General features: G+C 40.0%; 1 protein-coding gene across 1 annotated transcript; it reads left to right on the forward strand.

Moving 5' to 3' along the window:
- Window positions 1-1,823: 1,823 nt before the first annotated feature.
- Window positions 1,824-41,587, forward strand: LOC121300519 (rho guanine nucleotide exchange factor 18-like). Its single transcript, XM_041229084.1, has 28 exons — window positions 1,824-1,853; window positions 2,010-2,515; window positions 4,028-4,211; window positions 6,589-6,703; window positions 6,900-6,951; window positions 7,502-7,546; window positions 7,673-7,750; window positions 8,227-8,332; window positions 9,096-9,285; window positions 18,348-18,415; window positions 19,148-19,193; window positions 22,803-22,956; window positions 23,252-23,361; window positions 23,755-23,895; window positions 24,809-25,059; window positions 25,377-25,502; window positions 25,664-25,781; window positions 26,255-26,509; window positions 27,209-27,285; window positions 27,559-27,737; window positions 28,050-28,219; window positions 29,005-29,145; window positions 29,421-29,554; window positions 30,705-30,752; window positions 31,464-31,919; window positions 37,720-38,056; window positions 38,341-38,442; window positions 38,794-41,587. The coding sequence occupies exons 1-28, from the start codon at window positions 1,824-1,826 to the stop codon at window positions 38,943-38,945; spliced, it is 4,371 nt and encodes a 1,456-aa protein (XP_041085018.1). The 3' UTR covers window positions 38,946-41,587.
- Window positions 41,588-57,672: the final 16,085 nt, after the last annotated feature.

Raw genomic sequence — 57,672 nt, forward strand, 5'->3', positions numbered from 1 at the left:
GGATGAGTTGTGGCATGCTAGCTGCATACCAGTCGGTAGGCGATATTTCTCAACTAGTTTTCAAGCTATTTTCAAATGAAATCAAAACAGAGCTTTGTTTTCTTGCACTTCATTTATCTATTTGCTTGAAGTTTGTCTGTGGACAACACTGCTTGCAATAATGTCACCCAGAACTATAAAAAAGACCCTGTCCCCACACAGGAAAACAAGTATTACCCTAAGAACTGTAGACTATTTGACATGAATTGCACCCTTAGGGACTCCAAACTGATTGAAGAGTTTCCTACTGTGCTCTGTCAGGTGATTCGGCATCTGTGTATGTCCGGCTGCCAGATAGAGCTTAATGTGGAGAATATATACACAATGCATGTCTGGGAGAGTTCAGAGCAGCATAGTCATATGAGCCACGTCGCTTTTGAATAATAGGAAAACCAAGTTGTTTAAATAAAGTGATGTCTTTGCAATAAGTCAGCAGTGCCTCTGGTCCTTGTTTATTCTGTGTGTTCTTTGCTCAGTAGTTTTAAATGGCCCGTATTTTTTTAAAAAGCAGAAAGGTCCTGTCTTTTAGTGCAAGACTACATTGATTCATCTTCCTTCTGTCTCCCCTGAGACGTTGAAGGGGCTGTCTGTCCGACCGCTGTGTGTGTTATTGTTATTCACTGTACTGAGCATGCTCTGCCAAATGTCAACTTAGCTGGAGCACTGGCTCTCTAGGTAAAACTCAACTGTGCAAGATGAATCTCAGATCTGTGTATATTGTATATCCCCCCAGTCAAACTGCTGAGCATTACTAAAACACACACACACACACACGCATATATATATATATATATATATATATATATATATATATATATATATATATATATATATATATATCCCTTATAAACTGTAGTTACTACTGTCAATTTGCTGTAGTTTTGCCATGGGCTTTTTAATGATTTGTTTGTTTTACCATACCTGTCTGGGCTTTACGATGTTTAACTGTGCAAATGCCTTTGGCTATGCGTTATTCAACTTCTCTGTACTAAGTTAAACTGTTGTAAGGAATGTTACTGTCTGTCTGACACCACACTCATATTCTAAAAATGTTAAAAACTGGCATGCTGTCTGTTTCTAAATATCTTTTAATTAATTTTTTAAAAATATATTTTTCTGCATTGGATTTTTAAATATTGAAAATTTCTATATATAAATTTATATTATATATATATATATATATATATATATATATATATATATATATATATATATATATATATATATATATATATATATAGGGTTTTAATAATAAACATAAACTACAGAAGAATATGTTTCTAAATAGCAGGGCCAAATACTTTAACTGCAGTAACTTGGAAATTCAATGTATACTGTATTAGCTTTTCTATTGGATGCAGTGGGCTATACTCAGGATATAAGCTATTTTCACCTTCCAGTTAAGCACCCCTTGTTTTCTTCAGCCTCAGACTGCAAGCCATGCTCCCACGAGTTCTCCAGCGTGTCAGGGATGGGCTGTGTGTCCCCCGAGTCCATGTCTCCTCCGCCCATCGCAGAGGACGTCTTCTTCGGCATGACTGAGGAAAAGGCAAGTTCCTTTAAAAAACTGGAAGCATATGGAACCACTGGGAAAAACAAACAGAACCAGGCTAGCTGGGGCACTGGGTAATCCAATAGTCTTTCGCATAGGGTGTAAAGGATAAGTGGCGATGATTTGGGAATTATAATTCACTGTAATAAAAAATAACGGTTGTATCTGCATTCCATAAACACTTCGTTGACAGGAGGTTTAATTCCAACCACATTGTTGATCAACACCTGAGATGTTTGGGCTCTTGAAATCTAGTGTTTGTGTATCGCAGTTAATCTAATAAACAGTATCATCTCTTCAGTTCCATGTGTTGTATGAAAACACCAGCACTATTCAGTTTGGAACTGGGGTCACAAGAACATTATCATGGTAAACAGAACTGGCTTGGCATTAGCGGTGCATTTACTTTGTTTCACAGGATGACTCTTCAGGTGAGACAGATTCTGAGGACCACACTTTGGATCTCAACAGCAGCATCGAGGACATTCTGTCGCTACACGCCTCCCTTCAGGGCACAGAATATTTCAGAGATCTGGATATCCATCTTACTGGAGAAACCAACGCCATGCAGGAAATGACCACGTCTGTGAACAGCTGCCCATGCAACAAGCCACAGAAGAACAATGGACACTGTTTCCAGCAGGAGAACAGCAGTAACTCTTGCCCGGGCTCCCTTTCTTATCAAGAGAGTTCCAAGGCCACCAGCGAACCCCGGCAAACCACGAACACACAGGATTTATGTGCCTATGCTGACAGAGAAGGTGATGGCTCTCTCGTCAATACAGTTAAATACCTGGGGGACTTGGACACCAAGGCGGATATAGCCATCGAGCCTGAGACATTTCCAATACTTCTGAGGACTCTGTCCAACTCGCGGAGACACAGTTGGGAATATCCTGTATCGCCAGTGGACCCAGGGAAAAGGTAAGAGAGAAGAAGTAGTGATTGGCTTTGAGGTCTCAGGTAAATGCAATACACAATGTAGTTACAAAGTAATATACTATTGATTAGTACCATAGTACAGTTAGACACTTGCTGGTAGCTATCTGTGACTGGCTATTCTTCCACAATAACCACTGGTGTATTTTGGGGTTTAAACGAGGAAGGGAGATATTGTAGGGAGGTACTGCAGAGCTGAAATACTTTCTAGTTCCAGAATCAAGTAGACCTCTCTACCCTCCCTGTTTCCTGCCATTATAAATACACACTCTTTATCTTTAGAACGGTCTTTTTTCTGTGCCACAGCATTAGTAAATGTATGTTTCCATTGCAGTCCCTTTTAGAAAATAGAAAGTACTGGCAGTAGCGGAACGAGCGCTCTAGTCTAAGAATGATATTTGCCATGCTCTGCTGACAATTTGGTTTATACAACATTAGAGGTCTCTGATCTTGAATGAGTATCTGCAATCAAGCCAGATGTGATATATATATATATTATATATATGATATATTATTTATATATGTGCTATATATATTATCTATATATACACTATTCTCTGACTAGGCTGCACATTAATTTGGAGTCTGTCAAGGCTCTCTTTCAAGTCTGTGGAGATGCTGCATCTCGTCTGCAATCTATAGGGTTTAAATGTTCTTTGGTTAGCATCCAGGATTTTTATCTGAAATAAATGGAATAATTTATTATGCTTAGAGAGAGGCAAATAGCATAACCGAACACAATGTTCTTGTAGTATATAATAATGAACTCCATAAGGATGCTAAAACAAACTGTAGCCCTTTGAAAACCATGCTGCTTAACCCGGGACAATTTCATGCAGGCAAAACCGTGAACTTTTCTCAAAGGGGTGTTGCACTGGCCCTTGATTTCAGTCAGGAGCACTGGGGCTGTCCACCCACTTCTACCCTTTTTATAGGAAACAAACCAACAAACAGCTGTCTTATCTTCTGCTTTCACTTCTACTCTGAACTTTCTCATCCCTGACTGTACTTTTCTTGTAAGGTTTCCAAAAGTACACCAGGGGTAAAAGCAGCTATCAAAAGCAAAAGCTTCCAAAAAACACCAGCCGATCATGGCTCCTGCTAGAAGGGAGGTACCGCTGCAGGAACACACTCAATGAGACTGGGGTGGGATTGCAATCCCCTAAATGAATCCCTGTTCACACACAGTGATTTCTAGTGGTTGGTTAATTCATCTGCCCACCCCTGATTCCCAGCCGAGTCACCTCCAGCTTGATCTAAGGAACTGGCTTTTCAGCTCCTTTTAAAGCATGTGGCCAGGGCTTTATTTATAATCAATCAACGCCTGGCCACATCCCACACTTATCCAATTAGAAGGATTCTAACCCCCCCCCCCAAGAGCAAAAACCTTCAATAAATGTAGTTAGAAAATTAAAAAGAAACAAAAATGACTCTTTACATGTGCATTTGCAATCACTGATCAGCCTGTCTGTAACCACTTCTGTTACTGTCTGGAAGGTTTAGTCTGGATGCGTCTGCCATGAACAGCGATGGGGAGCAAGGAGACACAGACCCATCTCAGCTGACCGAGTCCTTCACCTTCCCAGAGGGAGGCCCGGCGGGACTGAGCAATACTGCAGGAGAAAGGGAAGAGAAAAATCCCCCGCAGGAGTGTCCCAACCCCAAACCAAAGGATGGATCGGTATTAATTAAACTAGGATTCTCATTCGCCCGTGTTAAGAATTACAATGCAATGGCAAATGGCACACCATTGATATAGTGATACGATTATAACACCACCCTAGCAGGGGTACAAATATCGCACGGTAGTCCCGATGCTGTAGCACAGTGCACTTTGGTTTAAAATCCATCCAGTGTCGCCCCTGTGGTTCCATTCTAACAACAGCTCACACTATCGCAGCTGCCCTTGTGTTACCAAATGATTTAGTTGTAACACTTCTGTATGCATAGAAGTGCTGTGATTTCTCAAGCAGCTTTTCGGACTTCCCAATCAATTGATTTGTGTCAGTTCATTAGAGCAGGTCTCTGTTTGGATTAAGATTCCAGCCTTGGTGCCAGCGCTTGAGACGTCTTGAAAGGAGGAGCGCAGTTCTTTATCGGAGCGGCTGCTGTGCACACTGTGCCAAAGAAAGCGCCCACTGTCTGGTGTCTCAAGTTTTATTAGAGGAACATTTTTTTTTTAGGTCTGGAGAGCACAGGGCCAAAGCTGCACAAGTCATTTTAATTTTTTTTCTATAATAAAGTTGTCACAGAGGTTGCATAGAGTTTGGAAAAGTAAACATATGGCTCTCTGTGAAGACATTGATTCATGATATCCAAATGTTAGTCACAAGTTAAAATCGGCACGTGTTTTTTTTTTTTTTACTCAGCCTCGTCACCCTTAACTATACTTTTGGAGTGGTATTGATTACAGTGCAGCTGCTTATGTGCAGTTATTTCATTACATTTTGGAAGGTTTTTACAGATTGGTAACAGCACTGTAATTACATGTGCTGTTGTGTTGTTACAATGCAATTACAGTGTAATTGGAGTAACTATGGTTCTTGTGCCAATTGGGATTTTCTACATGTTCAACAGATTTACAGAGACAATTAAAATACAAGCTTTATGTGCAAACCAAAAAAATTAACTGTGTGCAGTGTGAAAACCAGAACATTTTTGAAATCAGAACATTTTCTAAAGCACTAGATTTATATATATATATATATATATATATATATATATATATATATATATATATATATATATATATATATATATATATATTAGCTCACAGAGCCAGCTGCCCAATATTTCGATATGTTGTACATATGTTTGTGTTTGAATCAAAACATTAGAGTACAGTGGCTTGCGAAAGTATTGACCTCTCTTGGCATTTTTCCTATTTTGTTGCCTTACAACCTGGAATTAAAATTGATTTTTTGGGGGTTTGTATCATTTGATTTACACAACATGCCTACCACTTTGAAGATGCAAAATATTTTTTATTTACAAAAAAACAGAAAACTTGAGCGTGCATAAGTATTCACCCCCCCCCCCCAAAGTCAATACTTTGTAGAGCCACCTTTTGCAGCAATTACAGCTGCAAGTCTCTTGGGGTATGTATCTACAAGCTTGGCACATCTAGCCACTGGGATTTTTGCCCATTCTTCAAGGCAAAACTGCTCCAGCTCCTTCAAGTTGGATGGGTTCCGCTGGTGTACAGCAATCTTTAAGTCATACCACAGATTCTCAATTGGATTGAGGTCTGGGCTTTGACTAGGCCATTCCAAGACATTTAAATGTTTCCTCTTAAACCACTTGAGTGTTGCTTTAGCAGTATGCTTAAGCTCCTTCAGGGTTATCTTTGGTCTCTTTGTTGCCTCTCTGATTAATGCCCTCCTTGCCTGGTCCGTGAGTTTTGGTGGGCAGCCCTCTCTTGCCAGGTTTGTTGTGGTGCCATATTCTTTCCATTTTTTAATAATGGCTTTAATGGTGCTCCGTGGGATGTTCAAAGTTTCGCATATTTTTTTATAACCCAACCCTGATCTGTACTTCTCCACAACTTTGTCCCTGACCTGTTTGGAGAGCTCCTTGGTCTTCATGGTGCCGCTTGCTTGGTGGTGCCCCTTGCTTAGTGGTGTTGCAGACTCTGGGGCCTTTCAGAACAGGTGTACATATACTGAGATCATGTGACAGATCATGTGACACTTAGATTGCACCTAGGTGGACTTTATTTAACTAATTATGTGACTTCTGAAGGTAATTGGTTGCACCAGATCTTATTTAGAGGCTTAATAGCAAAGGGGGTGAATGCATATGCACGCACCACTTTTCCGATATTTATTTTGTAGAATTTTTTGAAACAAGTTATTTTTTTCATTTCACTTCACCAATTTGGACTATTTTGTGTATGTCCATTACATGAAATCCAAATAAAAATCCATTTTAATTCCAGGTTGTACGGCAACAAAATAGGAAAAATGCCAAGAGGGTCAATACTTTCTCAAGCCACTGTATTTACAGATGTTTGACGGCATGACAACTACTTGTTATTGTTTGTGTGTGTGTGTGTTTAGGACCTGGAAGACAATAGCAAAAGGCTCAGGTCAAAGTCTGTGGTGCTTTTGTCAGAAAGAGTTGGCTCGGCCCGCCTGTCTCGAAGTCTAGAGGATTGGTATCCAGCTCCTGAAGGTCAGTGTTAACTGACTTTCTTGAATGGAATTCTTTATTTTGTAACCTCTGAGTGTATGGATGTACTTCTCCCAGCAACACTGGGAAGCAATGATTGATTTTTTCTTTTGAGAAACATCTATAATAAAATGATGGGCTTTTATATTGGTTTAAAATAATGCTTTCATAACCCCAATTAACTTTTTTTTTGGAACAGAACAAAAACCCAGAGAGGAAAGTGAAAAGTCTCCCGAAGAGCAGTGCCGCATGTGCGTATTGTCCGAGTGTGGGGTCTACACTTACAATAAGGGCATGCCAGCCTGGAATCCAGTGTGTTCTAGTGGTACAGGATTATATGAAGATATTGAGGCAGGGCAGATCCTATGAGATGCAATTGTCTTTTCGAGATGACCAGTGCCCTATTTAGCCAGCACTGGTGTTAAAAGATGTAACCTCTCAGGACAGGCAGACCCCAGCATTTCACCCCAGTTTCTCGAGGTCTATAACGTCCAGGATGTGGACAGGACCTTGGTTCAACATCTCACCTGATGGACGTAGTAGTTAATTGCCCTCAATCCTGATGCTGGATGCTGGTTGAACTCAGGGACCAGAGACTGCCCCCTCCCAGAGCCGTCAACACCAGCACCTGCTTTTCCAAAGAGGTCCCCCAATCCAAGTTCAGTCTAGGCCAACCAAACGAGCCCAGACTCATACAGCTGCAGCATAGTCTTTAGAAAGGACAGGTTTACAGTATGCTGTGGATGTATGTGATCATTATCACCTGCCGAACACTTAGCTTCATTGTATCATTTGTTTTAGGCTGATGGTAAACCAGGTGTTGCAAGAACTAAAGCATTACCACGGGTAAGTAGCCAAGCAGCTTGTTGCGTTACCACCAGCAGTGGCCCCTTCACACCAGTCTGTGCAGTTGCTCGCGTCAGCATGCCACTGTGTGTCACGGTGGCTGTCTGATGTCTCTCTTTTCTGTAGAGCAAAGCAGAGGCAGGAGACAGAAGGAAAAGCATCATCTTCACAAAACCTGACCTGGTATGAATTTCTCTCTAATGCGTAAGTGGTTTGTTGCATTATATTTGTTTGGATTTTTTTTAAATAAGAGCCAATATTAAAAAATCTTATAACAATACATTTCTTGAGGTGGTAATTAATAACTAACGTATATACACAGACAAAAAAAAAAAATCTGCACAGTTTTGTAAGTTCCCACTGATTAGAATGATTGCTTGCAAAATAATCAATTTTTATTCTGCAATGAATCTAGAAATAACAAAGAACTCACTGACTCAAGTAAAATATTATGAATTGCGAATTCCAAAACTAGGTACAGGCTTTATAGTGTAAATCTGGCCCATAGTTTACCTTGCTGTTCCTTTTCACAGAAATAAAAAACAAACCAAACCCTAAAACTGCTGAGGCAGAGTGAATTCCTTCTGGACGGCTGCGTTGTGTTATTGCATGTGTGGTACAGTGTGTGCCTGGCACTCCTGCCAGCCAATCTCACCCCACCTGCTCTTTTATATCATCAGAAACGAAGAAGAGGACAAGACAGACAAAGTGGAGAAAGGAACCAAAGTGAAACGGAGGCTGAGTTCTCTGAGGAGCAGAGTAGCAGGCTCCTTCCAGAAAGACAAGGTAGGTGACAAGCCAGAAATCACCTCCCTGGAGGCTGCAGTCATGGGCTGGTGGCATCGCCTGACATCCACAATTCCAAACCGCTCTATCAGAATTCTGCTAGATTTAGTTTCCTAAGGGTTAACCATTGAGACCTGCTGTCCTGCAAACCTCCACCTGACCCTGAACATGCTTGTTATTACCCATCTGATAAATGTTAATACTCTCAGATACTGAGGATGCCCACCTTTCTGGTTAACTGAAATCTTCTCCCACCCAGGGGTTTCACAGCCATTATGATCTGATTTCAGATCAGGTCAACTGGATTTGGGAATGAAAAAATTGTTTAGCCAGCAACCTGCATTGAGGTTTATTGTTGTTATCTCTAGTTCTACTTAATGTTGAGTAGAGATGGTTTGCTTTTTTACTGCACATCACTGGGAGGGAGCCTGTTTGAACCGTTGACTGCGCTAATGCTAAACGACAGGGTGCCCTGTGATGTAAGTCAAGATCGTAAACATCATCTATCAATCTGATCATGATGTTCTGTGTTAAACCGGACTGATAAACCTTCTTGACTATCTGCACCACACATCAAAATGATCTGAATCTGTTCCTCTTTAAAGACAGTGCACACCTGATAGAAACGATTAACAATTATGCCTGTGACTAATAGGATACCCTGTATATTACATCGAACTACACAACTACCTGCAGTACTTTGTACTGAATAGCATTTGAAATAATGTTGTCGTAGTAATGTATTTTTTTCCTTTTCTTTCAGGGTAAGAATCGAGAAAAAGAGCAGCAAAAAGAAAAAGAAAAGGAAAGGGAGAAAGAGAAGGAAAAAGAACCAAAAGAAAAGATGCAACTGAGAAATGGGCACCAGCTGGTGCCGGGCACATTCTCCAGCTGTACCACTTGCACGTTGTGTGGCAAAACACTGCTGAGAAAGCCTGGGCTGCAGTGCATGAGTGAGTACCACCAGCGCATGGCTTCCACACAGCTCAGAACATTCACATCACTGAACCTTAGAGCTCAGTGACACCCTTCATTGCACTGTGCTGTGTGTCAGTGTGCAGGGCTCAGGGCACTGCAGTAATGCAGGCAGATTATGATTCGGTGCCCATTGCATACCTAAACATGTTCTGTTTAGCTCTTCCTCACGCTAACATGCTGGCTAGGATAGATGAGCAGCTCAGCTCACTCAGAATGTACTAATGCATGCTCACGGTGCACCAGGAGTTTCCTGTTTTACTATTAACACCTGGTCACAGCTTTAGAACAGTAGCTAATCTCACAGATACCAGACGAGTTTCTCTGCATGCCTCTGCCAGCTCAGAAGTGAGTGTGCGGTCCGACGGGTCAAATTTTAATGAATGCTAGATATTTCTGAAAACATGCACTTTGAAATGTTTTAATTGCACCTTTTGGTTCTCTTATCTTGACCCGATGAAAATAGGGTTGGTATAAAATAAGGTCAGTGACTTTTATTTATTTTCAGTGGTTTACATGTTTGCATAAAGGGGATAAATAAAAACTTCGGAGCTTGGTCATTTAAGACCACATTTTCAGTGCTGGGGTGGGTAAAATAGACAGAGTCTAATTAAATGTAATACCTATTACATTGTGTGCATATCTTAAAAGGGGAAGTAAATGTAGCCAATGATATTAATAATATTCTGTTTGATTCCCCTGTGTACAGCAGTGAAGCATCATGCTATCAGAATATAAAAGTCTAATTGTGTAATTGAAATGATTAGACAACAGCCAAAGAGGAAAAGCCAGCCAACTTCCTTAAGTGTGTGCTACTTCTTGTAATTCATGAACTGTGTCTTCAAAGTCCTACCTTGTGTTGACATGGCCTGGCATAAACTTAAAAATGAAACTGGAATCAGCTACAAACAAACAAGTGGAAATTCTCAACTGTTGGGAAACTATTTTGCATTGATAGATGTGTATGCCCCTTACAAGAACATGAAACAGACAGTGGGAAAAACAGACAAATCTGACTACCGTCCTATTGATTTAAATGGGACTCTGGGGAAATTCCAGCTAAAAACAGAACTACACGCTGGAAAAAACGTTGCACAGGGGTCCTGATACTGTGTAGCACACACTGTGCTAAATTCTCTGGTAAAGCATAGCTAAGCATTGTAAAGCCCACAGCGGTATGGTAAAGCATGTTTAAAACATGACACACACATGGTAAACAATGTTATGTGTTTAGTATAACCATGGCAACGCTGCAACATTCCTGTGGTAAACGTACATGCTGACTGAGAATGCACTCTGGGATAGAAAGAAATAACATTAGATTATTATCATTGCCCATCAATTAGTTTGGTGAGCTGTAAAAAGACACTATTATAGAGTCAGAGACCCGTGATTAACGTTTCCACCACTTAACTAAGTGTGTGCATAATTATTATAATGGGTGGTTTATTTAATTTTTATAAAAACATAATTTAACTGTAGATCAGGCTGATATTCCCGGTGCCGATTTTCAACTGATTGATCCCAGATTAAGTGGCCCAGTTAGTTACCAGTTCTACCGTGCCAATGGAAAACGAATTACTGCCACACTATAGTGAACTGTCAGAGAGAGTCTTCGTAGGATGATTTCATAGAGACATCAAAGGACATGCAGCGCAGGTTGGTTCATAGGCTGTCATCAGCCATTAGGAGTTGCTAGCAGTCTAAGATTTTGAAATCCTGTTTCATTAATTAGCACCAGTGGTGTTTTAACTGCACCCTGATCATTGTCTACTCCAACTTTCCAATAGGCTTTCTTGACTTCTCTGCAGGTTTAATGCCACAGTGCTGTAATGTTGGTCTGCAGGCATAAGAGCCAGCCTTTTTGGCTAAAAGAGCCACACCAATTACCAAAGAGTTCTTATAAAGCTATACAAACAGTAACACCTGCACTGGGACACAACTTCAGCAGCTTTCTGCTCATTACTTGCATTTCAGAGTGACTCAGGTATCACAAGAAAAGTGACCATTTGGATGATCCAACCTGTCAGTAAGTTTTAAACCCTGTTTCATGCGTCTCACTGCACACTGAACTACTCAGTAAAGCAGAGTGGCAGAATATCTCTCTAGCACACAGGACTCCAATAGGGGCAGACCGATAGCACTGCACATCCAGAGGCATCTCAAAGAGAAGGGAATGGACTAGCAACGAAAAGTTCAATGACATGATCATTGAGGGAGTGGTGGAATAGTACAGATCTAATACAGGACAGGAACAAGTGTTTTTTTAGCTGTTGCGTTGAACTGTGTAGTTCAGGTAGACTGTATAAAACAAATTCGTTTTACTGACCCAGTGACCCAAGAAACCCCATGTATTTACATAAATGCATCTATATGCAGCCCTTGATTGCATTCAGATATAATCTAAATTAAACGCTTTACCATCAACAAGTTTTTGTGTTTACAGAGCGCGTGGAGAGACAAAACCCAGGATCGCCCAGGAACAGTAATAAATCTAAGAGTCAGGCACCGATGTTTGGAAACATTATGTATGGCTGTTTAGATCTGCTTACTTATTAAACAAGTCGGGCTGATGTATTCACTTTGCCACACGCATTTGGAGGTGCTGAGCTTCAATATAACATTAAACAGTCTGGGTGCTCCACACCTTCTTCTGCAAGGGTGGCAGCCAGGAAAATTAGAGGGTGTATTTACAGAACATGACTGGAATGCACTGGTATCACATGAGTTTAAGTGCCATTATTTGCATTGTGTTTACGCATAGACAGTACAGCCTGTACTGAAGCTACCCTGTCTATATTGACCACTCTGATGCACCACAGAAACCATATAGATGCACTTGAGTAATCTGACAAAATGAATACTACAGTACAGTAGCTGTAGCTGCTATCGCAGACTACCATGAAGTGTTACTCATTTAAGGCAGGAAGTTGAAATAACAGTAGTTTTGAAATACGTAAGCAGTCCTTGTTACAGTCCATATAATTGTGGTAGTAACTTACCCGTCGTTTAACGAGAGTAACGAGTGAGTTACCGCCTTTTCAGCAAAGGGCAGAAAAGGCCATTGAAAACTGTCATTCAATGGTTTTGCTGCCCTCTGGTGTATATCCATGTGAAGTGCAGCTGCGAAATGTCTTTTTTTTTTTTTTTTTTTTTTTTTTTTTAGTTAACTTTTTAGATTCACTTTTCCCTTGTCTTTTTGTAGTGCTTACAAACATTCAGAATGGTGAATTATAACCATTTATTCGCTGTATCAGAACCCGCCTGCGATTCCTTTTTCTTGTGGAAACCTAGTGTCCGGCTCTTTCATAGAGCTTCCTGATTTAAAATAAATCGCATGAATCTGGTCTAGTTATTGTGGTATGATCCAGCTGGGACCAACAAAGACGGGAGATTCGGATTTGTAAACGTTATTAAAAGATAAAGTGAATAAATAAATACAATTGGACAATAATGGGAGATACTGCCTCCGTAACTGGAGCTATTGCAGCGTTGAAGCCTAGATCTACTGCACTGGATTATTTTTTTTTTTTTTAATAAAACTTGCACTTATAAATGTGACATCATCTTTGTTGTTAGTTTTCATTTGAATAATGTCACGACATTACAAATGCACGCTTGTACGTGGAATGCAGTTTTGAGAGAAAGAAAAAAAAGTACCGCTGCCCCTTTAAAAGCGCATCAGCACGCTGTGGAATGTTGTGTTGTGCAGATTGCATGCTAGCGGCACTGGCTGTTCCCACAATCCCTTGTGAGAAAGGGACCCACTCCTGCAAGTATTACTGCGTGGGAATAGTTTTAACGGTGTTTTGAGACTCGTGTACCTGACGCTGCTGTTGTGAGTGGAGAAAGCGAGTAAAATTAAATTAATTTGAAGTGGCCCCGTCGCTACGCAGGCTGAAACGGCCGTGTGTGTCCTTGAGACAGAGAGGTAAGATCCCGAATAATCTCGTCATTGTAACGCCAGGCGTGTTGTTGACATGTAGGCCTCGCTGCCGTCAAGGTAGTTAAACTGTACAGGTTGCAGTGCAAAACAACAACAAAAAAAAAGTGTTTGTGAGGCTATTAACTGCAAGAGGAATGAGTCTGTCGGTGTCAGTTTGCATCGACAAACCAGCTAATTCTGGAAAAATAAGTCTAATCGTTTCACGTTTTGTTTTTCATTCTTGCCTGTTTAATAATATGTTGAGACTGAATCGACTTACCTAAGTGTTCATGTACTTTCTTGGGTGTTGTATATAACTCTTTGTTTAGTTGACGTTCGAAACACCAGCGAACTTAATAAATACCATATTTGGTCTCTAGAAAGTAATACATGAATGCATTTGAGATTTACAACTCGTACCTTAATATATAAGGACCAAGTTAATGTATTTGATTATTTGTATTGTTATGTATCGTGTTTACAGCCCAGCTACTGTGCATGCAATGTGTTGCCCTACCTTAGAAATGGAAGATTGATAAATAAACCCAAGGATTGTTTTATGTGATACCTGTCTGTAAACTTGGTGTCAGTTTATTTAAGAGACAAGTGACACTCAGATAAACACTAGCAGCCTGCATTTTGTAGATAAGATAAGGACAGTGCTTTTGCAGGCATGCTGCTTTCTGTCCACAAGGATTTACAAAAGCCCAAAGCACCTAGTACATGATATTTACCTAAGTACCAGGTCTTATTGACATTCTCATGGAAAAGGATCTGGCTTTATCTCTTGGGCTAAACATGTTTCTCCTTTCAGTAATAAGAGTTTACAGTTTGAGGACGACGTTGACTGGTTTTACATGCTAAGCGGTTGTCGCACATTGTTTTGTTCTCTGTGATATTTTAACCTATTGAGTGCCTCCTATGCTAGCTTGTCTGTTATCACTGGGACAATATCCCAGTCATGGCCTGCGCTGTAGAGGTTAGAGGAGGTTTGTTTGTGGTTCAGGAGGCTGTGTGGTCCAGTGGTTAAGGAAACAGGCTTGTTACCAGGAGGTCCCCGGTTCAAATTCAGGCTCACACACAGACTCGCTGTGTGACTCTGGGCAAGTCACTTAACCTCCTTGTGCTTTATGTTGTACGTGACTGTGGCTGATGCATAGTTTACACACCCTAGTCTCTGTAAGTCTCCTTTGGTAAAGGCGTCTGCTAAATAAACAAATAATATTCAAATTGTAGAGGGCTGTGTTAAAGTAGAAAAAGGCATGCATGCACTTGGTGAAAAAGATTTTAAATGTGTTTTTTTTTTTTTTTTAGCTTTCTAAGCTAAAATTCCATAAATTAGTTAGGACTACTTCATTGTCCTAATGATTTTCTCTAACAGTGGAAAGCAATGACAGATTGACTGGCTCAGTCTGAGTTGAAGAGGAAAATGCCCTCAGGACAATTGGGAATGGCTTACAGGCACTGACCTTCTCAGTCATGTGTTGGTGAGGCTGGTTGGCTGGCTGAGCATTAGCACGCCTGTCTCTGCAGCTCCAGCTTTTTAAAACCCAAGATACCCACAGCGCCAAGTACTTTACAGATATTTCCCTGTGTTTTGGTATGGTGGTATGTGACACTCTGAACCCAAGGTTGTGTAATTTGTGGCGTTCAATCCTCAACAGCCCTATTGTTATGCTGCAGTCTAAATACTGGAGCTGCTATGATTTTTTACCTCTGCATGTGCCAAATGTTACCATCCATCTCCACGGTGCATGTGAGTATTTTTAGTACAGTGTCTGATTAAGCATGTCAAACTATAGGAAGTTGCGGTTTCTTTGAGGTCAGTGCCCATGTCAGGTCAGCAGTTGTAGTTTATGCAAGGATATAATAGAAGTAGCAGTAGTGATAATAAAAATGAAGAATAGGCCTAATCATGAAATATGAGAGAAATGGTATCCAATGTTATTATGCAGTACAGCGGTGGATATAAGACTCCCATTGCACAACAGCTTGATCCATTCCAGATTTTGCTTCTGAGACTAACTTGAGTGTATAGGTTGCAGTCTCCAGTGTGCATAGCTCCCTCCTCAGTAAATCATGGAATGGATTGAACTGCATGCAATGGGACTCTTATTTCCATCTATTTCAATTATTCTGGCACCTTGTTTTCTGAACTGTGCAGTTCTGGAGGTTATTTATGTCCTTCTAAAGCCTTTTTTGGCTTTAGAGTGATGTAAGCTTGTGTCAAGGAGGTTTCAAGGGAAAAGGAGACTTGTTTCCTGCTGTTGGAAACTATTTTGGGGGGTGGGGGGGGGTAGGTAAACTATTCAGAAATGTGCAGCAGAGATGGAAATAAGATTGCACAGCAGTGTGATCCATTCCTGGTTTTACTGTAAGTTTAACAAGACACAGCTGAGCTTGTTACCTATACACTGTGGTTAATCAAGCTCCTAGTAAAACCTGGAATGGGTGAAGCTGCTATGCAGTCAAAGTCTTATCTCCATCCCTGTGTAGGAAACGGAGACCAGTAAATTATGTTTTTGGTGTAAAATCGAACATGATAGCGTGAGGCACTGCAGCATTAATGACCCATTGTAAAATTAGGTAGAAGTTTGGAGACCATACATTAACTCTTCCTGTTATTAAATAGGGTTTGTCCTTGAGGATATGCTCAAACTTTCATCAAAACCAGCGAATTGCTGCAGCTTTATATTTATTAGCTGTTAACGTACATAACATTTCTCTGTTCTCCATTTAAAGCAAAGTGTATATGCAATCTCCTAAGCGTGTCAGACACTTGAAAGAAATGCAATGCTAAACCACTCGACCATGAAAAAGTGCTCAATTAAAATGTAAACTACTCCCCCGCCCCCGGTCTATTTGTGCGGTTAAGTCATTTCCAGTTTGCAGAGTCATTTTAAAAATGAATGTTATTTTTAAAGTGTGATAATGGCTAGATGGTAGTTTGACCATCTAATGCTTTTTAAAGGTAGTGAATGTTTAAGTGCTTTAGTAATTTTTTTTCATTATGAATTTTAGATTGTATTGTAGATTATCAATGCCTTTGAGACAAATGGCACCACAACAAAGCAGTGTGTGAACTCCTTCACTGGTTTTTAACATAACTCTGTGTGTGCGTTCCACTGTCGGTGCTGTGCCGTTTTTGTAGGCTTCTTTATTGTGGCCTGTGTCAAAGTTAATCACAGAAGCATGCTGAAACCTGAGCAAATGATTTAATTTCAAAGGAGGGGCTAATTGTGTGGGAGAAGAAAAACATGATTTTCTTGCCTTCTTTACCTCCATGACTAAGCTGCTGATAAGTTTAGGTATTGCGTTTTGGCTGCAATGTAACACTGTGCTCTACCATGCCTGAAGGAGGTACGGGAGCAGAATTCAGTCTGTAAGCATTGCAAGCTTTAAGAAAGCATGCATGCATGCATGCATGTTCTTTCCAATGTGCGAAATAGACAAACTTAAAACACATTGAATTATTTTATTTTATGTTTTTTTGTTTGGCTTGCAGGTTTCATTAAGACAGAGCAACTCTTTCTTTGCTGTCACCTTTTGAAAAATAAATCAAATGTAATCTGAGTTCTGCATGCAAGCTTAAGACGACTGTCAAAGCTAACACGAGATGTCAAGTATAAATTAAAAACTGCTGTATATTTCTCGCTGTTCATCAAGTAATGTTGCACTGTTATTTGTTGTTGTTGAAACTGGAGTGGAACTGGATTTTCAGGATCCGAACTAGAACCCGGGTCAATGCAGTTCAGGCACTGATCCAGTAGCACCAATATTGCTCTACCTTCCCTAATGTGGCATTGTGTAGTCTAATTGCTAATAGGTGTCTGAAACGAGCTTTGAGTATTTCAATTTAATCAGAATGAAGGATTTGATTCGAACTCGGTGTGCTATACAGAGATTGAGGTGAATGCAAAATCCTGGCAGGTATTATCCAGGTTTATTGTCGCTCGCTGTTTTGATCCACAGTGTTAACCGGGGTCAGTAGTTCATCCTAGCTTTAGGATGACCTTTGGAGGCCTCCTGAATTAAATTGGGTGGTAACACATTCTCAACGGCCCTTTTAATCCACATTTTGCCCATTTGAAATATCACTTCACTTTAGATTCAGTTTAGGAACTGTTGTTAATAGCACAGTTTTTAAATTTTTTTTTTTCTTCTCCACACAATGACCCACAGTTTACACGTTACCTTGCATTTGCACTGGGAGTCTATTTGAGTTGAGTATATTGTTAGGTGAAACTGTACACAAGCTACTGTAAGCAGGTATTCATGTGTTTTATTATTCTCTTCCACAGGGAGTCGCATAAACCACAGTGGGGATATAGGTTTGCTGGGAAATCAGACAAAACACTAATTGCATGCTTGTTTGTTGCCGTTTTAATCACGTGAACCTTATTCAGCAGTGCAGGCAATAATGAGCAACACATCACAAGAACACATTACAGTAACAGGAGACATCTGCATCTTCCTCATTGTAAAGAAAAAAAAACCTCTAGATTATGATTTTTGCAGAATCTTAGTTTATCACATTCTCTGCGTTAGAAGTCACATTACTGAAACTGCTCAAAGTCACATTACTGTGTTTTAAGGGATCTTTGCTCTGTGGTTACTATAGCTTCCAGTTTTAATGTACTTGTCCTGCCACAATGTCACTGTACATAGAAGCCTTTTCAGCAAAAGCCCTGAGGACTAATTCCTGGGAAGGCTGACATTTTAAGTGATCTACTAGCTTTTTAAGACCTGCTCAAATTATGCATGTTTTTTTCTTTGCATTAAGCAGACAGTAGCTGAAGAAATGTGAAGGTGGTTTTTAGAAGTAAAGCAGGGAACAGTTAATCTTCCTCTATAAAACAGACTGATGTAAAGATATTTTGTGTAAAAGTACTGTAGTTTCCAATTTGTGTTCTGGAATTTGACTGAATGCTTCAGTAGTTCTACCATTCAGATGTTCTGAGCAGTGGAAGTTGATATTTTTTTTTTCATTCATTTTTCTAAGAAATCGCCTGCTTGACACGTGCTCTTATGCAAGACCTGCCCTGTAGAGAGAACCCTTTAGAAGAAAAACTAGAATTAAAAGTGAAGCCTGTGTTCTTTCTGTTGCTTTCCCAGACTGTGGCGTGAATGTCCACAAGAGTTGCAAGAACCTGCTGGGTGAATGTAGCAGCGGTAAACTCAAGGTAGGCATGCAACTATTGCACTTCTCTGTCAGTTTGGGATTTGCTTTCAGCTGTTTGTTGGAAACATGCTAAAACAACATTGCTAATGGAAGCGCAAGTTATCGACATTGCAAATTTGAAGCATGTGCCAATAGACATTTTGTAATCATGTTACAATCAAGAGTAGGTTAATCATAAATGTTTGCTGTGCTGAAGGGAAAACGTAAGAACCAGCTGATGTGGTTGTTCAATGCTAGGTAGGAGGCTGCATGAAAAGATAAGAGCTGGTGTTTGCTAACACTAGTATTGTAGATGACACCCCCTTATGCTGTGGGATAGTGTGCTGTTAGGTATTACAGTCCAGACCAAGCATTTTTTGGGGCACAGCCTGTTTATCTAGGGCTGCAGATCAACGTTTGATAAATAAACTTTGAACCTTTTCAATGTTCAAAATGCGGTGCTCCACCCTGTATAACCCTGTAGTGGGGAGCCATAGTTACAAGACCGTGCTATTTGTGTTCCGCCTTATAACGAGTATGGAAGGGCTACTGCAATGACATTATGGAGCAAATGGTAGCCACAACCCTACCGTGTTATCACCGATTCTGCACTGTAACAAGGCGCGTTATAACGGGTGAGCACTGTATTACTTTTCTATTAAAGAAGTACATTTGACATATGTATGATTCCATTTTGATATACATAGTCTGTCTCAACAGATCAAATGCTATTAATGTTGTTATTTCTCCTCAGAGAAACCAGACTCCTGGGTCTCCACAGAGCACAGGACACAATCAAGGTAAGTGCACTGTGAAAATACAAAGGGTTGTGTGAGGGGTGCAGTCACATAAACTACTGGCAGGACAGTAGGAATCTTGCACACCTGATGCACCTGATCACAAACTCATTTGTAAGGGTTATTGAAACAGCAGACATGATTTTAGCTGGGAAGACTGCATGTTTCTGCAAGTCAGCATTCATCTCTGTGTTTGTGTGTGAAACCCTGATGCTTTATTGCAAGCCTTTGTGTTTTAATGCTTTCTCCCGGTTCTGTTTAATATTAAGTTTGCTGATTTGGTGTGTAACTTGAGTGGTTAGGTAATTATGATTGCCATCTCCAGTTATACAACAGCACAGTTTATCGGGGCGGTTCTTTTGTGTTATGCAGTCGGACAGCAGCTGCAGTTTCTACGCAGGTTCCTGTTTTTGTTTTGTTTTAGAAGGTTCTGGGGAAATAGGTCGGTGAGGATGGATCAATTTGCACATGGAAGTTCGAAGCTGCTAGACAGAACTGCAAGTGCATTCTGGGAGGTGATATAATTGACAGGTTGTTAAAAGCAATGTGATCAAAGGTTTCGTGGGTTAGAACAGTCTTTGCTAGAAAAGGGACTTTTTTTGTATAATTATCTTTTAAACATTTTGGTTAGATCACTTAATAATTTACTTATTATCCAGACACTCTTCATTTATTTTTCTCATGTCCCGAGGTAGCCAATTTGAACATACGTCTTTTATTTTCAGTCTACTTGGAATCTAGACAATGCAAAGTACTGTAAATTGAAATGATAGACTTTTTTCACTATTAAGTTAACTATTAAAATAGGATAACTTTGCTGATATTACTGTTTTATTTACTGTCAAATCTTACACTCCACAATAGAACACATGATATAAAGTGAGAACTAATCATGAGCCAAGTTACTTCCAGCCCGGATATGCCAACAGATTCATTACTTGAGCTGCAATTAGGATGGGTTGGTAAACTCTGCATGTTTCAGATGATGATAAAAAAAAGGTCAGCTCTTCAGGACAGGTGCTGCATTATTTCTGAACAGCGACTGAACAATAGTTAAGGTATAAAACCTGAGAAAACATATACGAGTCCCATGTGAGCTTTAGGTCAGCCTTTCCTGTGAAGCATTGAAGCTGTTTCCTGCCGCAAGGCTAGAGGGAGCTGCCAGTGTTGAGCGTTTTTATATCTAATCCCTCATTTATTACCGGTACTTTCCAAGAAAAATTGACAAATAATTGGCATGAGAAGAGAGGGATTAAAAAAAAGTAGCTGGTGAGATCATTAGTTTCAAATAAGTACTGCAAGGGCTGGTATTTTTCAATTTTTTGGCTGAAAAAAATAAGAAAATCCATTTGGGATTCTTGTTTGCCAGCTGGAACAGTAATATCGCCAGCAAATAGTACAATGTCAGAGGCTGGCGTGTAGTTGTAGGATTCACGAACCTAGATCAGATGTCGTTTTCATTTAAAAATGAACCGTCACTTCCGCATCTTCCAAACCATTAGCATTGTTCTCGTAGGAGGCACGCTAGGGGTTATTGCACGTTTGCTGTGTAAAAAGCAGTTTTATGGTATTTGTAAAAGGAGAAAGAAAACTCATCAGGCAGCTGCCAGGTTATACTTTGGCTTGAACCAGTTTATTTTGTAGGCTGGCAAATACATTATTCAAATAAGTTACTCTTAACATTGTATCCCTATCTAATCTACCTGTCTATGTCTCTCTCCATCTATCTTTAACTTATTATTAATAAAGAATATTAGACCCTTTTAAACCAAGGCTATGACTTGCCGGAGTTTGTTCACATGCCAATTTTAATTCACTATCCAAAACTCTTTTTGCTTTTAACAAGTCTCCTGTGCGGTCAGCTGTCATATAAACCAAATTTAATTGGTCAGACTGATCCACAACAGGGTGTAGAATTGTCTGAGAAATACTGATTAAACCCTATTTGGTTTCCCCATGGTGCAGACTGCCTGTAGGTCAGCTTCAATGTGTAGCAAATTGATATAGGATTGAAGTTCAGACTGTTTATCAATTTTTCACTCCTGGTACCTGCTATGAGGGCAAACCTGCCCCCTTTCCATTTCTCCTGTAAAGAAAGGAAAAATAACCTCAGCATTATAAATCTAACACACAACAAACTTAAGTTGCAGAGGGGAGCGTTTTATTGTTTGAGTTAGTTTCTTCTTGCTAGTTCTTAAAAACTTTTTACAGATTGTTTTGTTTCAAAGAAAGATTGTCCTACTTAACAAATAAAGAAAAAAAAAAGTTAGTTTAGCCGTGGGGTGAACTCCAGGTTTTAATGGATGTGTTTAATATGCAGGAGCATGTGGACATATAAACGGACAAATTTCAATATTTTTATTGATTTATACTGTCCATCTACTTTAGGAGTGTGGGGAATGCTCACAACCTCATAACTAAGGCTGGATTTTTGTCACCTTAAGATTTGTGTGTATCTATTGCTGTGTAATATGTAGTTCCTCGTGAAAATTCACATTTCTGAAAGAATAGTGTGAAAATACATATTTTTCTATCACTTAAAAATAAGTGCAGCAAGCATTTGCCTTATTCACTACCTGTTACACTGCATTTAGGAATCTGGCAGCCGGTTTAGTTCTTGAACACCCTGCATAGGGCTACACGATTTCTTTAAAACTCCTTCAACGAGAAAGACAGCAGCGGCATCAAAGTACGGAAATATTTCTGCTAAAGATCGCACCATACAAGAAGGGGACATTTCACGTGTCTGTTGTTATATTTATTATTTAGGTTTTTATTTTTCGATAATTCACTGATGGTGAAAAGGTGGGCATAAAAAATGTAATTTTACAATGTAGCATTTATATTTTTAGGAACATTTTTTGTATAATAACCTAGAGCAAAGAACCAAATTTGAATGCAACATGCTATTTTTTCTGCTTTTAATAAATATTATGTTTAGTGGTTAAGTGTCCTGGAATACTATGAAATAAGCTTTTTTTTTTTTTACTGTGAAACAGTACAGCCCTACTGATTACTACAACTGAGTATGCTGATCATTTTAAATCTATTAATAATCTATTAAATTAACAGTGCCGTTTTGTGCTGAACTTGTCCAAAATACAGACATCATTGATCGTGCTGTTTTCATTGTAAAAAGTAATGCCTATCTTAATTGTAGCACAGCATGACACTCTGTGTGTTTGCCACACTCCCTAGAGGACTCATCTGCAGTAATGAAGGGGCAGCATGCATCGTGTTCTCACCTCAGTGGAGATGAGACAGCCTCCATTTCCAGAAGGTTCGAAAGCCACTGATAAAATCCTGAGCCCTAATTCAGATTCGCAATTTCGTTGCAAGCTCAGCCTCCCTCTCTGGAGCACAAGCTGGCTTTAGCAATGTGTGCAAAGTGCAAAGACAATGATGAGAAAAAAAGAGGTTTATCCAAGCAGCCCAGGCTCTACTGCGGAACAGTCTTCAAAGAACTGAACAAGAGGCTTTTCATTCGGAACGAGCTCCTCACCTCCAGGATCCGGGAAGCGTTCAACAGGGAGAGGATGAGGGATTTGAAGGCTATGTTTCCGATGAGCTCCCCTGGTGTCTTGCTCTCTGACAATTTCCTTTTCTCTGTAGCCGGCTCGTTTCTGAAGGAACAGCCCCGGAGTGCCTTCTCGGGTCCTGATGGCTCCTGTGCTTCCTCGCGCAGTCCAGGCATGACCATCACACAACGGGGAAGCAACGCTCAGCCCACAACCAGCACCGCTGCCACCCACGCCAATACATACAGGTCAGTATCTGGGTAAAGGGGTGTGGTCAAAGGCGGCCAATTCAGTACATTTGATACTGAATCCGCCTGCAAACTTGAATTCACTGTATTGTTTCTGTAAATGATAAAAGGTGGAAAGAAGTTTTTTGTTTTAAACTTTATACCTTGCAGCGTCAAACTAGGGTGCATTCTGACTCCACAAGGCTAGAGAACATGCATGTGTATATATAAAGAGTTAATTAAGGTTCAGTGGGTTGTTCAGTAAAGGAAAACTGATGGTGCTGACTGCAGTGGTTTACTCTTGCTTGTCTTGCAGATCAATCACAGGAGAGATGGAAGAGATAGATGGGTTTATAAAACTAAAGCAACAGTCAGAAGATGCTGTCTCGCTGGCTCCGTCCACAGCGGAGTCCATTGTAATCGAAGGTGAGCAGTGTACTGACTGAAATCAATATGTATGGTGTATGCTTTTGTGCGCAATGCAAATAAGATTGTTTTATATTATTCCATGTCTCAAACATTACTAGGCTCCCCTGAAGATTTGAGCTACAGTTTATCAGTTGCCATACTGTGTTATATAATATGAATACGCTGTTGCTAGAATGAGTACAGTGATTCCTTCATGTTTATAGTTTCTGGTGTTAATCTGTGAACGTAGTGTGCAGATTTTATGCAGTGAACGTATTTCTCTGTTACCTTCTCTGACTAATAATGAATTAGCAGATAAATGATCATTGCTAAAACATCATGGATAATGTCACAATGACTGTTTATACCCCCCATCCCTAACCTGTATAAAATATATTTGCTTCTCTACAGATGCACAGTATGCATCTCTCAGGGGGGAGCTGGAAGTAGATGCCCAGGACATTGAAGCAGAATCATGGAGTCTGGCTGTCGACCCCGTGTACTTAAAGAAACACCAGAAGGAGGCGGTGAAGAGACAAGATGTTATACATGGTAATCTGTGTCTCTTGTACAAAAAAATAGACTGTGCTATGCAGACTTCATGACAGTTACTGTGAAACAGAAAACAGGATATTCTGTATTTATTGCCATGATTGTCTGTAATGGTTCCCTGCTTGTGTGAAAAGTTCAGCCATGTCTACTATTTATCTTCTTTTCACTAGCGCATAAAGCATGTCATTTTGTGATCCAGCTGGCACAATAACAACCATTTCCTCCTCCTAATTAGGAACTTGTTATCTTAGCAGGATTTTGACAGCTTTTTAATCTCTTCGCAGTCATGATTTCAGTTCATTTTTAATCTTTCAGAGCCTTCTCACTAATGGCCCCATGTGCTGTCTGCCAGGCACCCATGATTGATTTATTACAGGGGCATGCCATGTTAAAAGTGAGCAAAGTGAAGTAAAACACAATCCTTTATTATTGAAGATACACTTAGCTTTGCAAAGATGGGAGGTGGTACTAGTTTGCCGAGCTGGCATGATTTATTTCCGGACTCCCCTCTAGAGATGCAGGAAGGCCTTAATAGTTTAGTTTAGGCACATTGTCTAGGTAACAAGCACAGGTGTGTCTTATTAAACGCCCAAGTAGAATCAGCAATGTACCTTCAGCAGAAAGGTCAACCAACCCTGTTAAGGCCATGTTGCATTGGTGCCTTGACTGGCCTTAACAATAAGGTTTCACTGTATTATAAAAACAGGTTTCTTTCCCATTCTGTGCAGGGATAGAAATAAGACTCCTAGCATAGCAGTTTTACCCATTCCAGGTTTTACTACGAGTTTGCTTAGTCGCAGTGTATAGGTAAACTTATGGTAAAACCAGGAGATGATTAAACTGCTATGCTGTGTAAGTCCGTTTCCATCCCTGATGTGGGAAAATGAAATCTGTTGATCTGTGATTCTCGCAGAGCTGATCCAGACTGAGATGCACCACGTCCGGACGCTGAAGATCATGTTGAGCGTCTACGTGCGAGGAATCAGGGAGAACCTGCAAATGGACGACAGCAAGGTGGAAAAAATCTTCCCTTGTGTCGAGAACCTCCTGGAAATCCACAGACTGTTCTTATCTCGGCTGAAGGAAAGGCGGAAAGAATCCTTGGAGGAAGGGAGCTACCACAACTACGTCATTCACAGGATAGGTGATATCCTGGTGTCGGAGGTAAGACAGGTTTTTTAAAATGAGAAACACTCAGTGTCTGTTTTGAAGCCAAGTACTGTAAATACTATATCAGTTAGTCGTACAAGTCCAATCAAAGTCGACGTGAAGTTGGTGAGCAGCTATGGAAATAAGCATTGTACAGATACTGAGAGATGGGGAAGGAGAAAGCATGGACACACAATTCACAAAAGTTTGAATGCATAAATAAAAATAACATTCTCACTATATATTAGTCTTTTATGTCTGAAAGATTTCTTAAATAAGTATTTGTGATTTCTGCATTAGATAAAAAAAATAGTATTCTGTTTCTTTTGTAGTTTTCTGGAGAGATTGGAGAGAGAATGAAGGAGAGCTACGGGAAATTTTGCAGTCATCACAGTGAAGCCGTCACCTATTATAAAGAGCTGCTACAGAATAACAAAAAGTTCCAGAACTTGATTAGGGTAAGGAAGAGGCATCTTCCCCAGCTTTAAGACAAGATAGATGACTAAATAAAATACGTCTTTAGCCCTTTTCTGGGTGTCTGCATCTTATTTAAATAATCAAATGGTTGTCTCGGTTTGATGTATAGAACTGTGTGTGTTTTTTTTTTTTTTTCTTGCAGAAAATCAGTAACCTTTCTATAGTAAGGAGACTTGGAGTGCCGGAGTGTATCTTGTTGGTCACTCAGCGCATCACAAAGTATCCTGTATTGGTGGAAAGAATCATACAGAACACGGAAGGTAATGAAATGGGTTTTAATTTTTTTTTTAAGTGCCAGATTCACTAAGCAATCTCAAATGACTTAGTAAGAGGGTTATTCAACCAATTTTCTCATTAACTTATGTTATGCTCATTCATGTACAATGTGAAATCATTACACCAGTGGTTTCAAGAAGGAAATGTCATGCTTTCAACTACACACAGTGACAGTCCTGTGCAAGTAGGGCTTCTGTTTTTTTTTTTGCAATTTAAAGGCTTTTCGAAGGTCAAGTCTGTCGTCGCAGGGATTATTTTTCCAGTAAATCAGCCCATCTTGGAATTGTCCAGCAGTACTTTATTGTGTTGTGTTGAGGGCTATTAAAATCAAAATGACCGCGCAGCTGGGAATCCCCCTGTGCTGGGGGCGTCGTATTTGTTTGTGTTTCGTAAACCCGATTTTTATATAAAAAGGGTAACCTTTTTTTTTTTTTTTTTTTTTTTTTTTTTTTTTAAGTTGGTTCAGAAGACCACGAGGAGCTGACCCGAGCTCTGGGCCTTATTAAAGACACCATCACACAAGTCGATGCCAAAGTCAGCGACTACGAGAATAAAACTAGGCTTAAAGACATTGCCAGCAAAATGGAGCCCAAATCTTCTGGGAAATTCAAAGACGGGCGCTTATTCCGCAAGGAGGAGATACTGAATGGGAGACGACGGCTCTTACGTGAAGGAATGGTTTATTGGAAAGCTGCTTCAGGGCGTCTTAAAGGTAACTGTATACACTTATTTTTATAGAGTCCTCCTTGTCCTCAGTCATATTAACTTTCTGCAGAGTATTTATTCAGCGTTTGTCAGACGTGTCGGGTCCAATTTATTTTCACACACGCTGTTTATTTTACACGTGCTGTTTAATTTTTTTTTTGTTCAGAGTAAAACAGGTTTAAAAGGCATTGAATTGCAAAAGGACACTCTGTACTGTGTCTACAGTCAAGCCCCACCCCTTGTTCACTATATTTTTCACATACCTCTTTACAGACGTGCATACTGAAATCCTCTCCTGATCACTCATTTTATCATCAGACTCCTCAATGCGATCCAAGTCATTATTTTATTACTATAACATCTCAAAAAGCTCTGCAAATGTCTGTGATGTTCTTTGAGCGCTGGATGCAGAAGCAGCTCTCTCCTTTATGTCTGTGTTATCTCTGTAGTGCATGGAGCTATGAGAAACGCCCTTTTTTTTCAGTTTCATTTTTCTCCTATCGGTCCCACTCGGCCATTGAAAGGAGAAAAAAAAAAGACTAGAGACCTGTGCTTTAAGTCTTTTTGATGATGTCGGTCAAGGTCTGACATCGGACTGGAAAGGGAAAATTGTAATGTCGGACCTGGTCTGACACAGGAACGCAAAGGGTTAAGAAACAAGCAGAATGATATTCCTTATGCTTTTTCCTTGTCTGTTTTGTTTTAGATATTCTGGCTGTGCTGCTTACTGATGTACTTTTGTTAATACAAGAAAAGGACCAAAAATATACATTTGCTACTGTGGTAAGTGTTTAACAGTGTTTTGTAATATTATGAACTTATACATACATTCTGTCTAGTTCTTATTATCCTTTTTTAAATATCAAGTACATACTTTAGTGACCACTGCTGGATAGTAGGGGGAACTTCTGGGGGAAAAAAAGTGAAAAGGTGGGACTTTAATAGAACTTTAAAAAACAAAGTTGTAGATTTTAAATGTACTTTATTAATTGTGATTGCCACAAAAGAAACTGTGTCGCAGTTAATTTAATGCAAGTGCCCATAATGTCTCCGCAGGATAGCAAACCGTCAGTGATCTCCCTGCAGAAGCTAATTGTGCGAGAAGTGGCCCACGAGGAGAAAGCCATGTTCTTGATTTGTGCCTCCTCGGCAGAGCCAGAGATGTATGAAATTCACACTACCTCCAAAGAGGAGTGCAACACCTGGATGAACTTAATCCGCCAGGCGGCAGAAAGGTAACAAGCGGCCAGCAACTCCTCCATTACTAACGAATCGCAAATTCAGTAGAGCTGTTCATGTCAAGCACTTTACAGTCAAAGGCTGCTCGTGACATTCAAGGGAACAGTGACTATTAACTTTCAAGATTCGTTGATGTGCTTAGTGTAGGCTATTGGTTCTTCTTTAATATAGTGTAGGTTTGATTTTAATTTTCGGTGCAACTTGTTGTGATTTATTCAGGTTTCTATGAGTTGACCAATAATCCTTTTGGAAGTGTTTTTGTATTCGGTTAAGTCACACAATTCTTTTACCTTATTTATTTATTTAAGTTGTCCTGATGTAGAGGAAGGAGTTTCAAGTGACCCGGAGGAAGAACGCAGACTGGCTGAGGCACGAGCCCTTAAATTAAAAGAATTCCAAGGTACATTGTTGGGGGGGGGAACCTTTGTATTTTCACTAAGAACAGGAAAAGGTTCAAAGTTATATGTTAAATATTCATGCAAGTTAATGTTAAAAGTTGAAAAATTGTGAACATGAACTCTGTAGCCACATCTTTATGTTGTGTGTTGCAAACTCATTATACATATGAAGTTACTTAGTGTGCAAGCTGTTGGGAAAACTAAAGACCTGACTTCTCTAAACCGAACAGGTGACAAAACAAGAGGAAACAATGCACTGTGATTGTATTCTAATGTTGTTTTTTTTTTTTTTTTTTAAAACCAGTTCGCGGGACTAAAGATTTCTGTCTGTCTAAAGACCGTGCTGATTCGGACTGCACTCTTCGACGTCTAGAAGTGAACTCTAGAGTTCTCCACCCCCCACTGTTATGCAATTAAAAAGTAAAGTTGCTTGAGCTTGGGATGTACAAGAGTCCCCCCGCGCGCCGGTTTTTTGGGCCCTAGAAGAAAAAAATATATTAATATAATATATTTTTTTTTTCAACCGGTAAAATACATGTAACCCACTCTATGGGGGACGATACTGTGTGACATGACCCCCTTGAATCGTCGATTTTTTCGACCTTTTTTTTTTTGTTCATCTCCATGTAGTTGACTTTTTACATTGCCGACATAGCAGTTTGACACATTTCTGGTTTTGTTTAGATTAATTGTACCCTCTGAGATTTGTGTTGGCCAGCCCATGTTGACTTAATTCTAATAGTTAAAATAAAACAAATCCTTTTCAGCTAATTGAGTTTTGAATGTTTTATGTATACGTGTAATACCCTGCTCACTTTTAAATAGCTGTTTGAAAGTCAGCATCTTTTGAATCGTTGCTTCTCAGTTGAAAATCTTCAGAACCTGCTGATTTCCCATGGGAGGGATGTGAGCTGGCAACCTGAAGACGGGCTGGGGTCCTCGGGGTTACCACAGCGAGCAGAGACGTTCGGAGGATATGAATCCAGTCCCACCGTTATGAATAAAAGTAAGTTTGTAATGCTTGACACAATGTACAAGAAGGCTTCCTAACAACTTGAGCAAATTGTTTTTTGTTGCAACGTTCCCCTAGAAAAAAAAAATATATATATATATTTTTTTTTTCAATGGAAGACCTGGTAAATAACATGTAATTTAACATGAGCAATTGATGGCATATGGTAATATACATGATTGCCTTGACTTGAAAATTTTTCAACCTTTTTTTTGTTTTCTTCTCCATGTTAAGTGTATGTTTTAATGCTGTCATTGCTTTTCCTGCAGATGGCAGCATGAAGAAAAAGTCTTACACTGTGTCCTACACTGGGGAACACAAGCTAAGAGAAAGGAGAGGCCAGCTGACAAGCTATGACCCCGAGCTGCAGGACCTGTGGGGTGATGAAGCCGCGCAACAAAAGGTAACCAATTCCCATCATTCAGCACTTAGTACACATATTTAAAAATGCTGTCAATTCACTTATTATTACCCAGTTATATTATACAATACTATAGGCATAGCGTTTAGGTCCAGTGTTTTCAGTATGAAGTTTTAATTTATTTTATTTTCAGGCTGAAGTACCCGAAAAAAGTTGGCCTAATGTGTAGAGCCCTCCCTTTCACGAATCGGAGGTGAATTCTTGTTGCATTGCAGTAATAATTTATTACCTTTTTCGTAGCTTATTCCTTTTAATTTTATTGCCGGTGACATCATCCGAGCACAAGTATTGGTTTTCAAGTACGATTGCAACAAGTGGGTTCTCCGCACACCCCTAGCCGAAACATTTGTCACTGAATACATTGCATTTTCTTTAGTGTTTCTACATTTTAGTAATCCATACCCAATTATAGAATTTAAAAAAAGGTAATGTTACCATCCAGCAAACTGTTTATGCATTTGTATGTTCAATGACAGATCCGTAAACAGTAAACTAGATTAGATTACGTAAATGTTATATAGTGTGGAGAAATACTTGAGTCTTGAGTGAAGTACACTGCTTTTACAACTGGGATAGCAGCGGTTTGGAGTGTGTTGCAAAGGCTGTGACGTGTGTTGCAAGGATGTGGTCACCTGAACCCAGGGATTGTATTACTGCCCTGTAACCTGTTGACAAGCCAGCTGCTATTTATATTTCACCATATATACGCAAACATTTGAAAAAAATCTTGAGATATATTTATATATATATATGGTACGGTATACAGGGTGATTAGAAAGTTTACTAGATCAATTCTCTCATTTCTTTGTGATTCGGCGGCACAAACAGATCAAGGCATTATGATGGAGCGATTTGAGGGAGTGTTCTGGTTGAGGAATCATACTGTCATAAAGAACAACTGCGGTGCATACCAGTTGCAAGCCTGTCACGTATCAGGTCTGGTACGCGGACCATGGGCTGCAAACCACGGATCTAGATGTATAATAGCAGTTAGGCACTCCACATCGAGGACTTGCCAGTAATCAGCTGGTTTTGTATTGGGCCCCATTGCTTTCTATAAGTATTTGTGTTCCCTTGCATGTGCTAAAGTAGTTGACTAATCAGTATCTCCTGCTTTTTTTTTTCCCTCTAGTTTATTCAGAGTGTGCAGACCTTGTCACAACTGCTTTACAGTCTTCAGGTAATTTCCCTTCTTTTATTTCATGGTTATTGCCACTGTAACCAAACATTTAAGTCATGTCAAGCTCTAAGATAAGCCAAATGTAATTCAACTGTCCGCACAGTGTGTTTTCATTGTGACAATCTCCTTTTATGGTAGTGCTTCACTCAATCGTTGAAGGTCAGGTTTTTCATTTCAAGCAGGATTTGACCTGTGTTTTCTAATGCATGTGAAAGATGGATACTTGAAACAGTCTCTAGCTAAAGCGATTGCTCAATGCTCATTAGACGACAATACCTGGACTCTAGTTTTCATATGTAATATGTATGAATAAATATTGTCTTGGTGTGTAATTCATCAGCTTTAAACATTATTATGCATACAGCCATGGCCAGAAGTTCTGCATTACCTAGAATTTTAGGATTGAAACATCATTTAAGGAAATTAAAGCTGTATGAACTTAATTTTAGATGTTTTATTTAGCATCGTGTAATCAAAGAAACTGCAAAATGATATCACAATTGTCTACTGTTTCATTCGACTTTATGAAGCAAAATGAGCTTATTCTATAGAGTGATTTAAAACTTCGGGCCATAGCTGTAGAAGTAGACTTGTCAAAATGTTTGACCTTTTTTAAAGTAGTAATCGATATTGTTAGTTCAGTAACTTACTTAATCAGTTTATAAAAAACGAACAAAAAAAAGATATCCTTTCATTCTCTCTGTATGTCAGGCCATCATTGCACAACAAGACAGCTACATGGAGCTCCAGCGAGCGTCTCTGCCGGACCGGGACAGGCAGAACCGACTGCGGGGCAACGGGCTTCTGGAGCAGGAGAAGCAGCGCAACTTCGAGAAGCAGCGGGAAGAGATGGCCAACTTCCAGAAGCTGCAGAGCCAGCTGCGTCTGGAGCAGCAGCGCTGGGAGCGCGACCGGGAGAAGCAGCGACGGCTGGCCGAGGTGGAGGAGGAGAGGCTGAAGGAGCGCGAGGAGGAGTGCCGGCAGCTCCAGGATCGGCTCCGGAAGGAGCACGAGGAGCTGGAGAAGCAGCGGGAGAAGTACCAGCAGGACCTGGAGCGCCTGCGGGAGTCCACGCGGACCGTGGAGAAGGAGAGGGAGCGGGTGGAGCAGCAGAAGTGGAATCTGAGGAAGCTCAAGACCATGTCCTTTGCACCAGACATATCGCAGGTAAGATCCCCCGATTTTGAGAACTCAGCTGCGTCCTGCAACTGAAGTGCTGGGTAGGTATTTGGGGAGGGTTAGGTTTTTTTTTTTTTTTTTTGGAACAACCTTACCTTTTTATATGCAAGACAGCTAAATCGTGTATGTTCGCAATGTTGTATTGACAAAGTGTTGCCACTTGGAGGCACCTATTGCACAGAAATGGAAACTGGCTGGATTTTTCAAGTATTCTACTTCTGTGCTAAATGGTTACAGTATTTAATTTTTTTTTAACTCCGGAATGTGCATCATGATATAAAACACAATTTAGTCCGAATATGTATATTTTGACAGATTGCCAAAGTAGTCTGAAAAGGAATATTTGTCAAATGTTACCAGATATCTGTAAAACTTGTAAGCAGAAGATGCTTTGGTTACACCCCCCCATTGCCCAGATATGCGTCCCCTGCGGGTGTTAATCATTTTTTAATAGCTTTTTTTTTTTTTTTTTTTTTTTTTTTTTTTTTTTTTTTTTTTTTTTTTTTTTTTTTTTTTTTTCTCTAAACTGGCAATTTGACATATCATGCAGGTTGCTCCCTGTCCTCGTTTGTGATGGCGTCCAATTAAAAATAATAAAACTTGCGTTCCTGAGTTAATATGGTACGTTCTTTCATCGTCTCTTTCATTTTCAACTTGCGCTTTTCTTCAAGGCCTCTGGCTGTATCTGAATTAGGCTCTAAGTTATTTTATCTGGGAACTGGGAAAGGCAAGGTGAAAAAGATGAAACTTTACCTGTGTAGTGTTTTTAATCTATTGAAGTCGTCTAGATTTGCTTAAATAAAGACTATTAATCGAACCTATGTATGGCAGCCATGGTCAAAAGATCAGCTAAACATGACACAAATAAATTGAGGCGCGCCTCGCTCTCTCTCTTTCTCTCTCTTATATATAATATATGAGAGTGAGAGTAAATAAAAGAATAGGTAGCAGGTTTTTCTTACACTTGCAGCTCAATGGCATCAAAGGAATATAAATGCCGTGAGCTACACACTGCTAGTTAGTACAGTGTGCTTTAATAAGGGTGAGCTGGGTACTAGCAGAGTTTAACCGGTTTATCTTCTCCTCATGTACTTGTGAGACCTGTTTACTGATGGGCTGATGGATAACAAAGACTGTTCCGTGGGAAAATGCACTAAACTTTGTAATCTGAATATTGTTTATACCACTCAAACAGAAACTAGCCCAGGGAGGCAAGTTGCTGCTCACCACTTCATGCAATGGAACAATTACATTTATTTAACATTTTATGAATTAACCCCCTCCCCTTTTTCAATTGTTGTCTTTTATTCTAGCAAGTAAAATACAGCATTTAGCAAACCTTTTTACATAGCAAGCATTACACACACGACATTAGTCAGCTGCAACACTAGCAGCTCCAGGCTGTTTAGCTTTTGTGGTTGCCACAGTTCCACCCTTGTAGTTTAATACCCATATCCGTGCTGCTGTTGGTATTTTAGTGAGTTTTTTTGTTACAACAGCTTTGTACTGCAAGTAACAAGCTCTGGTGTGTCTAATTCCACCTATAATAAAGCCTGGAATACCCTAAAGGAGGCAGTGTGGACCAGTGGTTAAAGTCCAGGGCTTGTAACCAGAGGGTCACCGGTTCAAATCCCACCTCTGCCACTGACTGACTCGCTGTGTGACCCTGAGCAAGTCACTTAACCTCCTTGTGCTCTATCCTGTAGATGAGATGTTAAATCAATGTCCTGTTATAAGTGACTCTGCATATAATGCATAGTGCACAGGCTACCTCTGTAAAGTGCTTTGTAATGTTAGTCCACAATGAAAGGCGCTTTTAAAAAAAATAAAGATATTATTATTATTATTAATAAATAGCATTAGGGATGTTAGATCCTATATAATTTCCTAAACATTTAAACTACAAAATACATGTATTGGAACTTTTTTGTAACCAATTAATAAACACTGCCATGAGGATCCATCTATTATAGTTTTGGACTAACTAATGTTACTGTGCATATGGTAATCGTGTGAAGCCACCTGAGTGTTATTTTCATTCCTGCATTGTATTTCTTTACATTGGGGGGGTTAGCATTGTCATTTTGTGGGTAACATGTTTCTCCCGTTGTGTCCTTGCTGTCATCTGTAGTGGGAGCAGCAGTGATTTGGGGTTTGTTACACTGTAACATGCATCAAGCGAAGTCTTAATGGAAAATGTATTAAGATGAAAGAGATAGCAGAGTGGTTTATTCCCATGGTCGTGGTACTCATTTCTATAGTTCCAGGAAAGGACATAGCCATGGCAGCATGCTCAAATTATGCAATAAAAACAGTAAGTGCTAGGCAAATACAGATAAATTGTGGACATGGCAATGATTCAGTAGCTTTCAGCCTGGGACTTTGCTGTCTTGCTAATGCCAGCACAGTTATAACTGCCTGTAAATTACTGGGACTGAGTAAAAATAGGCACTTCTATTAAAAAGCTTAATTGTGTCTTTTTATATAGTTTAGTGTACAGTTGTGTTTGAGTAAATCACAGGTATCAATCCGGTGTAACCTCCAGAAGGTGTGTTTGCATATCGCTGGCGAAAAACCACTTCAATAAAACTACTCCTTCCTGACAGTACTGTAGCAATTGTGGATTTGTTATTACATGGAATTGCTGTGATTTTAAAAATGTAATGTAATTTTATAACAAATGGAATATGTGAAATGCATTGCTTTTGGCGTACATACTGCTCGTTGCTGGTAATTACATTTTAAGTTGTGTAGTTTTGCTCGGGCACGTACTGTAATTTTTGCAGCAGGCAGTTTCCCCACACTAACAAAGAGGCTGTGTAGTTATTCCTGGCTTGGATGTGTTCAGAACAGTGTTTTACTTCTCATCTGTGATTTCAAAGCGCTCATGAATACACCTTTCATGAGCGCAGTGGTGGAAATAAAATATTTAAGACTTTTTGTAGTAGCCTCAAAACTTGGACAGTCTTTTAAACACTTTTGGGAAGTTGTAATAACTTTAGGAACCCTTGGCTTCCTTTTTATCTAGCTTTTTATTTTGCATTGAGCTTGGAAATATTCTCTGGGAGCAGAATTATAGGTCTTCAGGACTCTTAACATTTGAACATAAATGATTAGTCTTTTGTCAGTTGGTGAATAAAGCACTATTCTTTACAATTCTGTTTGATTTTCTGTGTTTATATATAAACAATTGACGGATGGATGGATGTCAATTGCTTTGCCAGTAGATGGTCCGAGCATTTTCTTTTTTGATTTGAAGATTTGAAACTGAGTCATATAAGCATGTATACAAAGAGGAGCCTTTTTTTTTTTTTTTTTTTTTTTTTTTAAGAGCAAATGTATATTTGTGCTAATGTAAACTTCAATCAAATGTTGCTTAAAGCAATAAAGGTGGTAATGATTGCAGCGTTCTGGGATCTGAAACCACACCATGCAAGTGGGAACTCATTCATTTAAAGCAAGAACTGGAACATGGCCAGCATACATTATTATTATTCTCATTTCAGTCAGGTCTTTGTGCTCCTACTCTCTCTCAAACTCTTTTCTTTTTGAAACACTGCATTACGTTAGAGTAAAATTTGAAAGTTAAACAACGAAACATCTGTTTTCTCTATAAATAATAATACAGACGCACACTTACCAGTGAAAGCTGGTGCTGCATTACAATACATTTATTTGTGCTGTGCCGGTTTGCTGCAGATTTCTTCAGGGTTATGGTTTGACAGGTCAGAACACCTCCTTTTAAGCCCATACAGGTGTGCGTGAGTTATGAATTGAATGGTGCTGCTTGAAGCAGAATGAAGCAGTGTTCAGATTCTCGGTAAAGCATTGAAAAGGATCTACTTGCTCTAGTTTTTCTCCTAATGCAGCACCTTACACCCATGCTTGCTCTTTGTAGAGCTTATGGTCTCTTAATAAAATGAGCTCCACTATACAGGTATACAGTCAGGATGAGGTGATATGTCAGCATGCTTTGTGTTACTTGCCTTCAGGTTTACTGCCTTACTAAACTTCTGTTAGAAGGTACTTTGTGGATTTTATTTCTTGTGGCTACTGACACAACTCTTATTTGTTGAATTAACTTTAACTGCTTTCCCTTTGGGAATTTGTTAGGTGACCTTGACCTTCTTGAGACTGTGATTTAAGTTTGACCTTGCCTTGATCCAAAAAACAATGCCTGAATGAATGTATTTCAAATGATTTGACAAGCTGAATCACTGTCACTTTAAATCCTGTTGTCCTGCTGTAGCATTAAACAGAGATTGGATAGGCAAGTGTTACCAAGAGTGCACTGACGGGAAAGTGATTTATTTTTGACAGTCACACGATGCGCCCTGATATAGCTTAATGAGATGGGTTGATTTGACCTTTCATTATATTTAAAGTAGGTGTGCATATTTTAGATGATTGGCTGGAATCTAAAGATCCATTCTTGCGAAGGCGTTTGTTTTGTTTTGAGACCAAGTCATTTTTATATTGCTGTGTGAACACAAAAAGGCAAGTGCAAGGCCACACAATTTCAAACCACAAACGGCAAGGCCGTGGTATACCCCGTGAAGCAGCCCAGCCCTCCCTGACTGCTGTTAGCTGCTATGCTGCTGGAAACAGCTGTAATTTCTAAAGAGGCCTCTTTTTAGTTGCATTAGTTTAGGGGAGGATATGGGTTTATACAAATCATATAACTTATGAATTGTGAGAACTGGACATTAGAGTATTAGAACTTGTAATTGCGCAACAGAACAGATTGGCTCTCGCTATATACACACATGATATTATATATATATATTATATATAGTAATATATATATATATAATATATATATTATATTATATATATATAATATATAAAATTTTTTTAAATCTTTTAATGTAGTTATGTTTTCGTACAATGGAAACACTGTTTCCTTCTATGATGTCATGCTTGAATTGAGATGCAGTGCGATTTGGGGAAATCTGATTGTGTTTCACAGAACTGAAAGACTCCTTTCATTACCTGTGAACAGAGGAGATATGTTTGTCAGATACCATCACAGTGTTGTATTGTATGAGAACTGCCTGTATTCTACTAGTTTTATAGATAAAGTATTTCCTCTTTAATTACAGGGATATTGTTCCGCATCCTGATAAGGTAGTGGAAGGATTCTCTTTAATTATTATTTTATTGAGGGGGTTCACTACTACTCTTTCAAGAGTAAGATTTTTCAGAACACTTCTTTTTACCCCCAGATCAGGTTTAGTGGAAAGTAATCCACGTACTTATGTAGACTTTACATTTTGCCTTAAAAGAATTAATCAGTGACGCTTCTCATTTTGAAGTCTGTAAACCAACTGTATTTCGTAAATAAAGCGTTTGAATAGTGGTCATGTTGTCTTTCATCCCTCCCGTGGCTGTAATTAAGACACTCTGTTCAGAATGCTTCTACTAGATGCAAGAAAACGTACATTCCAAAAGTTTTTGAACTGCTGTCTTCTTAGTGTAAGGTTATACTGTGTGGTTTCCAATTCAGTTTTAGCAGAATTTCTGGTCTGCGGTCCATAGTTACTGTCTGGAAGTTTTGTGTGTTAACAAAATCATCTAATGTCGTCTATGACATACCACTGTGTTTTATAATCACTGCGAAATACCAGTGATTGAGACCATTCTCGACATAACACTAAGCCCTGTGTGTGCACACCTGCCTTTCCTTTATTATACAAGTATAACTTATTTGTTTATGCTTTGATAAGAAATAAGTATGCCTAAAACACACATTTTTGTGTTTTTTTTTTTTTTTTTTTTTTTGTTCTAGGGCAATAACAGCAGTCATTCCATCAGTTTTAATGGAGATGGGTTCCTAAACATTGAAGGCGCCCCTCAGCTGCCAGGGAAGCCACAGGGCCATTCGAGTCAGCCTGGGGCAGATTACCTGGAGCGGCCAGAAGTCTTACTGAGGCGAGAGAACAGCACCGCAGAGGCCCGGCCCGTGATCAAGTCTGAGGTGCCCATCCACCTGATCAGCACCACCAACCAGCTCCACAAGCAGACTGGCGTGCAACAACGCATCCCCACCAAGCTGGCTCTCCTCTCCTCCAAGGGCAAAGACAAGGGCAGCAGAGGCAAGGGATCCCACAGAACGGAAAGCGCAGGTCAGCAGGGGGCAACAGGAAGCTGCTGTTGAACTTGTAAATTTTTAAGTTTAGATAAAATGAGTTTTGTCCCATCTGCTTACCACCAACTGTACTGGCAGAAAAGATTCGCCGAGGCTGTGTTATGTTGTTCCTCTGTCCTTCCTATTTGTCCATCATGTTGTTTTTATTTTGGTTGTGTTCCTTGCACTGTGAAGGTGTTTTGTTGACTGATTTTGTTGGAAAAGGACAGAAGTGACAAGTGATTTGGATTTTACTTATGTGGGCCTTTTTTCTTTAAACAGCTGCAGACCTGAGGCAGTTGCTACCGCTCAGACTGTCTGGAAAGGAGGACGGTCCTTTAAAAAGCAAGAGGCCTGCTAGTCCAAATCAAAACTTCCAAAAAGGTACAGGAGACATCCCTGAAATGCAGATTGGGTTATGTTTTGGGTGGAGAGGAAAAATAGAATTATTTGGGGGGGGGGGGGGGGGGGGTTGGGGGGGGGGGGGTTATAATTTGTTGAGGTGCTTGTTACAAATTCCTGCCAAATAGAGGGATGGAAATCATACTCCCGTTGGATAGCAGTTTGATCCATTCCTAGTTTTGCTAAGAGTTTAAGGAACACCTGTGCTTGTTCTGTAGACACTGTGGCTAATTAGGCTTGGGTGGGTGAAACTGCTATGCATTAGGAGCCTTTATTTCCCATCCCTGAAATTTTATATATATATATATATTATATTTTTTTATGATTTTCCAGAACCAGCAAGCCCTCCAGACAACCTTCCCGATGCCACTCATCTGCACCCACACGGTATGCAGAAACACAACCACCAGGGATCACCACAGGCCCTCTCCCCACAGCCCAGCATTACTGAGGAGGTGACCAAGGAGGACGTCATCTTTTTCTAGTCCAAACTCGGGAGAGGGATTTCTGGACAGCTGGTCGCACATTAGAAAGATAGGCATTGAACATAATTTAGCTACTGTGGAGGGAGGGGAAAAAAGTAAAAGGTGATTTATTTTTAAAACTTAAGGTACTTTTGTTTTTAAACTGCAAAGAATGTATTTTAATTTTGCTAATAACCTGTGTTTTATAATTAACCTAGTGTAATTTTAATCCTGATCGATAGCCCATAGATGCAGTTAAAACTGTGATTCGTTGCATGAAGAGATTCTATTTTTATTTTTTTAATGGTTAATTTACTTGCATTTCCAAAGACCAAGACTTCCTGATGCAACTGCTGGTGGAGTTAGCTGTAGTTGGCTTTGTGGGAAGTGTTTGAAATATTAAAAAAAAAAAAAAAAAAAAAAAAAAACTTGACATTGAAGCATTAAAACACTGCTGTGAGTTGTTGTTGAATACATGTGCTGCACTGGTAATCGTTCTCAATAACTGGGGAGGACCTCAAGGAAGTACGTGCAGTGAGAATACGTTCCCTGATAAGCACTGTGCTTGGAGATCCACGCTTATTCATGTAGCAGACAACTGTCACACTGAACAGGAAAAGGCCAGCTGCACCACATTGTGATTTGGCTCAGAAATTGGTAAATTCACTTGGGTTTGCCTACATTCAGTCAAGCACCCAGCAGAAAGCTGTGACCCCATTTGGATCACTCTTCTCGGTCTGCGTGTCAAGCCTTGGTCAAGGGACAGTTAAAAGTTTAAAGCAGCAGGACTGATCCGTTAAACCTGTACTTCTTTCAAGTGCTTCAGCAGGGCAGTACACGGCCTCACGCTGCCTGACAAACTACTTCTAGATACATATTATCAACGACTTGCTGTGGCCAGATTAATTTCCCAACCTGTCCTCAAGCAAACACTTGTGGGAACAGCTTGGGAGACCAATTCTAAACAGACACTTGTTGGCACTCCCATGGTGTTCTTATTGTGGGTGTCTCACTTTGGGGGTTACGAGGTTAAAGCAATAGTAACGTGTGTTAGTCTGTCGCTTACAGGTGTAAGTACACGGCACACAGAAGATAACAAAAAGTACTATAACATGAATTGTAGGTATCTTTTTAAGGTCATTCCCAAGGCATGGGTTACCATGAGGTAAGCTGAGGTAACTGGGTTTTACACAGTTCAAAAAATAGGTTCTTATTTTGAGTTTGATAAGTCCATGTGTAAAAGGAGGTGGGGGGGGGGGGTTCTTTCAGGATTGCATTCGTGAACATGGAGATCTGGAAACAGGAGGCACTTGGTTTGACAATTTAACAGAGGGCTTCTGAGGTGCTGTTCTCAGTAGTTTTACTGTTCTGTAAGAAAATGGTTATCACATTGTGTTCTAGCCCATACCTATCTTGCACAAATTCAGACTGCCACTCCTTACTCACATTTCTATGTGGCTCTGGGACAGCAATGTATGTGTGCATTATTTGTATAATACACACACACCATTCCCCTCAACTCAACCGTGTAACTTCATGCCCAAATTATTAATTTAACTTCCTTATGAAAGGGCCAACAATGCTACTGTATGTGGTTCAAGTTTGCCAAAGCTTTAATACTTTTTTAAAATATAAATATATATTTAGGTAATTCTATTTACAACACGGGGGAGCTCAGCTTGCCTCAAGGCATTGAGTAACAACCTAATTTAATGCTATTTAAAGGGTCTTTTAAAATAAATGTTATGATGCATGAAAGGATGCTCTGCATGTGTTTAAAACAGCAACCCACTGCACATCTTACAGGGCCAACAGCAATGCATTCTAGTAGGGCAGTGATCACCCAGAAAAAGGTCACGGGACACAGTGGTGCCTAAATATTTATGCGAAAACTGTACATATTTTTTTCCTTATTTATTTTCTCTAATAGAATTGTACTTTTTATTATTGCTCGTTTTTGTTGATTTTAGTAAGGATTTTGTTATTTGGTTACTGATACATACGACTAGTAAATGCAGAAGTGACTGCAAACTTCCTGAAGTCTCATTCTCCTTCTGCAGAGAAGGCAGCAGATGTTGTTTTGCGTATTTATTAAACAAACAAACAAAAAAAAAAAACGTAGTGATAAATCATGTTGATTAGTCTTAAAATATTAAAAGGGTGATCGGAATATACTAGCATTTGCTACTTAAAGCAAAACGTAGAACTAGAAACAAAACCATGTTGCTAACGGATTTGGACTTGTTAGTCCTTTTAGTAGTTCCAATACTCTTGGTCTTAAAATGAGTGAAAATATAAGCATGAAAGAGTTTTACTGAAGGAAATTGATAACACTTTTGGTTTTTTATTTACCTTTTGAATAGAATAATTCCTTGTGACTGCCAAGGATAATAATGGAGTATATTTTAGTTTCAAGAAAACACACGCGCACATACAAATCTGCTTACAGCACCTTGCTGCATTTTTTGGCTTTAATAGTTGTGCCATTGTGTACTGTCAATAAATATTGCCTTTTTTAGTTTGTATAAATGCATTTTTCAGATTTTTATATGAACTGTTGAGCACTTTATAACATTTCTGCATATGAAATACTATTCTTTTGGCGCACTCTACAAAAGCAGCAGTTGCGTTTTTATATAAATAAAAACAACATGCTAATGCAACAAGCAGTTTGTTTTTTTATTTTGGTTGTGTAGCTGAAATAGTTGTGAAACTGCGTCACTGTCTTAATTGGCTTCTCTAGCTAGTCCCTCTTTTATATACGAAGGTGATATAGTCCTGTGTATTTCTTACACTTTAGAAAAGTTCACATTTTTTGAAGGGGTGTTACGGATATGTATTTCAGTATATATGTTGTAAATAATGGAGATTTTCTGTACTGCCAATTACACTGTAGACACCTATTTGTAGGTCATTGTTTTAATGCTGTAAAATGAAAGGGGAAATGAATGTTTAAATACTGTATTTTGTTTAATTTGTGCACTTCTGTATGTCAATTGTTAACAAAATCTGTAGCACACTGAACAATGATTTTTACAATTGTGATGTTATCCACTGCATAGAGAATTGCAGAATTACAAAACCTGCCATAGTGAAAAAAATGATTTTACCAATTAAAAAAAAAAAAAAAAAAAAAAAAAAAAATTTAAACAAAATAAGTGTTTCTTTTATTCTGTCACAGCACAAGCATTTCCTTTTAGATTTATGTTTGGTTCATTGTTTTTCCCCTCTGCATGTTGATCTATTCTCCATCCTCTGGGAGTATAAAGGACATGCATTTAAAAGTGTGCATTTACTTTGCATTTGCTCCATAAACAGTATTTTAATTCAAAAGCTGAGTTTTGTATGTAGCTCTGCTATTTCTTCTTGCTGGAACATGTACTGTGAATATCTAACTTCCTTTCAAATAATATTTTGTTTGAAAATAACACTTGCATTGTAATAAACAAGGTGATTCCAATAACGTACCATACGGGGGGAGGATGGGACATTAATTCAAATCTTGTTTGAATACAGTGTGAAAAGACCCTAAGCTTTTAAACTTAAACCTCTGAATTTAACAGCATGGGACCCTGCTTTCTTCTGCTCTTTTAAAATGTAATGGTTTATGCGATTTTAATTTGCAATGGGATTGCTTCTCTTACCCTGGCATTGACCCAGGCTGATGTAATTGTAGCGTTTCCTTCCTTTTGAAGAATTGAAGCTGATTTTAATTGGCTGTATGTTTGTTGGTTCTGTTTCAATTATTTTTATGAACATTTTTGAAAAATATAATTTGCGACTGATTACAAAAAAAGTACAGAACAATAATAACAAAAAAAAATCATTTGAATTTCTGTTTTTGAAATAATTTGATGTTATATAATTGACACAATGAGACATATAAAACATGACCTTGTTAAGGGATCCTAGCAGTGGGCCCCATATTTTTAAAAAGCAGTTCAGTCCACCTCGATCACTGCAACAGCATTTCCAAGTATAAAGTGTGAAGCGTACGAAATATGCATGAAATATGCTCTCTATTCCCCTTTCCAATATTTTAGAACTAGTTACTTTTAATATTATTGATGAATAGCTTAATATAACGTTGAATTATCTTTGGTTCTAAAACATTCAAGAGTCACCTAAAGGAGCTGTAATGATAATAATTTCATGGTTTATTTAAGGTAGGAGAATCGCTCCCTTTTGAAATGTTACTGATGTGAAAGAATGGCTGTATTAAGATCCAACACTGTTTACATCATTAAAATAGACCATTGTATGTTATACTTGGAGAAGCAGGTTGATGAATGCATTCTGTTGCATGCATTCCAGGTAAAACAAATGCTATTTCACTGATATGTTTACTTTTTTTTTTTTAAAAAATACATGTAAAATGATCATTTAAGTTTCTCAACGTGGGAAGCACAGAAACACTGACAAAGCTTTACTGTTCCATAGAAATAGTCTTATCGGAAGGATTAATGACTGGATTGCCTTGATGATGGCTTTATCAGGAAAACTCATCTGTCAGCAAATGTCTAAATAATGCATCCTTTGTAAAGAGTGCTTCCTTTTCTTTTCACCTTGGGAGAAAGTGCTTTGCGATTTTGATTATTTTACTTTTTTTTTAATTGCTTTTGCGAATGGTGCTCCATAAACTTTTTGGGTTTATGTTACCTAGCAATGCACAACAGAGCTAATTTGCAACAACTGACCTTTCAATTATTAAAACTGAACATATTTTTTACCCTGGTTTTCTCCCCAATTTAGTGTGTCCAATTATATATGTATCCTTGGCTTACCACTCGCAACTCGGGGAATGGAAGCTGGAGCACACGTCCTCCGAAACGTGCTCTTACCGATCTGTCATTTTTTGCACTGCACATCCACAGCGAGGCCACCAGACCTTTTGTGCCAGAGGACAACACAGATCTGGCGGCTCCACTGCAGAACTACAAGAGCCCTATCGGCCACAGGGGTCGCTGGTGCGCGCTAAGCTGTGGATTTCCCTGCCGACCTAAGCCCTCCCTACCCGGGCAGTGCTCGGCCAATTGTGCGACACCCCCTAGGGGCTGTGATCCCACAGACTATAGGGCACATCCTGCACTCCAAGTGGAGCGCTTTTACTGGATGCGCCGCTCGGGAGCCCTGTATCATCTTAATCCCAAAGTACAAATATTCTCATTTGAATAACAGCATGCCTAAGGGAACTGTCCTAAGTGGGGGACAGTTTTCTGCAACCAAAAAGTAAAACTATTTGAGGTTTTATTTTTCCAATGGCTTTCCCAAACCAATGAGTCACTGACTTTTCCCAACCGTGCATATTCAGCGTTTTTTCCATGTATTCTTGTCTTTGAATGTCTCTGAGAACACCCCCCCCACCCCCCCTTTTTTTTTCTTTGGAATTGAAGACTTGATTGGTTAGAATCCAATCTCCAAAAGGTTAGAGAAACTAGTTAGTTCACTTTAGTCCAAACCGGGTATCTTGAGGCCTAAACTCAGGATTGGATTTCCGTGCGCTAAAAACTAGGTTTGATCCAAGAAAAATCGAATCAATGAAATGGGTTACTACCCAAGCTACAAACAGAATTGGATGGATTTTTGTACTACTGAGTTAGGCATTCTGTCTGAATAAGCCTTATTATCAGCCTGTGAAGAGATCGAATGCCTATAGGCTGCTGCTTTTTCATCTCATATACCCCATGAGATGCAGACTTCATATGTGCAGTTACGCGCTGTACAAAGACCCATTATGTATTGCTAACCTTGACCTCAAGCCTAATATAGCTATTGAGGTTGTGTCATAGATTCTATTCAAACTTCTACTTGCTTGTAGCACATTAGGTTGCACCACAGGTGCTGTTTGTGTTTAAAACACTAGTTTTACTTTTTAAACAATAAACTTTATATAGCGCCTTTCATAGTGGACAACCATCACAAAGCGCTTTACAAGATACGAGACTAGGGTGTGGGAACTAGGCATCAGTTGCAGTCACTTACAATGTCTCACCCGAAAGACAGAGCACCAGGAGGTTAAGTGACTTGCTCAGGGTCACACAATGAGTCACTGGCTGAGCTGGAATTTTAACTGGGGATCTCTCGGTCACAAGCCTGTTTCTTTAACCACTGGACCACACAGCATGTACCAAATAGGCTCCCTTTGGCTGTCCCTTGGCATTCATGGAGATATTACTGGGATTTTAAATTTTGAACTGGTTTTGCTTCCTGCACAGTTTCCTGTTTGCACAAAGAGATTCGGATGACAGGCTCTTTCAGACACTGCCGATTAAGAAACCTAGAGGGATCCCTGCCCAGTTTCTCCACAAGGCAGTAAAGCAATTTGGTTATAAAAGTGGCCTGTGTTGGTTTTAAATTGCTGTACTGTAACAGTGTGTTAGGGTGTGAAATCAGGGTCCGCGCTTGGGGCTCTGTCTGTTTTTCCACTGCACTGACGTTTATTACCCTGTTAAAAGGCAGCAGCTCTGTTTTGTTTATAATGATAATCACCAGGCTGTCTGCGTTACTGAGATAAGACTCCCAAGAATGTACATTTAACCCAATCTATGATCGAGCCTTTGAAGTTCCAGTATTGATACATGTGATTCTAAACTGATTGCAGTAAGGATTGGTATTTCAGCCCCAAATCAAAGCCCGGTCATTGAAATTCTGAAAGTACTGTTGTGCGTTTTAAATACATTTTTCAGGTGGGATATTTCCACTTACAATGGGAATAAGAGGGCACTATTACAATTACAGATAATCCAGCGCACATGCATTCGAATAGCAAACTTGTCCTTTTTTTTTCAGTCAGATGAAAACAGCTTTATGCTAAATATTCAAAAGCTGCAAGGCATTCAAATATTGTTCTGTGTAGGATTGGGGGGGGGGGGGGGGGTTTGTTAAATTAAGGTCAGGCTTGTACTTTGCTTTATCCTTCAAGTGTTTTTGACATATCCAAAATAACATCATAGGAGTAACGACATTTATCTCCAGCTCCTCCTTAATGGCAAATACAGCCACAGACATCACAAAATCCAATGGACAATCACTATGGCTATTGTATTGTAACCCTGCACATACTGCATGAAGGTAAATGCTTGATTAAACCTACATTTCTCCAACTAGGTGACTGAAAAACAACCTTTGTGCAATTTTAGTTTCATGGTTTTGTAGTTTATTTTGACCACTCTTGCACTCGCATGTCAACGTGGGGAAAATCTAATTGCAAAGTCAGAAACTCGTTATAAACCAGTCTCAATAAAATTGTTAACAGAATTAAAAAAAAAAAACACACACACGTTTCTTACAATTATAAATCAGACACTACATGAAATATTATGTGCACACTGAATCTTTAACCTGTTGCCGGGAACGTAGATTTATTGATCAAATTATTTATTTAAAGACATGTGCTGCTTGGCTTTCTTCGAATGGGAGGAGGATTGATTGTGGGTCTTCCGTTGCTTCAAAGTTGGAAATATCAGACGCAGCTGCAGAATGGAAGTGATTACAGAGCTGATGAGAGGGTGGGGTGCTCCAGAGGGATAAACTGAGATTTCAGAACCTAATCTTCAGAACAAAGATTTCTGTCTGCTACTGAGATGAAGATAAAGTGCTTGGTTTGCAACATGTGTCACAGAGTTAAAACATTGTGTGCCTATTCCCTATCCTTCCTCACTGCAGTCATTCCTGTGGCTCTGCTGAAATCATGTAGCATAAACCTCCAACAGTAAAAACAATGGAAACTGTTTAAGGCAGTTACTTTGCAGTTACGTTATGTAACTACTGGAACATGAAATAAAGCAAGCGGTGTGTTTACAGTTTTGCAGTTCCAAGGTGTTGCACAGAGTCCTTCCAAAGCTGCTGGGTTTTCAAAAGCTTTCCTGCAGCACGTTTTTAAATGTCCATGAACAAACCAGTGAGCCGCAGGAGGTCTGGGGCTGCCAATAAAAATGCTGGAACAAGTCTTTTTATTACATGAAAACCTCACACTACAACCCAGTGACTCTGCCAGTAGCAAACAGCTGGCAAGAGAGAATGGCATTCAGAAGCTGCAGATCTGAAGCCTTCTGTTGTTCAGCTTGAAAACTATGTTTGCCCATCAAACACAGGCCCACTCATTGCAGTTATGCAAACTGAATACTCGGGTCTCCTTGTGCAGCTACTGGCCATTCTGTCATAGACCGGCTTATTGGGACAGCGGTTTCCAAATTGGGTGGACGAGGACCCCTGGGGGGGCTGAATTTACCACTGTTTTTTTTTAACTGTGCTTTACCTTCTCTGTGCTTCCCATGTTTTCATTATGCTTCACTACACCTTGCTTTGGCAAACCACAGTAAATGTTTATAAGGGCGAGCTTATATAGAGGGTTTATGTAAGCAGTAATTGAATTATTGAAGAGGTGTGTATTATACACATCAAAGCATGTTTTTCTGCGCTCCCAAAGTAGTCGAGTACAGTATATGGATGCTCAACTGGGGCTGTACTGATTCACTATGTAAACATAATAACTGTTTTCAAAAAGCTAACCCAAATCGAAACAGTAAAAGCAACACAGCGGCATGAAGTCTGAGCAGTTAGCTTTCATGCTTTCCCAGCTACAGAAACTGCCGCCCCCCCCCACCGTGCACATCTCTGTCTATAAGAACAGCACGCTGGCTCAGAGCCTTGCCCTGTACACCGTGCTGCAATGAGCAATGACAACATTCGGCACCTATCTTCCAGTGGTCTGAACCTGTTCCCACTTGTTTGACCACAGTCGCTTTCCATGATGGCTCCTCCTGTCCCGAGATTTGCAACATCATTCCCTCTTTCCTTGGATCAGCCATTCACCCCCTTGCTCTTTGATGTTCATACCACCTACAGTACCGAGACATTCATGTGGTTGGATATTATTAAAAGGAGCTAAAAAAAATCATTTTGGGTGGGCTTTGTTCAAAGTGTTTATCACGGGTGATGGATAATGATTGCAGTGGGGTTAAAGTCAGGAAGCACTCATGTGGTTTGATTGCCTGCAGCGATTTTTGTGCCTAACCGCAGGGAGAAGGGCGTGCCAACGCAGCCTAATGATAAGCAATGCAGGAGGGGAAATGATCCCTTTGCTCGCTGCATGCAAAGAGCCTTGGAAGAGGGACCTCTGACACTGGCAGCCGAGCCGAGACTGAAACCTGGTTTATTGAAACCAGGTAAACATCCGAAGCAATATTCTGCCCTATCAGCCGAACTAAGCTATAAACAGGGATTCTGCAGCAATAAGGCGCAAGGCCTTTGGTCCTTTTGTCTAAAGTCTCCTGGGCGTTTCCTTAACGTTTTCATTGCCACTCAAGTGCGATAATTAGCTACGGTTTGAGTAGTTGGATGAAAATCTATAGCCCTTTTCCAACTCTTCCCATTTGCTCAGAGCTTTATTTCTAACAAATCTTTTTATCCCATTAAGGGGTCAATCTGCTCCTATCCCAGACCTGCGCTACCATAGAGTATGTTCCCATTTCTAATATATTTGATATCTATATTTGTTTACCTGTTTAATATTTTAGAAGCAAGGTCAGCGGGTGAAAATGTGGTGAGTTAATAATGGTCTATATTATAATATTAAACAACTAATCAATTAAATATTCTGGAAATGTAACTGGTATTAATAAACATGCCAATGTCACCTACTGTATCTAAAACACAAGGCCACTTGTAGGTGAATAAATATCTTCCCTTCAATTGCAAATTCAAAGCCATTGAAATTCCTTTAATAGCTATCAGACCAATGAAGGTACAGGGTTTGCTCCCATTTAAAATGCTATATAGAGCTGGTGGTATTATATGGGGCAAGCAGGTGCCAAGACCATACTTCATTATAATCTCTCAGCGGTATAAAGAGCCACTTTATAAAACATGGTTTAAAAATGAAAAGTCCTAAAGGGTTATGAATAGGGCTCAGAGAAACACAGCAACTGCGGATGAATTCTAATTTTTGTGTTTCATGCACAGAATGTCCTACAGCTGTGTTTGGAGTACTGTTACTATGCAACAGGTATTAGCATGACTGTAATGTACTAATAAGTCCAGTAATTACCTCCTACATAATATGCATGTACAGAAATATAACCTTGCTGATCCCCTCAATCTACAATGCCTGACTCTATGGTCACTCCCTTCTTTCCTTTCATGGATACAGAAGCAATCTGAATACATGTCCCTATTGCAACACACAAGTACTGATATACAGATCTCACAGACTGCAATGAGTCCTCATCTGTCTGGAGTCAGCATGGCACATTGGGAGGGCTGTGTTTTCGGCTGTATCATTAAACCAAGATCCTGTTGGCTTTGTAACCATTGCAGATCCCCGTGCAGATATTACAATGACAAGCCGGGACAAAATTCATCCAGACGTGATTCACTCCTTCTTCTGAGGAAGCTGAGTCACTTGTGAATGTACTGTACATGCATGCATCACTTCCCTGGGTAAACATCATAAAACAAGCAGTGTTTGTCAATGAATGAACCTGCATTTTCAGGCTGTGGGGCTGGCCTTGATAGTTTTCATTAAGAGGAATAAAGCCGGGGAGAGGGTTTCTTCGGCTCACCTGGTAAAAACATGGCTGGGTGGTGTGCAGGGTGAGTCACACAGGCAGGGGAGCGCAGGTTCACGTGCTGGCTGTGTGCCAAGTCACTGGTCTTCGCTGGGGACTCAGGAGTGAGCGTTGCATTTGCTTTGGTGCTGGGTTAGGGAGACATAACTGGCAGAGATGGCTTCTCCTCATCGCGCCACAGCGGACTCTACCGGCCAGGCAACCTAGTGAGCACACGCAGGGCTGGCCTTTGACCTCCAGATGAGGGTAGATTGCTAACATCCGTGTCAAAGAGGAAACCTACCCTGCTTACTGTGTATATAGACTGAGAGAGCAGGGTGGGCTGACAAGAGTTTACATTGTCATGTGGTTTAAATGGAATGAGGAAGGCTGTCCAGTCCCTCCAGACAAGCTCAAAGCCAGGGAAAGGCAGATTTAAAGAAGCTGTGATAACAACTCTGTGAGTAACAACAGAGCCCAGAACCACTCAGAACGCTTGCAAACAGCATCAAAAGAGATTTGGTAAGATTCATTCTGCAACGCTCCTACTCTGCAGGTCTGTTACCATGCTAAGATTGTTTCTTTGTCTGGAATTAAAAGTGCACTTTGTCTTTCCCCAGGAGCAAACTTGACGCAGTAAAGCAGTTGAATTCTTTATCATTTGAATAATGCAGTACACCGCAGAGGAACAGGATTCGTATCTGAGCTGATTTCATCCACACAATAGCTCATTATACATGTCAGAAAAATATTTTGGCCTTCATTAATCCCATCCTTAATTGCCACACAAATTCAAACTTGAAGGTATCTCAGGAATTTCTCTAATTAAGCTTCATGGCATCCGCTAGGCTTGGTTCTAATTGCAGCTGTTTGGTGGGGTTGTGGTTTTGTATCGAGCTTTCAGAAACAGAATGTGGCTTGTTAGAGACAGCAGCACCACATCACCAGTGCTGCTCTGGCATGCCCTGTTCCTGTGCTTCATCTTAATGCTGCTAGAAAAATACACAACATAGCATGGCTTCATTTTCATAGCGGACCTCGGGGCACCTTCTGTCCCCCTTCAAATTGGCTTCAGCAAATGACAAATACAAGCCACGCGAATGAAAGGACAGTTGTTTTTTTTTTGAGTAGTGTTTTTTTTTTTGTAGTTTTGTATTATGTCTTCTTAGTGAGTGTACTCATGCACTATTTGATATTTCCAGTACAAAAGTCGAAATAAATGCTTTATTTTTCGCCCCATGAAAAAATGACGTTGTTTTCAATTATGCACAAAATGTGATTTGCATGCTTTCTTCCAAGAACTTTGTTACAAACCATGCAACCGCCCTTTCCTTTGAACCAGACCCTGTTTGGAGCAAAAAAAAAGATGCTCTCAGCAGATTGCACTATAATTGAAGCTGAAGTGTCCTCCCATTAAACACAACTGCAGTTCAAGATCCACTATAATTACATGATAATTGCAAATTCAATTAGCAAAGCCTCTTTGTGCCGGCAGCCCTGGTACAGGAATGTTCTGTTGCACTACAGTCTAGAAGACTGTGGTTCTGTGGACTCAGTCTCTGATGGCTTTTCCATATGGATGGCGATGCTGAAACGCTCCATTCATCCACTACCCTCTCATATCAATCTCTGTGTGTGCAGTAACGCTTGACATTTTGTCAACTCATCGGTGTATCATTAGTTGCATCAGTTTTTAATTGGCAAACTGGACTCTGAACCTCTTCTGTAATGAGCCTATTCTGCAATTTGAATGATGAAGAATCATCAGATGTTTTTTTATTGCCAGTGAGTGTATGGATAATACATAAGGTCCTTCTACAAAAATTGGTTGATTTTTAAAGAATAGTTCCTAATTATTTATTATTATTTAGTAATTAGCATAACAACAGTCAAATCATCCCTTACAAAATTTTACCCTGATTTTTTATGCAGATTTCCCATGGCTTTTCCCCTAGTTTTGATATGCATTTACCATTGTTTACTATGCTTTAAAAATGTTTTACCATACCTCTCTGGGCTTTACAATGCTTACCACTGATTTATCATGCTTTCACTGTGCTTTATTACACTTTGCTGTGCTTTTACTATGGTAAGCCTGTATAAGGGACCCTGGTTAGCTCACGCTGTCTGTATCTATTAATCATGATACTCAATGAGTATCTCTGGTCTGGCTCAGGTGGTGTGGTATTTTCAAGGTGAATACATTTCATATGGGAAAACTAACAACAGTATCCACACGTAGTTTACGGACACACACGCACGCACGCACACACACACACACACACACACTCCACCCAGCAGAGGAATACAACCCTTAAAAAACACACCCCACATTCTCGCATGACACCTGTTATAATAAGACCTTACGGACCGGTTTGGCGTAAGAGTTCCCAAAGTGATCCGTAGTCCCTGGAAAATAAATGGGGTCTCACTGCATTTTGTATGCAAGCTTCATATCAAATAACTGCCTTTGTTTCATTAACCAAAAGGATTTGTATGATTATTAATTTTGCCAACAATAATCACATACTGTGCATTGGTACCTCTTAAAGCAGTGGCTGTCACAAGCATGCTTCACTGTAAATCACAGGGGCTGATTATCACATTCAGAAAAGGCTTTACACTGTTCATCAGCTTTCATCTGCAATCTCACACAGCTTCTAGAGGTTTTAATGAAACTAACACACTGCCTTATGCATCCGATTCCCATCTGAGCCACTGTATAAAGTTTAGCTAACCCGTTTGTGGAATTCTGCCCTTCTGCTTATGAACTAGAGTATAGTCAGGTGTCTTTATTCTGGAATGTTTGAAATGTAATTACAGTGGAAATGTATCACTTTGTTATAGAGTCACTTCCTTGTAGTTTTCCTTTTTCGAATTACAGAAAATAAATAAATAATACCAAAAATAATGTATTGCACCTGTGGTAAATCTTTACTAGCAGCCTTAATTTTAACTGTGAAATACTATCATATATATATATATATACTATTATAATATTATAATATATATCTATATATATATTACTTTGCAGATTCCTTGACAAATCAAAACCTTAGTTTTGGACTCGATAAGGGTCGCATACTATTCCCAGCAGTAAGGGAGCCCAGGGACAGTTGTAACACTTTGAATTTCTCCAATCAGAAGCAACCTAGAGTGCCATCGCTCACTGGGCACATGCTCAGTTCAGGTCTCTGTCTGCCTGTGGAAGAGGAGCTGTCTGTGCCCTGAGATTTTATCTACAAAAATCGAATTTTTCACCTAGCAGAGTACATTTTTCTTTGTGTGATCTATCCCTGTGTTATCTAGTTCATGGCTCCAGGCTTTTAGCATTTTCATACTTATAACTTCATTCAGTTCTTGAGTTAAATTCTTGAGTTAAATGAAGTGTACTGTTATTTATTTAATTATTCTTCAAAGAATGTTACATCTAACCTTGGCCACGGGGTCAATTGTAACATCGGACACCTTACATTTCAAGCCCTCTTGCCACCTGTCTATCAGCTCTTAAAACAGAATAGCTATGGGGATTGGTAGAGGACAGATGTAACTTGTTCTGTATCAAAGTCTGGTAAAGCGAGCGCAAATAATCTGTGCCTAATGGAGAGAAAGGTAAAAAATGTTACAACTGTCCCCGGTCTCCCCTACAGTCAGCTAAACCACAGGCATCCACCTGCCCGCCCCCCTGACAAGCCAAGGCACTTTACTCAGAAACCTCAATTCCACTGGTCTCGAGTCGAGGCACATCGTCAAATTCTTTACTGTTGATCTAATTAGCTGAAATCGGAACTGGACACAGTTCAAATCCGGATTCCTTACAAGCTAGCGCTCCAAAACCACACCAGGCAGGCTTTCATTCATTGCCATTTTCCAGTGAAAAGCAAGGCAATGAAAAATTGCCGAAACAGAAGTTTCAAATTTTTGGTGAGTTTATAGTTTTCAACTCAGACCCGGGTTTTTTAAAGAATGCAGTGTTTATACCCCGTCCAGCAATTGAATGGCCCTCACTCTCTTCTTTTTAGAACGTGCTGCAACCATTTAAAATTATTCAACGAATGATATCTTGAGAAATTTCTACGGGTTACACTGTTTGTTTTTGCGGTGCTTAAGTTTTGAAGTGACAATACTGTCTTGTGACAACAAAGTCCCTGGAGGAAAGCGCCGCGGTTAATTCAGAAATAATTCAGCGCCTTTGTGTCGGTGGAGCGTCGCAGCTGTGCGGCTCCCCGGCTCACACAGACACACGCCAATGTTTGGGTGGAGAGACAGACTTTCACAAGACTCTAGAGAGCACCGTCCCTCTCTGGCTCACCGCACCCATTCAAGGCCCTTTCCTCGCTGCTCATTTTGAGGCAGCATTTTAATTATTTTCATTTCTCGGCGGGGCGGTTTGTTCCTTTGTCTACAGCCATGCCTTCAAACGTCTGCTGATGTGTGCGGTTGAACGACGGTTTAATTGCGGGGTCGGTCGAATGCTTTTGAAACTCACTTTGCAGGACAATGGCTCCATTTACTGTCTCCAGGAACCCCTTTTTGAAAACAATGTTTAATCTCCTGCTCTGCCAACCCTGGTGTCTACTTGGTATTTCCAAATATATAAATTAATTTCAGTTCCCCAGTCTGTGCCGAGGCACTATTCAGATGACTGAGGAGGACTCGGGGAACCAATTTTCCTTTAATTTAAAGACACTTAGACAGAATACTAATGCAACAGGGCGGCCACTCTTCCTTTCTTCTGCAGTTGTAGCTGACTCTGCAACCCTGCTGCAAAAGATCCATGTTTGTATGCATTCGCGACTTTAGAGCTTTCAACCTCACCTCACCAACAGGAGGCAGGACAGAATCCGTAACGGCAGACTCTCACACACCTAACAGAAGACATTTATTTGCATTGAGATGCAATACCTCTTAAGAGGAGTGCATTGCCCTAAAGGAACTCCAGCAGAACAGGGCATTGCCTGCAATGACATTACTTTGTGTTATTAGCACACTGGTACCGTGCTACTGTACTGTAACACCAGTGTGCATTGGGTCATAAAAATGGTACCGCTGCAGTACCGTTCTGCAAATGCTGGTCCCATTGCAGCTACCCTTGTGCTAGCAACGCCTCAGTACAGAACCATCGCATTTGGCACTGGGACTCACTCGGAACAGGTTTCATCCACCCACTCCAGGCGGTCACTGTGGTTTCATAAATAAACGCCTCAGAAGCTGACGTGATGGCCTTTTTAAAAAAAAAAGCTATCACTACGACCATTAAAATGTCCTAGCTCCCCGATTTGATTACAGTTTTCTGTTTTGATAACTCTGTCCCAGGGGAGCACACCCAGCTGTTTGTGCAATAGCTGTTCCCATCTGCCGTCTGGGCCATGCTCTCATTGCCACACGCCGTGGGGGAATGGAATTATTAAGCCATCTATCACTCGCAGAGAGGGGCAGCGATGGCTTGATTGAGGCCCAGCCTGCATGTCCCTGTGCCGGGGGGCCTCAAATCTGTGCGCTCCGCTCGGGGTTGGGGGTCCAGAAGATTAGCAACTAAAGACTATGATAATTACAGAGATTTACTCGCTACCAAGTAAACGACACTGAACACTCTGGGAACGGTTCAGAGCGACTGGGGTAAAACAAGCTATTTAAGCTGCTTACTACGCAGTGAAATAATACAAGAGGAAGGCGGTGTGGTCTAGACTCTAGGACTGGGCACAGCGACGTTGTGAAAGACAGTACTGTTTATTTTCATATCCAAATCAACTGATTGGTAATTATATGCCTGCAAGTTCTCCAGAGGAAATCAATGGACGAAAAGTTACCAAGATTGTTTCCCTACATCCCTAGCGTCTTAAACTGAGGGAACACTAAACCACTTTCTGGCTTGGAACCTGGTTTCAGGAGACTAGGTTTCATGCCACTGCACAGCACACCAGGGGAGACTTGGGGTTTGATACAGCAAAGGTGCCTCAAACTAGGTCTCCTGGAACCAGGTTTCAAGCCGCAGTTCCTGAAAAATGAATTTTTAACTGAGGCAAGACGTGGCGATCAATAATCAATAAATCAATTTATCATTGCATCCACCCTCAGAGAACCCCTCCAAACACTTGGTGAGTTTGGCAGTGCAGCAGTTACAGTGCTTGTAACCTCTGTCTCCTCGGTTGGTAACTGGAAGCTTCTCCAGAGCCTCTGGGTTTCCCCTAAAGCTGTGGAAAGTCCCTTTACTCTGAAGTCTTTCTGCATGATATCAGTGTCCTGTAAAGAGCCCTCTGTGAGCAGGTAATGATGACGACTGCGATATGTAGAAAGAGTACAGGCAATTGAAAAAAAAGGTAATTCTCTGGAAGCACAGGGACACGCCTTGCACATCTCAAGGCTCACATTCTTGTCGTTGTCGGTACACACACAGTAAGATGCCTCGTGTGGGCAGCGCGCTGAGGAATGCAGCGATCAGCTTACCCTGCATTGTGTTTGTGTAGCTACTGCAACAGCTGTTTGTTTTTCACACGAAACGCCCAGAGAAAGCATTGAAAACACAAAGATGACACCCGATGTATGCATTGTTTTTAAAAAAGAAACAAAAAATCTATGCTGCATTCATAAAAGTTCAAAACGCTTAAGTAATTAGTCACTTGTAAATAGCTGCTCAGCTCAAGATGGATCTGCAATGAGCTAAGTCAAGCTTTTGGTCTTGTATCATCATGCAAACCTATTACGATATCATATATCATGACAATCTTTACCCCCCCCCCCCCAAATTCCCAGCAAAATACAATCTTAAATAGGGGTGGCTAATACTGTAATCTGTTTCCTTGCTCTTATTACCTTTAGTACCTCTTTTCACAGCCTTTAGGTCATCTTGTTTTTAAAATGCATTTCATGATAAGTTTGATGGTCTCTAAAAGTGCAACAAAGCACCTTGCAGTGTTTACAAGAAACTCTCTTACTTTACATTTGTTGTATCCCTGTGTGTGGTCCAAATCACAGCAACACAGTGTACTGTTCAACCTAATCCCGCTGGTTTTGATATTTTTATTCACACATCATGGTATAATAAATGAACTGGGCCTGGAGCATTTCTCTTATAAATCAGCGAGCTTTCAGTTTATCGCTTACTTCGTGAAATATTTCTAGTGATTGATGAGCATCCTGTTAGATCTGGATTCTCCTTGGATAGAGAGAGCTGTTCGCGTTTTCTGGGGTTTTGTTTGTTTTTAATTCTCTGTGCTCTATTTCTATATATCACAGTTGTCATCAAAATCTCCTGCTACCTCTGCATCAAATATTAATGACTGAATGGATGAACATCACTTCAGACACTTTCCAACACCTTGTGGAATCTGTGCCAAGTCACGTCAAGGCTGTGATCAGGCATGACACAAGGTATGGATCCTAAGAAAGTGGCCAGTCAGCGTATGTGCTTAAAAGCACACGCAATACTGCTCTGTGATCGAAATACAGTGTGTCCCCTAAACTAGAGAATCTGTGTGATCCTGCCAGAGACGCTGCAGCAGCTGAAGTCAAGTAACGCACAAGAGAACACAGCGGATGCAGCGTGGCACGAAACTTTATTATTCATCATCATGTCACAACACAAGCAGCTCCGGGCTGCAGCAACATGAAAAGAAAGAAAGAGAGAACGTTTATAGATTAAAATCACACACAAGCCAGTGGAGAATGACAATTTTTTTTTTTTTTTTTTAAATCACAATTTTAGAGATTTTAAAAGAGGTTTCTATCCTTCCCCGGGTTGCCTGGCTGCTAGGGTGATTCTGGTACTAATAATCACTACACAGTTTGCGAGGACAGCTTGAACATCAGTATGTTTTAGAAAATGGCTGTTTACTCTTAAATTTGCTATTTTTAACATGCAAGGGAAGAACATTCAAAATTGCAGCCCTGTTAGCCAATGTAATATTATTACATGGATATCCATGCCCATTTGTAATAGAATAAATGTTGAAATTTTGAACTTGGTATCTGACAGTAGTCTTTCTGCAAGTTATTTGTTTTTCCCCCCCAAGAGTGAAGGATCACCACACTCAAGGGCAGTCCCAGTTCCACTACCAGTTGCCCAGCTCAAACGAATTAGTTCAACTGGTATGGACTGGAAGAATTTTACACATCCGGCAGCAGACACAACCCCATTTCAAAATTAATTTATTAATAAAAATAAACAGCACACCACACAAACAGTACAAAATCATTTGAAT

This window comes from Polyodon spathula, chromosome 26 (assembly GCF_017654505.1).
Source record: "Polyodon spathula isolate WHYD16114869_AA chromosome 26, ASM1765450v1, whole genome shotgun sequence".
Classification (NCBI taxonomy): domain Eukaryota; kingdom Metazoa; phylum Chordata; class Actinopteri; order Acipenseriformes; family Polyodontidae; genus Polyodon; species Polyodon spathula.

Bases quoted from the DNA above. Each gene is read 5' to 3' on its own strand.
- LOC121300519 (XM_041229084.1), top strand. From the start codon at position 1,824: ATGTTTGGGCTCTTGAAATCTAGTGTTTGT. The intron at 9,286-18,347 runs GTGAGTACCACC...TTGCTTTCCCAG, and splicing joins GCCTGGGCTGCAGTGCATGA to ACTGTGGCGTGAATGTCCAC. The intron at 25,782-26,254 runs GTAATGAAATGG...TTTTTTTTTAAG, and splicing joins AATCATACAGAACACGGAAG to TTGGTTCAGAAGACCACGAG.